This window comes from Crocodylus siamensis, chromosome 6, assembly GCF_052110815.1.
Source record: "Crocodylus siamensis isolate JL-2025a chromosome 6, ASM5211081v1, whole genome shotgun sequence".
NCBI classification, from domain to species: Eukaryota; Metazoa; Chordata; order Crocodylia; family Crocodylidae; genus Crocodylus; species Crocodylus siamensis.
In genome coordinates this window covers 56,581,103-56,653,191 of record NC_143400.1, presented here as the reverse complement: position 1 = coordinate 56,653,191, position 72,089 = coordinate 56,581,103, and the positions used below count along the sequence as shown (strand labels likewise).

The window sequence follows — 72,089 nt, the reverse complement described above, 5'->3', positions numbered from 1 at the left end:
TGTGGGTAGGTGTCACGTGTAATTCTCTATAACTGTTCTAGAGGCTGAAACTGGTGAGAAATTCCTGGTAAGTAGCTACTTTTTTTAGCTCAGAGCTTGTATACACAGGGACAGTAAATGTGATTTAAATTAGCCAAAGGGGTGAATTTGAAGTGGATTCATTTAACTATCCATGCCAAGCTATTTGGATGCTCATTCAGAATTAAAGATGCTTTACATCCATTTAGCTTTACATTTAAGCATGAAGGTCACTTCAATATCCTGCATCTCTTCCACTCTGATTTAGTGGCCAGCAGTTGCCTCTTTGAAGTTATGGAAGTAAGTCATTCCCTCTTAAAACACTTACAGGCTATTTTCTTTCACTTTTTTCCTAGGAAAAGTGTATGTTGCAAACACTGTCTCCTAGATATAATACTTTTGTCACTGGATAGATCACAAGCTGCTGAGTTTGTGCAGTGTACTTCAGTGATAACTGTGCCAGGAAATCCAGACTTTCAATATTATTTAAATTAGATGCATTATATTTGAGCACAGTTTTTCAGTGGTTTCATTTAAATGTTTGCCATACAGATGTAAAACCTCATTTATGAGTTCAAATATAGGTCTTTTTCAGAACTATCACCACATACTTTTTATAATTTAAATTATATGAGTATTTTTCCCCCTTATACTTGTTCCTGTGTTACTGAGCACTCACTGAACCTGTACTTTGAATGTTTTGTGGGGACTGATTCTCATTATACCCACTCCTGTTTTGTAATACTGGTTGGCTATATTAACATCCCTGAAGTTATTTTTGATTTCCACTTCTGTGGGAGGAGAATTTGGTCCATTGGTTTCATGTTATGGACTGTGGGCAAGATGCTGTTGTCATATACACAGGTGTAAATTCAAAGTTCCTCTCTTAATTGTCAAAGATCAAAGTCTTTGATTTTGGATGCCGATGGCAAAAGGTCAGAGGCTAACACAACAAACTCTGTAATTGTAGTCTATCCCCCTGTATTAACAGTGCTGCATGCACACACCCTTGCCTGTGCCTCATTTCAAATCACTCAAGCTCCCTACACAAGAGAAACTAACCTTGATGACTCAGCATGAAAGATATAATACCTATGGTAATGAGATACCAAATTGGCTGACTTTAATGAAATTGTAAAATTAAATAATGTGCTATGCTTGCCCTCCTGTGACCAAACAGGACCAGTACCACCCAAGCAAAAATATAGCCCCCCTTTTCCTGAAACCTGAGCAAACAAAGAAAAACAACTAACAGCTCGTTAATTATTCATGCCTGGCGTGCAATAATCGGCCACCTTGCCGAGTATAACTTTGAAAGAACTTCCGCCCAAAGTGGAGAACTCTCCACACAAACCCAGGAGGCGCAGTTTGTAAATTGGCCTCTTACAAACATCTCCCCGCCCCCGATCCTTATCTCGGCATAATCGTCCCTTTGCCGGCTCGTTATCTTTCTTATCAAGAGCTCTTGGTAGTCTGCAACTTGTGTGAATCGCTCAGAACCTGTAACAAGCAAGTCTCTTACCCACCCTGTAAATGCTGGGTAACATGATATCTGCATGCTGTAACTGAACAAATCAACTCTTCTGCCTACACTGCAACCATCAGTAGCGTAAGTAAAATAAACTCTTATTATTAACCAGTACGCTTTAAGTCACCTGACTCCTACTCGCCGATAACACCCACCTGTCCGATCACCAATCCCTTTCGTGCCAAGCCGGTCGTGCTGACCAAGGCTCACAGGTCAAGGGTACACCAGTCTTTGGGGCATGATACTAATATAAGCACACTCACTGTAGGTGCTCAGATCACTAGCCAACAGCAAAATTTACCGCTGTCACAACAAGATTTCCTTTAAACTTTCCTGTGGAACCTTCTTTCCCCCCACCCCTCCACTCCAGTGTATTAAAAACAGCAAAGCCAGGGCAATTTTATTTTCATTTTGACTTCTATCTTTCAAGCTTTTGTTATTTGGTTTGGTTGTTTTTTCAAGCTTTAGCACAGAGCAAACGTTACAGTAGGCATTTTTCTAAAGGACTCAAAACATGCATTATGATGTTCTCTCACAGCCTTTTCATATTAAATGTGCATTTTTGGTTTTTGGCGTGTTCTATTTTTGGAGCCTTAAACCAAAGGTGCAATTTTGTCGTAAGAATCCTTTACTTTCGATTTATAAATTGGCTTTTTAAACCCTGCTGAGCATTGACCTGCTCACTGACTAATAGTGAAAAGTCTGCAAACGTTTCAAACATCTGGAGTACAAAATGAGTATGGAACTTATCAGTTTTATGCCACATATGCCAAAGGTGCATCCTTGTTACCCTCAAAGGAGGCTTACTTTTTGAGTCTGCAGACTTCCCATTTTGAGACAAAGGGCTGGAAACATTTAATTAGTTTTTAGCTGTTTATTCTTATTTCAGCAAATACTGGGACTTTCTCAGAGAACAGAAATACTAACGTGAACCAACTGTACTATATTGTAGTTTAGTCTGTCAGAAGCAGGCAGGGTTTTGCTAATGTTTCATAATTAATTCTCACAATGATAATTTGGTAATAAACAATGATTCTTAGATAGCAAAAGACCAAACAGTTCTCAGGAGATGAAGGTCCTGAAAAGGCAAAGGTGATTACCCACAGGCTTGGATAGAGTGCTTAAGTCATATCCTTTAGTAATCCTTTGTAGGCTGGGGAAAATGTCCAACTTGGAACTGCATCCCTGACTCCTGACAAGCAAAGAGCTTCTCAGGAAGGTAGTTAATTCAGCATTAGCATGGTCTCTTATATATAATTACTTCTCCTGAAGTTATCTGCTTTGTCAAGAAGTAAGAAAGATAGGAAAGCTGGAGTGCTCCTTAATTCCACAGAAAAATGAAGATTATTTCAATTTGGTATAAATTGCACTTGTAAAACAAACTCCCCGCTGATTAGAGATTGAATTAATGAGAAATTTTCTGCCAGTGCCTTAATGTGACTGTTAACAACCCCCTTCCTTGTCATCCCTGATCTGCCAATGTGATACAAATTACAGCTATAATTTAGTAATGGGATAATTTCTGTATGATGAGCCACGTGGGGAGTTCTGTTGCATTCACATGCTGCACGTTTAATCCAGGATGACAGTAAGTTTACTTTGAAGATCTTTTGCACACACACACGTGAATTGCTGGTAACTTTGTGGAAATCATTGGTGTTTCATTGGTTTTCTATTAATATAAGTAAGAGCAGAATGGAGTCCATAAGATATTTCCATGCTAGGGCTTTTTCAGAGCTGTCACCACATTTTCCTATGACAAATTGTCTTTGTGAATTAAACATTCACTAAACCTGTCATCTGAATGTTTTGTGGGGCCTGATTCTCATTTCACTCACAGCAGGACAGAGTGCCATTCAGCCAGTCCTGCTGTGTATTGTTACCCTGCTTTTCAATCGGTGACTAAATACAGACAGTCCAAGACTGAATTGATTCAATTTTCACAGGTTAGTCTAAGCTGTGTAGATTTAACCAATAAGAAAGTGAACAGACATTCATTTTTGATTCCGGAAATACAGCCACATGCCTGCAGTGGCCCAGGCCAGAAGCCAGGAGCTATTAGAGCACAGCTCTCTGCTGGGCTGGAGCACACAGCTTGGGCCAAAGACAGCCTGCCCCCCCGGGGGGTGGTGCAGGCTGCACTAGAGAGGTGCAAATCTTCCCTGGATACTGGGTGACTGTGAATTAACTTGAATCTGGAGGGAATCTGGGATAGAAGTTCAGTAAGTTGATTTAACCTAAATTAGTTAAGTCTGACACTACATTCATCGAGATTTGCTTTAAACTGGTTGCAGCCATTTTGAAAGCAGTTTATGTATACTGAACTTCTGCTGTGTTACAGAGTTGAACTAGTTTCCAGTTACTTAGGGCACTTACACACAGGCAGGGAGTCTGCTCTGACGTGCTGGAAGTTGACTAATCAAGCGCATAAATTGCTGTGGTCTGGCAGCCTCAAGCATCATGTGTATCAGTGGTGCAGGGCACCTCTGTGTGGAAAAAATGGTGGTGGTGTGCTTTGTACTAAAATGTGTTTGATATGCTTTAGTTCAAACCACACCACTGCCATTTTCTTAGTGCAGAGCTATGCTGTGCAGCTGATATATGTGACATATGGCCGCTTTTAATTAGTGTTGCTCACCCGGCACCACATCGGAAGCACATGTAAAAATGCCCTTATTCCAATTAATGTGTAATTTCTGTCCCTAACATATAAGATCTTTCCTGTCCTCCAGGCTTCCCTATATAGTCAGATCCACTTTGCCTCTAAGGGTGGCAAGTCTTTCTACCAGGTTTCGGCATCACATGGCTGGATCTGGTCTGCAGAGCCACTGGATCTGGCTCATGGAGCTGGTAGGCTTTGCTTCTGCCCTGGTCCATGCTGGACTGGGAGGAAAGGAGTGGTATTGGGAGCTAGAATCTGTGCCCATATTGCCCTACTTCTCCCTGAAGAACTGCCAGTTGGTGATGAGCTGAGCCAGGGCTGAACATTTTACAGCTGTGCCCATGCTGCAGTTGTGGTGGGGCAGAGGTAGGCAGGAGTGGCAGCAGCGCAGACACAAAGCTTCCAGCTGCCCAGCCTCGGCACATTTCCCTACTGGCTGGAAGCTGCACCTATGCTGCAGCCAGGGAGCAGCGGTCTGGGGAGAAGTGGCAGCAGCAGTGTGAGTGCAGTTCCCAGCTGCCTGTCCCCACTGCAACTTTCCTCCAGCTGGAAGCTGTGCTGACACCACAGCCAGGGACCCAGGGGCTGGGAAACATGGCAGTGGTGCAGGTCCCAGCTGCTTGGCCCCAACACATCCCTCTGCTTGCTGCCATCATGCCACTGGAGCCACTTGGCCTCCACCGGACTGGACCTGGGATGTTCTGGCCCTTGACTTGAAAAGGCTGCCAGCCTCTGCTCTAGACTTCTTAGCCACACCTCCACCATCAGCAAAGACGGTTGACCTTGCATGAGCTGACATCACTGTTTCTCACTACCTTCCCCACTTCCTGAAATGGTACAGCATGGGGAGAGAAGGGTAGGCCTATGTGCAGGTAGTTAGGAGATTTAAGGCAACCCAACTGCAGATGTAAATAAATTAAAGCATTTTAACAACTGTCTTGTTACTTTGTTTTAGGAAGAAAGCGGCCATAATTCACTGTGACCAAATCCTCCATTTTAACTTGTATGTGTTCACTTTACCCACTTTCAGTTGATTTGCTTTACACTGTCTTGTTACTTTCTTTTAGGAAGAAAGCAGCCATAATTCACTGTGACCAAATCCTCCATTTTAACTTGTATGTGTTCACTTTACCCACTTTCAGTTGATTTGCTTTGATTTTTCTGAGGTTCCTTGTGAAATCATGCCTTCTATTTATTAGTGAGAAAAGACACCTAAAAGATATTGCTGATATTGTACAGCATTAATTCTCAGGGATATAGGACCAGACCAGCATTAATTTGTGTCAGTTAGACTAATTGTTAGGGACTGGTTTAAATCTCAGGCCCAGCTCGCAGTGCAGTGGCTCCTTTAATCTTGGCGTTCCCCGTGCCACTGATTGGTGGTGGGGCCCAATTTGCTTTGCTGCTTGCTCCTGATGGTCAGGAGGTAAAAACTGGCACTGTCAGAGACAGAATACTGGGCAAGGTGGACCCATGGTCTGGCCCAGTATGGCACTTCTTATGCTCCTGCATTTAGAAGGTAAAAAGGAAATAAAATTCATTTTGCTAAGATTGTCAATATATTGACAGGATAACAGTTAGCTCAGTAGACCTAAATGATGAATGCATATGTTAGATACAATTAGTAGGGGCCTCGTTTAAATTGCAGGCCCAGCTTGCAGTGCAGCACCTCCTTTAATCTTGGAGTTCTCCCCTTGTACCCCCTCCCCCCCACCACTGATTGGCGGAGGGGCCCTGTTGGCCCCACCACTTGCCGCTTGCTTCTGATAGTCAGGAGGCAAAAATCACAGTTTTAAATATACGGCAGTTTTTGCCTCCCATCCAGTCAGCAGCAAGCTTACAGGGATGGAAATTTGATTACCTTTTTATAGAGATGCACTGATACATTGGTCTGCTATTGGATTGGCACCAATATAAAGAAAATTGACTATATTGGAAATTGGCCTAATGGGGCCGATAATTTGGCTGATAAATGCCTGTACGTGCGCACAGCTGCAGTGCAGCATGTAGGCAGTAAGGAGCACAGCCCAGCCGCGTGGAGAGCTGCATGAAGCTGGTAAGTCTGTTGTGGTAAAAGGGGAGGGGGGAGGGAAGGGGCATGCGGGTGCAGGTCAATGCTCCCCAAGGTGAAGGAGGGAGTGGGGTAGGTTCTAATCAGCCAGGGCGGGGCGGGTGCAGGACAGAGCCATGGTTTGCCTGGGGCGGGGCGTGGGGAGAGGGGGGGACGCCTCCTGTTGTTGTGTGACACTCACCCAGAGGTTCATCCAGCAGCTCCTGCCACTGTTCCTGCAGCTGGTCCGGGGGGCATTGGGGGGGGTATGTGTGGACTGCACTGCACCACACTGCACTGCACTCAGGGCGGGTAGTGGTGGTGCTGGGAGGGGGTTGCGGGGGGGGGGCTATGGTGAAATTTGGGGTGGTGCAGCCCTCCCCGTTGCCCCACTCCCCGCACTGCCACTGCTGACCCTGAGCATAGGGCTGCAGCCTGCCATGTTTGCCCAGCACAGCTCCAGGGGCACATGCCCTCCCCTGCCCTCCCACATGAGTGGTAAGAGCAGCGGTGGACGCCACTCCTCCCGTCCCTACACCCCGCCGGATGAGCTGCAGGGAGCAATCCTGAAAGCACAAGCAATGTCTGTCCCATCTTGGAGGAAAGGTAGCAAAAGGGCACAGCAGCCCCTTGGCTCTGCAGGGAACATGTGGACCTCCTATATCTAAAAAGAAAGCTATAAAGAATGGAAGACTCGAACTACCTCAAAGGAGGAGTATTCTGCACTGGTCTTTCACCACAACAGACTTCCCAGCTGCATGCAGCTGTATCGGAAATTCATAGATTCATAGATTCATAGATGCCAGGGTCGGAAGGGACCTCAATAGATCATCGAGTCCGATGATCCAAAATTGGATCAGTATTGGTTGATATGTCTCCTTTAAAATTGTCTATCTGTATTGGCCCCCAAAATCTCTATCAGTGCATCCCTACCTCTTGCAGTGCTTAAACAATCTCATTGTTAAAAAAGTTTTTCCTAATATCTAACCTATCTACCCTACATCTCCTTTTACAGTTTAAGCCTGTTACTGCTTGTCTTGTCCTCTATGGACACAGAACAATTGATCATAGCTTTTTTATGACAGCCCTTTTTGTATTTGTATTTAGATATCAAATACATATTAGCTTGTAAAACACAGTCTTTAGAGGTTTCCATGGGGGCTGTATTTCTAGATTTTGTTGTTATATAGTATTCAGAAGAGTAATGTGTCAAAAAATAAATGGTACAGAAATAGAGGCACTAGCTCTAAAAAGACATCCCTGTCCTCCCAACATCCACTTCTTGTATATTTCTGTGTTTTCCCCAGACTAAGTATTCTTTTAATTTTCCCTCTTTTTTACATCTTTTCAATCATTAATATTTTTATGGCTGTTCATAATATATTTTATTGGTTGTGCACAAAATCTTACTATCTTCTACCTACTGTGCCATGATTAGTGGTCACAATCATTCTTTCCCTTTTTATTGCATACTGGTATAACAACCATACTGAAATTTCCTTAAAGCACAGCTAAATCTTTACCCTGTGATAGGTGTGTGCAGGACACAAGCAGTTAGGCTGTTGTGTGTGGGTGCAGGCAGTCTGATTAACAGATCAGAAATATGTTTCAGGGGAATGGCATTAACACTGGGATAGGGATTTCTTTCTACGGTGTTTATGCAAATTAGTATTATCCCAAATGCTTCAGTAATTCAATAAGAGTTTAAATTATATTTACTTTTCCCTGTAATGTACCTTAAGTATGTATCTTGAACCAACATGTTTGTGACTGTTGTTCCTGGGTAATTTTGGAAAGCATTCCCTTCCTTTCTGTCCAGCTGAAACAGGCATTCAACTTTATTTAGCTTTTCCTAAACATGGAGCTTGAGGCATCACTAGAGACCTAACACAAGAGGCTTGCTTGGTTGGAGATATTCATTATAAAGAAATACTGCCATCTCACCTGTTCTGTTTCCACTGTTTTGTGCATCCAAGTTCTCAAGTACTTAAGAAACCTTGCATAAGAAATTAAACATAAAGGTTAAATGTCTATTCTGTTTTTTTTCAGGCGTTTGTCTGTTAGCATCTGATTTTAAATATTTTTTCACATAATAAGAGGAGGAAAATTAGCTCTGCCATCTTCCATAGTCTTTAGGAATTGTCAGTTTTCAGTTGCTTTCCTTATACATGGTTCTTCAAACTGTAATATTTCCTGATGGCTGTTAGTGATTGTTGCCTGCTCTTTCTATGTGTGTACTTTTGCGCACACAAATAATTATGCCTAAAATGAGTTGCATATGCACTTTAACTCTGCAGTTTCCTAAATCTCTGTTATTGTGCTTTGCAAGTTGAATGTTCCTTTAATGTAGCTTTTATTTTATAGAAATAAAATGTGTCAGTCAGTTTAAAAGTATTAGGCTGTGTATCACCCATCTTTTGCTCCTTCAGGACCTATTTGCACAACCTGTAAGTGCCACTTTGTGCAAATTCTGATGCCCTTACTCACTTTCTGGCCTAGATGGTTTGAAAACTTGTACATGTGCTTTACTTTGTCCACTGTGCATATCCTGATGGACTTTGGTGAACCTATTCATAGTGATTCCTCATAATAAATATTGAGCGTGGACATACAATTTGCAGGATCAAGGTCTTAGTAGCATCTTATTCTGTAAGTATCTTTATTGACTGGAATGGTGGTATCTGGGGAGAAACATGCTAGACAATTGGATTAAGCCCAACAATATCTTCTTCGCTCTGAATAAGAGTTGCAGAATTGGGGCTTGTACAATTATAAAGAAAACTCACATTTAAAATACGGCCTAAGTGTGAAGTACACTATTGTCCCCCATTGTGGGCTCGGCTGTGGGGTTTAAGGGAATTATCTGCTAATGAATTTGGAGTGCAGCCATATATGTTTATTGTAGCTTTAACTTATGATTCAAATCGTATTCATTGTTAATTACAAAACTATATAGAAACATGTTAATGAAAATAGAACCTTCACTTTTGAAAATAATATGCCATGAAATATTTATAACCATCTCTCTACAGTTTATTTGACTACAGGGGAAATAAAAATGTTTTATTGCAAACTTTGCAGATTCATTGCTGCTGATTAGCATTGGAATCTTTTAATGATTGGATGTGATCAGATGGTGTTGCATGTTGGGTGGAGCGAATACAAGTTTTTTGGCTGGAAAGGAATGCATTAAAATTGATGAGGAGAGCACTCTGGTGTGATCCAAGTAGTGAGATAAAGTATAGTGGTTAGAAAAAATAAGATATGGTTTTATTGGCCTTTTGAGGTATGCTGTCATGACAAACGTTCAGTGCTTACTCTGTCTGCTTAAACTGGGTGTCTTGCCATCAGTAATAGATCTGCTTGTCACTATAAAAATTATAAATACTCAGTCAATAAGAATGGTGAAAAGAAGAGAGGACAGTGTAAAATAAGCCATGATCTGATCAGCTGTTGTAGGACTTGTTTCTCCCTCCTGTCTATCTCCCTAGCTGATGACATAAAGAACATATTTTTGTGAGAAATTCATAAGATTATTACATGTATTATAGTCCATCCTCTGCACTGTTTTACCTTCCCCACTCAGATTTTTAATGGCAGCTCCATTGTCTTTAATTGGAACAATGTGAGAGCTTGCCGTCTGAAAAATGAGGTCTCAAATGGGCATTTTGTACTCAGAGAGTGCAACTGTGCCCTCTGTACAGTCCTTGTAAAATCAAATGCAGTCCAATAATGGAATAGAAATAAAGAGAACCAAAACTGTTAGGAAATGTCTCCTCCCTGCTTTTGTTTCATTTCTTTTAATCCAGCAGATTTATGTGGTCCTTCTCTCTCTTACTTTCTTGTTTTCTTTGTATGCTTACTATCCTTTCCTTTTCATGTCTTATGTTGAAAACCAGCTCCTCCTTGGATTGGCAGAAGTATTATTCCATTGATTAACTTATCCTTTCTGGATGTTTCCTATCCTTAATCCGGGATCACTTTTTTAAGTAAATAAAACCAATGTAATTTTGGTAATTTGGTCTGGGAAGTGTGCCCAACTGCAGATGGAAGTGCTACAAAGACCACTATTGAATAAGAGAATTAGCCTTACCTGACTTCTTTCTCCATTATCTGGCAGCAAAATTACAGGTTGTCACTGCTGGAGAACACCCCCTTGTCACTGCCCAGATATAGGAAAATGTTGGCACTTGCTCTCAGCAGAGATTTTGACTTCTCATTACAACAGCACAATACTATTTGGGTTTAACGAAGGGGACGTTCCATATTTAAAATCTATCTTACTCTTGTTCTTTTCACTCCAGTTGAAGACATAATGGGCTATTTTATTACTTCAAGCAGGCAAATAAGATGAATAATTAGCTCTTCAAACACCCTCTACTGTGAGGTCTTTTGTATCACATGAGATGATACCGTAATGCAGTATTCACTCATAGTTTCTCCAGTTTATCTATATTTCAAATTACTTTGTTTCATTGCTCTAGAGGGAATTAAACAATTGTGAATTTGCAAGTGAATGTATTTTGATTCTGCTATTTCAGGCCTGTATATCACAAATAGATCCCAACTAAAGGATTTTTTAAAAGTCTATAGACTGATGAGGGAAAGGGTCTTGGGTATTCTTTCAGAAAGCATAATATCAGTACATCATGCAAAACTGAATATTTTTTGGGTAACACTTTCCAAATGCCCCTGTAACTGAACATAAATCAATCAAGTGCCAATGCCACTTCTGAAAATGGGACTTGAGAGCCTAGGTCACTTCTGCAGAGCTTTCTGTCCACCCACTCCTGCTCTACCCTTGCCAAACCTAGGAATGAAGCCGTGAAGCTGACCTAGGGGGTCACTCCTATTCTGTTTTATCTAGCATTCATGAGAACTTTAAATCAAGGAATACTTTTTCACTGGGGATAGTCTTTGTGTCTCTGTACTACATGGCTGGTTCAGGTTCATATCTACAGGCAGAGGCAAAACACAGACTCTTTCTTTTTGATTTCAGTAGGATTGTTTGACAAGTAAACACTATATAACTTGAATTAGATTGCAGAATAAAGGCCTAAGTAATTCACATATTCTTAGCAGGCTGTTCCCAAACACTGGAAAAAGACTGGTCCACTGTCTGTTTTAAAATAAATGTATTGATTTTATTGCAGAGAACAAGCATTTAGGTCAAGTAGCTACTATATGCTGGGACTATGTATGCTTTCCTTTCTGTCCTAGAAGAACAAATCCTGGTTTATGGAGAATATGTAGGTGAATGAACCCAAAACAGGCTTTAGGATTGTTAACATGAGATATATATTAGCAAGGAGATATGTTTAGTAGACTTATGGAGCAGTGAAGTAGAAAAGTGCTTCATCTTGTGGTACACTTTTAATGTGTTGGGTATTCTCATATAGCTGTGAAATTTTATAACAAATCTGTAGTTGATCATTTATTTTTAATGAAGCAGATGTGCTTTAAACACGTTGACATGAGATATGTTGATGATAGGGCAGTAATAGTAAATATGATAATTTAGTGAGATTCACAGTGGTAGAAAATGGACAGGGACATCTACATCAATAGTGCAAGAAAGTAAACTTTGTATTTAGGCTAAGTATATCTTCAGTGCCTGTATTCAGATATCTCTCTGGAAGACAGGTTGTGAACCTCGACAGACACCTACTAACCAAATTTGGTTCCATTTTTTATCTAACTGCTAAGTGATGAAGATGCTAAAATTCCTTTGAAAGTGCTATTTCTGGACCCTGCTTAAGGGACTCATTTTTGCTGTTCTGCCCTTCCCGCAAGCCATTATTGGATCCTTTTTCCCCACAAATAGCTTTTATGTTACACTCTGCTTTCCCAAGAAGTAGATCAAACTGGGAGAGTGGTTCCTCCTATGTATTGAGTTTGTGAGTCCTCAGTTTCAAAAGTTATTTAATCTACACTGTAAAGTGGCAAGTTAACTTAGTTGACCATTCTGGTTTTCAAATCACTTAAATTACTAATTCTTGGCTGTATTTGTCATCTTGGGATACCATAAAGGATCTGTCATTTGGTTGATGAGGATTTGTATTGTGACATCTCTTGCTCATTAGGGATTTCACCATATCATACCTGGTCAGGGGATTGTGTTTTCGTTCTGGTCATTTGTAGGGTGCAGAACTTCTTGCTGGTTGGTTATCTTCCTCTGCTCATCTCTTAAAACCACACTTTTAGACCCTTACGCCAAAGTTATATTTAGTGTGACGTTTATCATGCAGAAAGATGTCTTTGTTTTTCAAGTCAAGGAAGGCAGATCAGACCATGCTGCTATCTGAATCCCTCATTCATGTTCATGTGTAAGACCTCCTGGGTTTCCCATAAACTTTGTTACAGTATGGTTCATATAACTGATGAATCCAAAACCTCTGTTACATACCTCTCCTTCACTCTTCTTATTTTGCTGAGCTCCATTCACATGCCATGAACATGTGGAGAGCAAGTAGTGGCACAGTGAGTGTGAGTTCCTAATGAAACAAATTTGGGGTCAGTAATTTTAAAAAGTGGAATTTCTTCCACCTTTTGTAAAATGTTATGATAATCATGATTGTTGGGCCAACAGATATTAGGTCCAATTTCTAGAAATATCTCAATTTGGTCTCTGATTTTTGAGAATACAAAATTGCATTTGCAATTAATTGCAGGTGCAAATGAAAGCAATGACAGCATTTTTTTGTCTGCAGCTGCACTCTGGTATATAAACCTGGTACAGAGCATTTCTTTTGACTTCAGTAAGCATTGGATTAGACCTATAATTTACACTTACAACTAATTGTGGGCACAAAATTACATCTGCAGAAATGGAGGCCATTTCTCAAAACCAGACCAATTGTGTTTGACTGTCAACTTTTTCAGACAAATTCAATAACTGGCTATGTCTTTGTTTTATATTTTGGGGGTTGTCAGTAATACTACCATATTAAAACACTGCAATCTGAAATGATATATGGTTGACTTATGAAAGAAGGTTTTTCTATGATGCTCTTGTTCAGAAAGTCTCTCACCAAAAATGAAGATACTGTACCTATTATTTGTCAATGGAGCTGGTAATAATTCATCTCCTTCTGTTTTTGCTCTTACATATTTACAAATCTACTACGCTCTTGATTCACAAAAGTACAATTGTGGCATGAACTACTTGGGAAAGATTAAAAACATTTCTGCATGTATAAAATGTATGTAGCATATTTGGATATATTGAGATTTTTCTTTATGCTCACAGTCTTTATTTTAAAAGAATTTTTTTTCCCTTCCCCAACTCAAGTCATGGTGAATAACATTACTATTGCCAGTAGCAGTATTTTAACAAGAGCTGACAGAAGCCCAGTTTCTGCAAAAACAGAAACTCCACAGCACTTCACATATTAATAAGCTCAATAAATGGATTATTGTTCTGTTCAATACTTTATTCACCTGTTTTGAAATGGAAACCATGTTTAAATTTAAAAGATGTCTTTTTAAAGTTTTTATGTTTGCTACTGTAAGAACTCTATGTTCTTTTTTAAAATACTATGTAGTAAGACCTGTTAATTCAAAGTCAGTAATTCTCTAATGATCCCTACTGTGGCTAGAATATGAGCGCAGTAGGGGAAGACTTGCATTCTTCTATTTCTCCAGGAATAAGAAAGAGTCCTCAGATGTATCAAAATGTCCTACAGGCCTATTCACGTTCTCTCTTTACGAATGCTAACAGGTCTTAAGGTACAAATGAAAAGACATTTCTGTGTAATGAGTCAGGCATTCTGAGGTACACATGTATATGTTTGGAGTGAAATCCTGGCCTTGCTAAAGTCAGAACTACTCTTTACTCGCAGTGTGACCAGCATTCACCCAAATAAGATCTTTATTTCTTTTATCTCACAAAACATTGTGGTTTATGAAACTACAAAGTGAATCCTAATGCTTTTCTTAGCTGACTGCAAACAGAGGAAATTATGTAGCTGTATAAACCAACCTATTTTAGGAGTCCTATAAAAACCACTTACTCTGAGTTGCTCAAAAGTGGAAAAAAGAAGTTGGAACAAATACTTCCATTTGAATTTCAGAATGTTGTCATTGAGTCAGCATAAGCTTCATGTGAGACAAGTTCAATGGTTTCAGTAAAGCCATCTAGAGCGTCAGCCACTTTTCTCTCCACACGCATTAAGAAAGTGTAATCATATGGCTAGCCTGGCCTCAAAATGACAGTTCTTGAGGTAAACAGGAGTTGGCTTGGCCAGGACCTGGTGCAGGACTTGGCCTCATAAACCCCAGTAGACTGTGTATGCTGGCTGTGTACCAGGCCAAGCTATTCCAGCAAAGAATGGCCAAGCATATAAAGACAATAAGCGCTTCTGTGGGCAAAAGCAAAACTGCTTCAGGGGTCGGCATTGCATGTGACTGAATTCCCTGTGCAAGAAAGCTCTCTTCCTTCTAGTTCAGAGATGCAGCTGCCCTGTGGTCCCTCAGTACTCTAATCGAGGGCCAGTGGCTGAGACAATCTCTATATAATTACTATATTATATGTCACTATATAAAACCAGAACAGGGTATCATCCTTTCCTATCCATAAGAACAACAGACTCCTTCACCATTCTGTTTAAATTTGGGTTTCTCAAACCCCTTCCCCTTGCCATCTCTATTAAATAATGATGTGCATTTTAGTGCAGTGTATGGGAATTAGTAGAGAAGAGGCTGCTACCCATTGTCTCCCAGGTCCTGCTGTTGTTCCACCTAATGGTAGGCTCATAGTCCTGTAAATAGTCCCACCGATCCCTGGTTTTTCCTGCTGATTCCATTTTCCCAATCAATGGGGAGATAGGGGCTATGCTTCCCCCAGTTGAGAGAGGAGGCTGGAGATTGCTCCCTCTTTCTGTAGCTGAATAAGAAAAAACTGTCCTTTGGTTACAGAAGGTGTGCAGGCCATTGCAATGTAATGGTCATGGGGAAATGCAACAGTTACACCACTTTAAGGGGTGTTACTTACTGTGGGGCAGCTGAATGTTTCATTTAGGGGTACACTATTGTGATTCTGCTCTTTTAACATGGGATAGAAGCAACAGATATAACAGTTACACTGGATCAGCTGATGTGTGTGCTTCAGCAGCAAGTTGCTTTGCAAGCCATGAGTCTATAATACTGTTTTGTGTCTCCCCACTAAGAGGAGGGTTGGTAACTCCTTTTTTGGGAAGCCTCTTCCTTGCTGTCTTCTGTTTTATTTTGTATTGGTATCTACTTTGGGACCTTAAAAGACTTCAAGGTATTTCCCCCTAATATTGAACATTTCAAGATGGATTTTCAAGCGAATTCAGGGATGACCTAACTCAGTTCTTAGTGTTAGAATTCCTGTTGATTTCTGTAGGAGCACAGTGCTCCCACCAACACTGGGGGGATTTTAAAATCTCACCCCTAAAAACTGCATAAATAAAAATATAGGGGTTCATCCTAGAGTCCTTAAGTTTCACAGGCTTGTGTAACTTTATTGCTTACACTCTCCACATGACCTGGAAATCTACCTGACCAGGAAGGGGAAGGCAGTGGTGACTCAGCAAGGCATAAGTGGCATCCTCTCCTCTCATGGGAAGGAATTGTTTATTCTTCATTTTGCCAGAATTGAGAACAATTGCATTAACAAAGCCTTAGAAAAAACACATGAGAGACTGACAATCCATATGAACTCCCAGAGCCATGCCCTGGGCAGATTAATGGTTTTGGAAAGTGGGGTGCGGGATCAACTACCTGTGCTGGAGGGAAAGCTTCACCTTCTGTTCCCAGGCTCAACTTGAGACAGCAGCAGCAGTAGGTGGGTTTCTTTCCACCACTCCTGCTCCTGAGCTTGCAAGGAACACCTGGAGGGACTAGCTAGGAAGGAGGAACCTGCTCGCTGTTGCTGCTCTCCTGGGCTGAGTCCAGCTTTGTGCAGAGGCCGCATAGAGCAGACAGGTTCCCTCCCACCGCCACTCCTGGGACAGCTGGACACAGTGGTGGTGATACGTGAAGGAGGATGAGAGGGAAAAAGAGCTGATGTGCTACTGAGCACAGAGCGGAAGAGGGGGATTTTTACTTGCTTCATAAACTTCAAAGATAAAAAAGTCCCCTGCTGCTGCTCCCTGGGCATATTTAATTTAAAGGTGGGGTGGGTCCATGCCATTGCACCTTCCTGGATGTACACATGGCTATACCATGGGTAGGATGAGGGAGGCAGCTGCACAGGGACTAAGGCCAGAAGAAGTACTATGCTGCTAACTCCCCAGCTGCAAGCAGTGAAGCCATGCTTGTTATGCTGGGATAGGCTACTGTCAGAGATAGGACCCTGCCCTACCTGATCCAGTTTGGTAGAATCACAGAAATTGCTAATCTACTTTGTCAGAATACAGCAACAAACCATGTACATGAATTAAATTGCTGGGGATATTTTATTCTTCCATATCCTGAATTAAGATATCTTTTTGCTTTCTTGGTCTTGCTTTTCTTTCTTTGAGTAAAAAAAAAAAAAGAAATAATTGCACTTAGCCTCAAAAGTCAAGAGCTGGTTTCTCTTGCACTATTGATTTGCTTGCTCCAGAGCTGGCTTAAGGCACTTAAACTTTTGGATATTGAGGTATAAAGATGACAACTGTAGACTTCATTTTGTAAAGAAGCAGGGCAGCTTTTCAGAAATTACAGGAAGTTGAAATGATCTTCAAACTGTTCATTGAAGGAATATATTTATTGGGAGACACTAGATGAAGATATTTCTTGACAGGTCAAAAATAATACCTGATCTGCCTCTGCAGTTTGTATGAAAGTGTATTAGAAAGGTAAGTGAGGGACCCTTAATCAGAAATGTGCAGATATTTTTTGGATGGATTTACATGTTGAAAAATGTTGTTTTGTACTATATTCTGTCTTGCATCCTTCAATAGAGGAAAGCTTTATTCATCTGAGCAATATGTTTGCAAAAGTTTATTCAGATAATGAAAAATGAGATCCTCTAGTAAGAATAGGAGTCTGCACTCCTTTTGTGTAGCTGTAGGAATTGACAGTTTAGAAATGTAGATGGTTAATTTTAGTATAATATAGAAGAATCTGAAAGCAGTTGCTAGGACAGGGTGCGTGCATGGCCAGTTATTCAGATTTGTTTCCTTATGCAAATTGCAGAACAATTTACATTGACAACAGTAAGTAAGTGTTCCCTATGGAATGTCAGGTATGTTATTTGATATTTAATACAGACTCACTATATCTAACTATGCTAGCCATTGATACAGTAAAATTCCTTTTGTCAAGCAGATACTTATGAGTTGCATAATATCACATTTTTGCTTAAATTTCTAGGTAGATAATCACTTGGGGGAAGGAAGTAAGAGAAGGAGCAAAGATGCATGCAGACTTTTGTGTGACAAGTTTTAATTTGATGGACCCAGAATAAATATTTGTGCAACTTGGACTGCAAATTAATAGAACTTTCATTGTGAAATGTAGGTAGGCTTTACATTCCAAATGATCTGAGCAATATTTCTTATTAATAAGCTAATTAGCTGAGCAACCACTTTCCAGAAGCAAATTTTAAATAAAATTCATGCCTTTTAACACAGAAATGTTTAAAATCTTTGAACCTTTCTGTGGCGTCTCTAGTGGATGCTGTGAGTACCACACCGCCCCTTTGGTCAGGGTCCCCCAATTTGCCTGCCAGGACTTCTTGTTACCTGAAGAAAGGAGGATTCAGTGGTGGTCTTCCTGAGCCACCCGACACCGGGGGTACTCACAGCAGTGCTGCGGTGTTCCTCAGGGCTCTGTCTCCCCTACACCCTGGCCACTTGTCAATTGCTCTGGTGTTATGCTCATGGTTCTGCCGTTCCCAGCAAGCCCCTCTCTTAAAGGGGTCTGGCATCAGCTTCAGCGCCGATCAGTTGCCTGTATGTTAAGGTGCCTGGAGCCTCAGACCCTGATCCCAGAGGGCTGAGTTCCATTCTCTGGCATCCTTCTCCCACCCAGGGAGAGGAACACTCCTGTGAGCTTTGAAATTAAGGTGGCTGGGGAAAGACTGTCCCAAGCCTGAAGCAGGATGCTGCTTCCCCTGTCCTGGGGACAGTGCCTGCAACACTGCTATTGCCAGCTTCCGGAGCAACTGTCTGCATGGCGAGCTCCCCACTGGCTCTCTCTCTCTCTCTTCCTGCTGGTTTCCAGTGGGGTTTTCAAATTTCCCGTGGTGGCGGCATCAGCTGCCGCAATTAGCCGGACGCTGCCTCACCCGGGAAGCAGCTGTTTGAAAAGCCAGCATAATGCCGGCTCGCATGGCTCTGGCTGCATCTGTGTCTGCAGCTCCACTCCCGGAGGTAAGTTTACTGGGGCACTGGGGGCCTGCTTGTTCACCCTGGGGATGCCCAGAGCTGCCCCCAGCACCCTTAGTGCCTGTGGAGACTTCTCGCCACCACACTTTCAAATGTCAACTTGTTTTTGGCAGCTCCATATTATTTGCTTCAGCAGAATTAGTTTATGACATCAATGCCCTGTCGGCATTAAGGTCTTAAATCTATTCTAAAGTATCTAATCAGCAAAGTTGAATTGAATGTACAGCAGACTCACAAATTTGTAAGGGAGTATAAATTGAACATGGAATGTTCATTGTCATTTCAATGATTATTCTGGGGTTTTTTGTTTGTTTGTTTTGTAGTTTAGGCCAGAAAATGGCCTTTACATAGAATCAAACAAGACTTTGCTTTATGCCCTGAGTCAGGGGTGTGCAAAATATGATTCGGGGTCTGCATCCACCAAAGGACTAAGTCTAATTCCTCAGCCCTACCAGACCTAGGCACAGAGGTTGCCCAGGCCATGGCGTGTTGGGGGTGGGGATGGGAGTGCAGTAGTGGGGGTGGGCCAGAGGCCAGACTTCCATTCTCAGCAGCACCTGCAGCAGCACCTCACTGTGCCTGGCTGCTGCTGCCAGTGTTTCCGCTGGCCAAGCCCTTGGCCTATCTCCCCTGCACCCACCATCACAGCTTTGGTGAACTGTTGCAGATTGGGGGTATGGTGCTAATCCAACACAGTGGGGTGATGGGGGGGGGGGTGGAACCTGCCCTGCACCCAGCACTGGGGGGCACTGGATGGAGTAGGTGCAGAAGCAGGGTTTCCATAGAGAGACCCACCTGGGACCCCCTGAAGTCAGTGTGCACTTGGCCAGGCAGATAGAATGGGGCCAGGAGTGGGCAGAAAGTGACGTCTTGGAGCAGGACAGGTGGGTAGGAGCTGGGGTGGGATCATGGGGCAGCGAGAGCAGAGTCGTGATCCACTCCCTGCACATCTCTGCCTATAGAACTGGCAGCCATTGCAGGGAAGTGTGGGGAGTGGATCACAGCTCTGCCATGGGCCCCAGCCCTACACTGTCATTGCTCTGCCATTCCATCCCTAGCCTCATCCTGTGCCGAGCCAGATCAACATCCTCTCCCCCCACAGCCCACAACAGCTCACCAAAACTCTTTAAGTGGCCTTCCAGCCCAAATAATTGCCAACCCCTGCTTTAAATGCTCATTAGATTTTTTGTTTATTGCTTCTGTTTCAGATACCTGATGCATAGAAACTGCTGCTGTCATTGTGCCCCAGGTAAAGGATGTTGCATGAATGGAGTTTGTTAATATTCCAAATTGTGACTTGGATGGATAGCTGTGTAGTAGTAAAGGTTGTTGGACTGTAACTGCAGACATCAAAAAAATTAACTCAGCCTGTGAAGGAAAGCTGTCAGAGTGGAATATACATGATAAAAAGTTAGTTTCTGGTTCATTCAAACTTGTATTTAAAACCTTCAAGCTATACTGCAGCAGTATTAAAAGGCAGTTGAAAATAGCTGCTGATTTTCATAATGTCAAATAGCAATTACTTTAATCAGCAGAAAGTAAAATAGATTACTTAGCCTCCCTCAGGAAAGTTTGAATACCTCAGTTCAGTTTCCAGTATGTATAAGTGCCCATATAAAAACATTACACCATCATTATAACAAAAAATATCATTATCAAGTCTATAATAATTTGGTAATAAAATAATAATAATAGCAATATGTATTTTGCAATTGTATAGATTTTTATGTTTTACTAGAACTATGCAATCATTAATTCTCACTACTACTTTATGAAGCAGGTAAGTGGAATATCATAGTTAATGTCCCAAAGGAAATACTATTCATTGTTTCTTGGCTGTTGGCAGTGAACAGAATTACTGAAAAAAGTGCAGAATTGACATCTAGTAAAATTACCAGATGCACTCATGTAGCTTAGGAGGCCCTTGGGACCAGCACCAAAATTTGAGTCCACCTCCTTGCTTTCACCCAGCACTCACCAAATTTCAGAAAGGAGACAGTGTAGTTGGTTTTAGAGTGGCCCTAACTGTACGCCTACTACTGGTCTCCATCTGTCCTGAATATGTTTCTTTTAAAAACCAACTTAGGCATTTTGTTTTATGTCCTGAAATGTATTTAGGTACCTAACTCTGTTTGAGTCTCAATAAGAATTAGACTCCAAAGTTTCTTAATCATTTTTGTATATGGAATGAAGTCTCCTAATAGCTGCTCTACAGGGAATGACGATGTGGAAAAAGTAGAGAAATTTAAATATCTAGAAACAATAATCACAAAGGACAATCAAATAAGTGAAGAAAGCAATGCAAGAATTTACAGTGCTAATTGATGCTTGTTAAGCCTGAATAAAAATCTCAAGAAACCTTAAAATCCAGCTTTATAGCACAATTGTTCAACTTGTGCTTTTACAGAGATGTAAATCCAGCATGCTGTCAAAGGCAAATGTTAAAAGGCTGCAAGCATTTAAAAACAAAGTGGTAAGGAAAATATTTGGTGCAATACAGGAAAATGGAGTATGGAGGAAAAGACAATATAGAGTTTGTGGACCTTTACAAAAGACCTGATATCCTGAGCAAGGTAAGAGTGTAGAGAATGAAAGGTGCAGGAAATACCATGAGGACCAAGGAGAAAAGACATGTTTGGGAGCTAAGGGTATCGGACCTCAAGATAGACCAAGGCAACAATGGGAAGATAACATTAAAACTGGTCTGGAAAGGATAGGTGAAGGTGTGACAAGATAGGAGGCAATGGAAGGCTGTAGTCAAGGTGGTTAAGGTGGTCCTGAGGCTTGTGAGTTGAGATGAGAGAGAGAGAAAAGCTGCTCTATACCATAATGGTTGCATGCTGCAGGGCTGAGCCTACCCAGACCCAAGCTCATTCCCAGCACCTATCCTCAGGGCCAAAGATCAGGGGCTTCAGAGTGGGTGGTGGAGACAAGCTTAGAGCACTCTCACTCCGGTGGGACATTCTTTGCCTTCTGCATCTTGAGACATGCTATAGCCAAGCCTTAACTCACGTAGGCTTAGTCTACGTTGCAGTGTTCTGCTAGCAAAACTTTGAGCATCTCAGTTAAATCTTCCTTATAGCTGCAAGAAATCTTCTTTCTGCCATAGCTAGTTATGCCAATTCTCTGAAGCCAAAGGAGGCTGCTTCTGTCATTCAACAGCTGGCAAAAGGCATGTATAGCTAGTCCTGTGCCATTTGTTTTCTTTAGCTGTCCCTTTATCAGCTGCTGCCTTCCCAGGGTGTTTATTGCACGCCACTGCCAGAAGGTTATGGTTACATATGTTCTCTGCTGGTTTGGCACTTGCAGGTGTTGTCTGCCACCAGCACTGCTCGCATAAACAGGTCAGTATAAACAAGGCCTTAATCCTTTGAAATCTTATTCTGCAGTCCCTGTCTCAGAATGCTCAGTGTTTAAATAGACAGACAACAGAACGGAGATGCCTAAAGTACTGGGGTGATCAGTTTGGGACTTATTTACACAGTGGTACATTTTTTTAAAGGTGGTAAATTAATGCCATGCAGAAAAAGAGGGATTTCAAGAGGAGAGGTCATGAGGTGGTGCACAGGCCGTTTCAGGTATCATGGGCAGCATGAAAGATGAGCAGACAAAGGATGGGATGAAAAGATAGGGAGTGGGTGAATTTAGAGGTGAGTTACAGCCCACAGCACAACTGGATAAAGTTCTGAAGTTGGAAATGAAGACCTTCATGATCTTAATACTGTTTGTCAATAAATAGAAGGACACTGATTGTTCATATGAACATACAAACACCTGAAAACAAGCAAGAGTAAAATTGCCCTAACAACAGCAAGGAACCTACATCAAAACCTAGATTGGAACATCCCTTAATCTCACTTGGACAAGAAATAAAATCTGTTTCAGAAACTAGTCAGATCTACATCTGATTGCTAGTCTTTAAGGGGATTTTTCTCCAAAGCTCTGAAGTGACTTTCAGTGGGGTTTGAGCTCTTAAGGCAATGGGTATTTTTGAATATTTACTCTATATCTATAAAGTCTGACCCATCCATCCTTAAAAATTAAATGACATAAGTCTCCCTCCTTCTTCTGGAAGAAATCTGGCTCTGAAATTTGCATCTGGAGCTTGTCTTTATTCTTCATATAGAAAACTACTATTTCCATGCTGAATACCCATAAATAGGAATATGTCAAAGGAAAAAAAGAATGATCATCCAGGATTTGATTTGCATAAACCTCTGAATCATGCAGAGAGGAAGTTAAGTTATGAAACCTCAAGAAGGCTTAACAGATTATTTTCAGCTGCAGCTCCTTGTAAATAAATAATTCTGTCCTTGGATATCTCTACAATAGGCCTAGTTTTATAAATAGCCATGAAACAATCCTTGACTACAAAAATTAGATGAATGTTTTTTAATTTTTATTCATAGAAGCAAACTGTCAGTGACAGATTGCACTTTAAATCTGTATTATGACTTAGCTGTAGTCAAATTTGTAATAACATTGAGTTAGGTGAATATGAGGACCAAATTTTTCATCTTAAAATTGCCTGATGTGCTGCTGTAAAATTGCTTTGGTTTACCACCTGACATTTAGAACTGAACTTCATTTTCCATAAGAACGTGTCCTATAGATGTACTGGGCAGTGTAAACTGGGAGAACTCTTGGCTTTAGGAATCTATATTGTTCCTGAGTTTGTGGCCATGTTATGATCTATAAAGGTGACACAAAATTAGAGCTATTCAGTAGTTTTTAGACAAGCTACTTTATAGGTTCTTGAAACACTGAGGGGCAGATTATGGCCTGCTTCTTTGTCTCTACATGAGAGGGAAGCATGAAGCCTTTCTTGTATAATGACTGGGAGATTCCAGTTACTTGCATATAAGGAGGGCAGGGAATCCCTAGGACTAGTACCACTGTGGCATAAAAATCTCCAGAGGAGAGCAGAGGGAGACTGGGCAGAAGGGGACTTTACCTTCAGTATCTTTTCTGTATGAGGTACCAAAGGAGAAGACATTTAATTCTCTCCCAAGAGTGTGTATAGCAACTGCACCCTTATGAATATTGGCCTACTGCCCCACCAAAAACTACCAATAGAATAAGATATTATTTTATATACAGGTGTATGGCTGTATGTTACAGTGCACCTGTTGAGTGCAGTGTACGGGGTTTTCTTGAGTGGAAAACTTGTACACAAAGAGTTGTTATACAATAACATTGTCTAACATTTGTCTAAGTGTTATACCTATAACAATAACTCTTTAAGGACCATCATCACATAATTATAGAACAATATATGTCTACTGAGAATTCAGTAAGATGCAGAAAATCTTTGATTGACAGTGCATGTGCTGCCCAAAGACCTGCTTCTGTTCAGTGCTATAAATCCTTCTTTTACAACATTACACTTGTAATTTAAAGAGGATTCACATTGATGCTGATCTTCTAGGAAGGGCTATGAAAGACTTTCAAAAAGCATTTCATATTCTAAGTTAGGGAAAAGATTTTAAAATGCATTGCTTTGAGGAGGAATGGAGAAATACTGAAGTTCCCTTTGTGCTGTTATTCACCCATGCTAATCCACCAATGGGTAAGAAAAACAGAAGTGCTGATAGCAGACAACTTGTCAAAGCTATGATTTTCTGAAGACTAATTTTTTCTCAGTGAAAAGACAGCATTCTTGAGTGAATTTTTGATTGGAATGACTTTCATAATACTCAATAGCTGTAAGCTGCTTTGTATAATAATTATAAACTGGCCTCAAGAAAATGTTCTTTCATGGTTTGCTTAATACAGGCCAAATTCTTCTTTTCTATACTCTTTTTCTGTTTTAGTATTGTTCTTTGTCTTGAATCTGTTTGTAGCTGTGAAGGGTACAGCTTTGGACATACTCCAGTGAGAATTAAATTTTTAATTGATATGATCATTGTCATCAAATATAGATTCATAGAGAAGTAGGGCAGGGAAGACCTGTAGTCCAACCCTCTGCCTGAGGCAGGATCATTATCTAAATTCTGTACAGGACTAATGTCAACCCTGACTGTTGCAGGGCACTGAAGTGCCTGCTCCTAGGGAAAGGTACAGGTGCCAGTTGCCAGGGTAACCATAGTTCGGTCAGCTGACCGGAAGGGGGCAGGGCCTGGCCTATATAAACAGCCAGGCTGAGGCCAAGCAGGCAGTTCGCTGCTTACATCAAAGTGTGAAGGAGCTCTGCTGGAGCATTACAGCCTAAACAAGCTAGATGGCCTGAACAGCTTTGGTTGAGGACTCGGTGGAGCAAGCCCTGGTAGGGTTTTGAACAATGGCTAGTCAGAGGGCTTAGAAATTGTGTTTTAGCCAGATGGCTTGGAGTTTGTTGTAGCCCAGGGGGTTGAGTTTTCTGTTGGTAGTTTTATAAAACCGGAGGACCAGGTGAGGCTAATAGGGGTTGAAGGAGGCCTCATTAGGGGCTCCACAATGGTGTGGGGACCCCAGTGCCAGAGAGGGCACTGCATCTAGGGGTACACTGACCCCAGAGCCCTGAGAAGGGGCACAGTGCATTGGGGGCCAGGTAAGGCCGAGGCTGCCTGAGCTGTAAAGGAATCATAGACCTGAGGAGGGGATTTAGGGGCCAGGCATGGCTACGGCCACCTGAGCCCCAATTGTGAGGAGCACCAGAGTGGGCAATGGCGAGAAGCCCAGAGGGTGCTTGCACTAAGCCCCAGGGAGGGCGCACTGGAATAGAAGCCCCAGAGAGGGCGAGGGTGTGGAGAAGGGCCCCAGTGAGGGCCATGAGTAGAAGACAAGCCCGGAGAGCGTCTGCGAGGGCATGGCCAATAGTAACTGACTCAACAATGTCTGGTACATCTGAGAGGCTTGGGGCGTGGTATTAGGGGTGGTAGGAGCCACGCATAGCCCATAAGGCTGGGTGCACCTAATCAATTTACACGGAACAGGGGCCAGGATAAATAAGAGCACTGTGTCCAAGGGGAACAAAAAAGGCAGCCTCCCTTATAATACTTTGGTCATCAAAGACGTGGTGGGCGAGAATGAGGGTACTTGATAGACAACTTGGCATGGTAGGGAGCACCAGGAGAGATCACGGCCACTCCTGGGTCCCTGCCCAGTGACACTGACAAAACACAGAGCTAGTACCCTAACCTGCCAGAGATAAAGTGGGCAAACATAGCAGCCAATGTCCTGTTATATGAAATGTTGTCAGTATATGCTGAAGAGATCCCAGGTAGAGGGTCATGCCCCCTGCTACAGAGGAAGGAAAAACCCTCCATAGTCCATACCAATCTGATTATGAGGTAAAACTCCTTCCTAGCCCCAAAAATGGCAGGTAATCTGACCCTGAGCAGAGGGGAAAGACACTTTAGCCAGGAACCTCTTGCTTTGGTCCCAGCAAAGTATATGCACACCACAGTCAAAATACCCAGCCTTCTGAGGAAGACTTAAAAGCACCCAAAACCATGTAGCAAAAAGCAGGGTGGGAGGGAGGGAGATGGACAACCAGCAAAGCCCAGAATCATAAGCGTAGCTACGCTTAGATCATCCCTGACCAGTGGCTGTCCAGCTTCTTTGTGAACACCTCCAGTAATGGAAAGTGCACAACTTCCCTAGACAGTCTCCACTGCCTTACTATTCTAACTGTGAAGAAGGTTGTCCGGATATCCAATATAAACTTCTTTTGTTGCAGCTTCAAGCCACTGGTGTGCATCTTCCTCCCTGCAGCAAGAGAGAAAAGGTGCTTTCCCTCTTCTTCATGGCAGCTCTCCAAGTATTTGAAGACTGCTATCAAGGTCCTTTTGACCTTGACTGCTATCAAGATCTCTCATAGATGCCTTTTCCACAAGCCGAATGTTTCTTTCAGCCTTTCCTCATCTGACCTCCTTTTCAAGCCCCTTATCATCTTCGTTACACCTCTCTGGACTCTATCTAACTTCTCCAAATCCTTTTTAAAATATGGCACCCAGAACTGTACACGATATTGCAAATGAGGCCTAACCAGTGCCAAGTACAGTGGTAGTATCACCTCTTGTACCTAATGTTTCTATTGATGCCTCCCAAAAGTGCATTCACCTTTTGTGCAGCTGCATCACACTGCAGACTCATACTGAGTTGGTGATCTACCAAGATTCCCAAATCCTTTTCCATAATGCTGCCATCCAGCCAAGTATCACACATTTTGTATTTGTGTTTTTGATTATTTCTCCTGAGGTGTAGCATCTTGCATTTGTCTGCATTGACCTTCATTTTGTCAATTCTAGCTCAACTTTCTAATCTGTTGAGATCCTTGTGAATTGCACTTGTATCTTCTGTGTTCACATGTTTCATGTTCTCTGCAAACTTGTTCAAGAAGCTTTCTGTGCTGGCTTCCAAATAATTAATGAAAATGTTGAATAGTGCCAACCTCAGGACAGACTCGTTTTGGACTCCACTCAAAACCTCTTGCCATTCTGACATGGACCTGTTAATAATTATCCTTTGGTTGTAGCTGTTGAGCCAGTTACATGTCCATCTTGTAGTTGTTTTAGCTGGCCCACATTTCTCCAGTTTGTTTAAGAAAAAGTCATGTAGGACATTGTCAGAAGCCTTGCTGAAGTACAGATACACAATATTCACATCGTTCCCTTCATCCATCCAAATAGTTACTTTGTCAAAGAAGGAGATCAGGTTTGTTTGACATGATTTGTTTTTCATTAATCCACGCTGGCTTTTTGTGATCAGCCTTTTCTCCTCCAGATGCTTCCAGATGGTCTTCCTTAATATGCACCAGTAACTTCCATATGTTCCAGTAACTTCCCAGGTACTCGGGTGAGGTTAACTGGTTTGTAGTTCTCCAGGTCCTCCTTTTTTGACTCTGTTAAAGAGGGGCACTACATTGCCCCTTTCCCAGTCCTCTGGTACCTGGCTCATCTCCCACAGTTTCATGAAGATTATTACTAAAGTCTTCAAGATCTTCTCTGCTGGTTCCTTCAGTGCCCTGGGATGAACTTGATCCACCCCTGGTGACTTGAATTCATTCAGACCCAACAAAAGCTCTCTGACCAGCTCTCTTGTTATCTCCTACCTCTGCTTGTCCCTTTCCTTATCCAGATGAACCTTATTACATGCTCTACAGGAACAACACTTGACCTATCTTATGCTTCTGTAAATGATAGCCAGCACGGGTTTGTTGCGGGTAGGTCTTGTTTGACCAATCTCATTTCCTTCTATGACCAGGTGACCTATCACCTGGACCAGGGAGAAGAGATTGATGTCATATATCTTGACTTCAAAAAAGCCTTTGATCTGGTATCCCATGATCACCTCTTGGCCAAACTGGCCAGTTGTGGCCTTGGCTCCACCACGATCTGCTGGCTGGGAAATTGGCTCCATGGTCGGACCCAGAGGGTTGTAATCGATGGCAGTCACTCATCGTGGTGCCCTGTGACCAGTGGGGTCCCTCAAGGCTCTGTCCTGGGACCAATCCTGTTCAACATCTTCATTAATGATGTGGACATTGGAGTCAGGAGTGGACTGGCCAAGTTCACCGATGACACCAAACTTTGGGGCAAAGCATCCACGCCAGAAGATAGGCAGGTGATCCAGGCTGACCTGGACAAGTTCAGCAAATGGGCGGACGAGAACCTGATGGTGTTTAACACTGAAAAATGCAAGGTTCTCCACCTTGGGAGGAAAAACCTGCAGCATCCTTATAGGCTCGGCAGTGCTACGTTGGATAGCACTACAGAAGAAAGAGACTTGGGGGTCATCATTGACCACAAGATGAACATGAGCCTGCAATGCGATGCTGCAGCTAGTAAAGCAACCAAAACGCTGGCTTGCATCCATAGATGCTTCTCGAGCAAATCCCGGGACGTCATTCTCCCCTTGTACTCGGCCTTGGTGAGGCCGCAGCTGGAGTACTGCGTCCAGTTTTGGGCTCTACAATTCAAAAAGGATGTGGAGAAGCTTGAGAGAGTCCAGAGGAGAGCCACGCGCATGATCAGAGGTCAGGAAAAGAGATCTTACGATGACAGGCTGAGAGCCATGGGACTCTTTAGCCTGGAAAAGCGGAGGCTCAGGGGTGATCTGATGGCCACCTATAAGTTTATCAGGGGTGACCACCAGGATCTGGGGAATGTTTGTTCACCAGAGCGCCTCAAGGGATGACGAGGTCGAATGGTCACAAACTCCTGCAAGACCATTTCAGGCTGGACATAAGGAAGAATTTCTTTACTGTCCGAGCCCCCAAGGTCTGGAACAGTCTGCCAGCGGAGGTGGTTCAAGCACCTACATTGAACACCTTCAAGAGTAAATTGGATGCTTCTCTTGCTGGGATCCTATGACCCCAGCTGACTTCCTGCCCTTTGGGCAGGGGGCTGTACTCGATGATCTCCCGAGGTCCCTTCTAGCCCTAATGTCTATGAAATCTATGAAATGATGTGAAAAACCTCCAGCCTTTGAAAATACATGTATCATGTTTAAAAATCACTGTGTTTTAGTTTGTTTTTTTTCTGTAACCCAGAATCCTCAAAATAAGTTAACTAGAACAAGTTTCAGAATTGCTAAGGCTTTTAATCAATTGCTTCCATATCAGTGAAGTAGGTCACATTGGATTTAGCAAGAATTAAGGTAGAATTTTTTTTTTTATTGTCCTGGGAAACCAAAGTCAGTAAAGTACCAGTGTACCAGACATGAGGTTCTCAGTATCTCAACAAGCATTAGACTAGTCAGGGTGAGAAGGCTGGTCCAGAGGAGATGAAGTAGCAAGCAGGATATCTTGTGCTGGAGTTTGAAAGCAGAAGGATGGTCCATTATTAAAGTTAGTTGAGTTTTCCAGAAAAAATAATTTTTATCACTGTTAGAGTTAATTGGAGAGGCTCAGTTGAAGTGGCTGTAGAACATGGAGTAAAGAATTTATGTATGAGGAGGCGTGTCTTATTGCATAAAATGTTGCTAAATAAAGAATGAAATAATCGTGTGAATTTTAGCTACAAACATAACAAATACCAGTTAGTATTGTTTATCTATCTACTACAATTTCAAATGTGCACATGTTCTCAGGCAGCTGGATGTGGGGGGAGACAAAATCATTCAAAAAGAAAAGAGGACATTTAAATTCTATGAGAAAACTGCATGGTTTAATAGTCCATTCAGCACAAACTACAAGTTCATTTTAGACTGGAGTTAGTGATGTGCTATACAAGAAAGGAGATAACATGGGGTTGCCTGGGTCACGAATGAAAAGAGAATGTGTACTACTAAGCACTTAAGATGAATTAAATAAGACAAGGGTTTTCAACCTTTTTTCATAAGTGTACCCCTGGTGGCCCCCTACTTAGTAAGTGTACCTGGGGGGGGCAGGGGAGGGATGGGGATGGTGAGTGCCTGGATGCTGAGTTGGGGTTGGGGGGGAGCAAGCAGCCTGATGCTAAACGGACACGGTGAGCAGTGGCAGTGCAGCATCTGTGTGGCCTTGCTCTTGCCCCACCCTGGCCCTGCTCCTGTGAGGCAGTGGCACCGGGTGGAGGTGGTGCTCCATCCCTGCCTGCCCCCGCATACCCCCCTGGTACCTTTCAAAGTACGTACCCCTGGTTGACAACCCCTGAAATAAGAGATCAATGAAAATGTAGATTGATGACCCATGTTTCTGCTTAAAATAACAGCAGAAGTAGAGAGTAAAAAGAAGAATGCATACCTTTTGTGGCTAACCCACTTAAGGACTGATTTGGTAATGCTTCTCTTGCTACAGAAATGATCAACAACGAAACAACTGTTTTCCCATATTCAAACCCAGAATTTTCTTTATTGAATTTATGCATCTTTAGATATACTTACTCTCATTGTTGAATAATTTGACATTAAACTTAATCCGAAGCCTTACAACTGGTAATATAAGCACCAAAACAGTGAGATTTAATCTGAATTTTAGGAAAAAATCTGACACAAGTTTCTCATCTCGGTTGCAAAGCAGCTTTTATACTCTTGGGTTACTTGGATGCTTTTTGAAAATTATATAGAGTCTACTGAAATCTTTATACAACTCTCATCAAATCCAGGTAAGTCTACACTGTGAGGGTGCCAGATGTGGAGTATGTGCTGAATTTCCTACATGCACATCTCAGTCATTTTCATTTTGCACTGGTTTTAGTGTCTGTAATGTGTGCCAGTTCTCAGCCCTTGTGTTCCCTAGAAACGAAGATTTTTTTCAAAGCTCCAAGTGAAACTTAAGCAGTTTTGAGTTTTGCCACTCCCTGTCTTCCTCCAGAAATACTATTTTCATACTGCCTTGAAGAATTTAACAGGGAAACCCCCACAAGTGTCTTTTTGTCATTCCAATGTATCTTAGCTCTTGAGTGAAAAACCAAAAAGAAGGGGAATGGGTTACCCAGAGAGGTGGTAGAATCTCTGTCCTTGGAGGTTTTTAAGATCTGACTAAGACAAAGCCTTGGCTGGGATGATCTAGTTGGGGACAGTCTTGCTATGAACAGGGGATTAGACTAGATGGCCTCCTGAGGTCCTTTCTAACCCTGATTTTCTATGATTCTATGGCTAGTTACTTCAATATGACATTAGAAAAAATACCTTTAAGCCTTCTGGAGCTTTAGGATCAGGAAGCAGGACAACTGGTTGCCTTCTGGTAGAAGGGGGCCCTGGTCTGCTCTGCAATGACTTACAAGGAGGAGAGAAGGAGTAGAAAAAATACACTAGTATGTAAGGGATAGGATATTTAAAATGAGCTGGTGAGATCTTAAATCAACACAGTCAAAAGAAATTTTAAAAAATCACAAATTTGAGGTTGAAGTGTGTGAAAATACATCCTTATGACTTGCCCCTTTAACTGGTTCAAAGTACTATGGCTTGTTTAATTGCACAGACCAGCAGTCTGGTTTGCAGAAACACTGCACCTAGCAGTTCAGCATATTTTTTCTTTTTTTCAATGTAAATGAATTCAGCCCTACTTTTGCCATTTCTTACTGAGCACAGTTAAGATTATCCACAGAGTATACTGTACACCAAGCTTGCTTCTGATGCAGAACTAATCAAATAATTTATGAGTGTAACAGATGTTTCTGCTTTCCAGGCCAGGTGTAATCTTATGAACCTTTCTCCCCCTTGTTCTTCCCAGGAGTAGATAATGACTGGGCTGCTAGCCAAAAGTAGGATTAAATATTATATATTTAAATAAAATATATATTTTATTTTAGATCCACGTAGTGTCATCTTGCGTCATGTGTTTCTCTTTATAATTAATCATCAAAAGTATGTTACATTCTTTTTTAGTAGAAAGTGATTACTGATACATTTATTTTTAGATGTTGTGTGCTGTGTTGGACAGACAACAACAGATAAACTTTCCCATGAAGAATTTGCAGCAGAAACCACAATCCTCAGATGAACTGATCTCTTGTCAAAGGGAAGGATTTGTGAGAGAGATTAATCTTTGGATTTATTTACGTCATGCCAGTCCAACTGGCAGCTGGTGGGCTGTACCCAGCTCATGCGAACCCTGGGCTCCTGCCCACCTCCCTGGGCCTCTCGTTCAAGCCAGCATTGTGTATGTGTAGCTGAGGTTCCCCCCCACCCCAGTTTCCTTATCTTGCAACTTGTCAAACTTTTACACTACATTAATTCTGTTGAAGTAGGTGCAATTATTTTAGCTAAATACTGGGATAGAAAAGAAAATCAGACTGTTATCTTTAAGGGTCACTTTTTAGCTATTTTATGAGAGCTGAGAGAGATTTTTTTTCAGGTCTGCATTCCTTTTAGAGCCATTCACTTACGCTAATTCAGATTATTTTAACCATGGTACTGGTGGTGAGTGATTGCCCTGGCTGTTTGAAGGGCTGTAAAAAGAGTAATGATAAATACTAAAGTATTGAGTTGCAGGGAGGCATGAATGGTACCATAGGGATTGTCAGGCTTGGATTTATATAATGTCATTTGGCTTTGTCTAGAAGACAGAGAGAACAGCACACTGTGGAATTTATGGAAGAACATTTGGGATTGACAGTATAGTTTAGGACTTGTCTGTATTGCCTCTGATCTGTGTCTCTGCAGTACAGACTAAGTAACAACCCAAAGAAAGTACAGCAATACCATAATATAATAGCCAACCAGGAGTCTCACCAGCTTCTGCTCAAAAGTAAAGCTTCAAACATTCAGCCTAAAATACAGGTTATACAGCAAACTGATCTGGAGGTAAATCATTTCAGCGCACCATACACAATGAATGAACGTGGCACTGCACTACGTCACTTGAAGAATGGCAAAGCAGCTGGACTTTATGACATATGCACAGAGCAGCTCAAACACTTTGGTCCCACAGCCGAGTTATGGCTGTTACACTGCTGTGTTTGTAAACCTATCAGCAGCATACAACAGAGTCAACCACCGAAACCTGCTTGCCAAAATTTGTGTTATAATGCATGACTACCACCTTGTGAAGCTCATCCCATCTCTTTTGGAGGATAGATATTTTGAAGTAGAACTGTGCAAGAAATGGAGCTACTGGAGACAACAAAATGGCCTCCTAAAGCATAGTATGTTAGCACTGATCCTTTTTAAGTTATACACCAATGACCAATACATACAGAGTAGTATGAGGAGCTTCATCTAAGCTGATTATCAGTGATCTGCGTTTTCTGTTTCCCATGGGAAAACAGAGAAAAACATGGATTTCCCCCTTTACCCAGGGGAAAATGCAGATTTCTCATTTTAACAGAGAAAAAAGTGGATTTTGCCTTCTTGCAAAGAGCACCAGCAGAGTGCTGTGATGGGTCAGGAGGTTGTAGGGGGGAAGTGAGAGGCCTGGACCTGCATTCTGTGAGCTAAGGGGGCAGGGGAAGCTCTGACTTTCCATGGTAAAAAACCCAAAATCAAATACAAACATTTTTAGGTATTTAGAATTTATTTTATTATAGCGATTGAGGCATTGGTAAGCTTCCTAATTGCATATTAGAATAAAACATTGTGTTCAACTGATACCTCTGTATACCATGATCTTTCATTTTAAACACAGATTTTGGGGTGATAATCAGAGAAATTTCCTTTTTTTTTAATTTAATTTTTTTAATCAGGGAAAACCAAGATCCCTACTGATGATCTACACATCACATCACAAGAGAAGGATTTCATCACTGTCGAGAACAGACTGATGTGTACTGAGCAACCTCTTGGATTACTACTATAAGAACCAGCTTTGCACCAACCCAACCAAGATGCAGGTCACAGCTTTTCACCTACCCCACAGAGAAGCCAAGTGGATTAAACATCACCTGGGATAGAATCCCACTGATTAACCAACCAAAACCGGTGTATTTGGGGGTTATAATGGGCCTAACACTTGCCTTCAAAACACACGTAGAGAAGACAGAAGGGAAAGTCAGTGCCTGCAAAAGTTGGTCACCTCAAAATGGGAAATGAATTGTGTAATGAACCAGTGCTATTGCCTTGTATTACTCCACCTCATGGTATCCAGTATGACCAGTATGGGAATGATTAGTTTATGCCAAGAAACTACACCCAGCTCTAAATGACAGCTGTCATAAAATAATGGGATGTCTAAAGCCAACATCAAAGGATAGCCTGTACTTACTGGTTGGCATTGCATTACCTGATATCAAAAGAAAGGTAGCAAGCCGAAAGGAAAGATCACAGCAGGTGGAAGACCCCAGACATCCACTCTGGTAACTAAGCAGCTTAAAATGTGAGTTTTCTGATCAGTGTTTCACCATTGGACACGATGGCTGACAGGGCACAACTGAGGTTATGGAAAAAAAGATTATGTGCAATCAGGTGCTCTGAAATGGACCTGGAACCTCAGGAGGACCTTCCCAGGCTGATCTAGACTGGTCAAGATGGAAATGCCTGAATTGCCTGTGCATGGAAACTGGAATATCAAAACCAAACATGATCAAATGGGGCTACTTTAATGACATAAATATGCCAGTGTGGTGAAGTGTGGACAATGGAACACCTGGTCATTTGCCGATTCCTTGGTGAAATGTATACAAAGGGGGACTGGCTGCTGCAATGGAAAGAGCCATGACTTGTGTACAATTCTGGCAAAACATCTATTTTATGACAAGGACATGAGAAGAAGCAGTGTGTGCCCTGCCCACATGCTCCAAATCCTGGGAATGAGACAGTGAAACTACCTTCGCACAGATCTGAGCCCACATCCACAGCCAATCCTGGACTTGCTGTCTCAGGCATGCATTTTCATGTGTATTTGAGGCCATTCTTATTCTTAAGAGTTTGGAATGATGAAGAAATCCCAAATGACCACAGGGGTGCCATGATTGTAACAACTGACTTCAAGAAAACAGACAAGTCGGACAGGAAATTACAGAGGGGTTGCCTTGCTGTCAGCATGGGTTTAGGGCATCAAGAGGCACAACTAACATGATCTTTGCAGCTGGCCAACTGCAGAAAAAATGCTGGGAACAACATAAATCTCTCTACATGGCCTTTTTGACCTCACAAAAGCCTTCAACTCTGTCAACTAAGAAGCACTGTGGAGGATCCTTCTGAAGTATGGACGCTCACCGAAATACATCACCATTCTTTGCCAGCTCCATGATGTTATGTGACTGGTGGCTCTCAGTAATGTATCTATCCCAGATCCCTTAGAAGTTAAGACAGGAGTTTAACAAGGTGACATCATTGCTCCAACAATCTTTTCGATATTCCTTACTGTGATGCTGTACCTGACCCCTAAGAAGCTTCCAGTCAGAGTGGAGCTAAATTACCAAATGGATGGTAAACTGTTTAAACTCAGCTGACCCCAAGCCAAAACCAAGACCACCCCAACTCAATCACTGAGCTCCACTATGCTGATGATGCTATAGTGTGTGCTCACTTGGAAGCAGACCATCAGGCAATTGTTGATATCTTTATTAAAACATACAAGAAAATGGGACTACTGTTTAACATTCAGAAGATTAAAGTCCTCCATCAATAAGCTCTTAAGGAGCAGTCCTCAACTCTGGTAATCCAGATTCATGGTGAATCTCTGGAGAAAGTTGGGTATTTCCCAGACCTTGGAAGCCATCTCTTGCAGAAGACTGACATCAGTGAAGAAATTCAACATCACCTCAGATGTGCAAGTTCAGCCTTCAGACGCCTAAGGAAATGGGTGTTCAAAGATTGTGACATCAGATCTGAAACTAAGCTAATGGTTGATCAAGCACTTGTGGATCCCTACTTTGCTGTACAGAGCTGAGACATGGACAACATACAGGAGACATCTAAAGCTGATGGAGAAGTGCCATCGGTGCTGCCTTTGAATCCAGTGGGAAGACAGATGCACCAATATTAGTGTCATCTCGCAAGCAAACACTACAAGCACTGAGGTGATGATCATTTGATATCAACCTGGCTGAGCCAGCCACATCATCCAGTGTTCAACTCTGGACTCCCGAAGCAAGGTATATTCTTCCAGCTCAGTCAGGTAAACACACACTCAAGAGAAGGGCAGAGAAAGCACTTGAAGGACACCCTCAAAGTCAACTTGAAAAAAATACAACATCAACATCACCTTGTGGGAGTCTATCACCCAGGACCACCCCAAACTGAGGAAGAGTCTGTTGCAAGGATCTCAATACTTTAAAACCTTATGACAGGGATACTGCTTTTCTTTGTTTAAAAAGTCCAAAGTTCTGTTATAAAAAATCCAAATTTATCTGACTAACAGATCCCAAATCTGCGTTATTCTGTAATTAAAATGAAACACCACTATATATATAGGTATCAGTTGAACACAATCTTTTATTGATATATTTACAATTTTAAAGCAATTTGGAAGCCTACCAGTGCCTCAACCATTATAATAAAATAAATTTTAAACTCCTATATATTTTGGATTTTGTTTTTTTATCATGGAAAATCAGAGTCCCACCCCCCCACCCCCTTCACTCACCAAGATATGGGTCAAATGTGGGCTGTTCCCCCCCACCCCTCCCATGCTACTTTGTGGCACTGATCTGCTCGGGCCCTGCGCATCCCATTTCTTCTTCTCCCAAGCCACAACTCCCCTAGCCCTGCCAGTGTCCCTCACTCCCAACCCACAGTCTCCTGCCCTCTTGTTCCTGCTGGTGCCACTCACTTCTGACCCACAGCCCCCTGTCCTGCCAAAGCGAAATACAGGTTTTTCTGCAGGTAACAGAAAACCCATATCCCTGCTTATAATTGATAGCAACAGGAGATGGAATAGTGGGAGTGACTGAACATATATATCATGGACAAAATCAAGAATCTGGAGCCACCCACCCATCAGAGAAACATGTGCCTGAGTTGCAGCAGAGTCTGTTGATCCTGGATCAGCCATGCCTGCCATCTTCGGACCCACACATAAGGCCATCCTGGAAGACAGGGATCCTAGACTGTGAGGGATTGCTGAAGAAGAAGGTATACAAACATGATTTATAAGATATACCCAGAGATTTCAAGTAGGAATCCACAGTGTTAAAAACATTCTGACCAGTTGTGATCTTTTTGAGTTCTTTGCTACAGAAGAATTGCTCTATTATTTTTACATAGTCAAAAGCTGAGTGAAAATTACAAGTTGACTTTTTCTGAGGGAAAAATGTATCAAAGATTGCCTTGAGCCCAACAAGGTTTAGAACCACCATGTTAATGTGTTCCCCTGCTCTGTGGGCTCAAATGTGCTTGTTTGAGCAGGGACTAGATAATTTGGAGACACCAAGTTACAGAAGGGGGTTGGAAATTATCGTACATGTGTTGAATCAATTTTTTTATTTCACATCTTTGTGTTAAGTTTGTTAGTAACAAATTTACTGACCATCTTTGTGGTATTTATTGATCTGAATCTTAGCAAATGTATTTGCTAAAAAATACTTAATACATTTCTAAAGTCTTTTAGCCATTTCAAGAGGTTTTTGGCTGTCAAAATATCATTGTCCTGATAGTGTTTTATGTAGAAGAAAATTCAGTGCCCATATGGAAATAAATTTACAGAATATCTGACATTTTAAAATGTCAATAAGATAAGTCAGTCCTGTAAACATTTTCTGAGTAGATTTTAACTTCCTGGCATGTTATATTCTTCCTACTGGAGCATTTAAAATAGAAATGTCTGTGGCATTTTATTATACTGAAACTTGACTGATTACAGCCTCTTACAAACTGAATTACAAATATCAAGTCATTTAAAGAGGCTGGGTTTTTTTTCTTAAAGAATTCTGAACATAGATGCATTTAAATAGATGTTGCATTCTCAGGTTAACTTGGTTATATAATGAACCTGAAGCTGCAGGGTATTCATAATTATTTTCCATTTGTTCTAAATATAGGAAATGAGTTACATAAATCAGATTAATCTCTAAGATAATTTACATGACAGCATGTATCTACCTTTTAGGCTTATGCCTGCTCTTCTGTTGGTGGTTGACCAGAACAATGAACTATGTAGTTGGAACTAAATGCTTTTTGACCAGCAATGTGGTCAAACTAGGACAATATGTAATGGTTGCAAGTGTGTTTCAGGTAATTCCAGCTTATTCCCAGACAATATTACATTATCTTTACAAAGAATCTAAATTTAATCCCCCCCCACCATAAAACAATAAAGAATAAAAAGACTGAGAGGCTTATGACTTTGTATAATAGTGAAAACACAAAAAGGAATAGATATGCCCCTTTCTATGTGAGGCATATGCCTCTTTAGGCATTTACACACATACATTTTGGTCTTACAATGTGCCAGAGATCCACCGCTTCAGCATAGACTCGATTAATCGAGTGGCATGCAGTTTCCTTAAGTGGTGAAATGCACATCAGTGCATAAAAAATGACAGCGGTGCACGTTTGAACTAAAGCACCTTCTATGCATTTTAGTTCAAAAGCATGCCACTGCCATTTTCTCATTGCTGACTTGCATTTTGCTGCTTATAGAAATGCAAGTGTAGCAGCATCAGGTGCTTTTCAAAGTGCCTGGCACTGTGGCGCTTACACGTGTAAAAATGCCCTCTGTGAGGAACTCATTTACACTAGCCCAGTTCTCTCAAGGCCCTGACTCAGAACAAAAAGAAGATGCTATAGGAATACATTTTTGCTTCAGGTACAGGCAGAGAAGGAGAGAAGAATAAAACCAATGCTGTCTTCAACTGTCTGGTAGGTTGTACTGGCATCTTGGGTAACATGACTGTTGATTTCCCACATTTGGGAAATGTGGGAAATTAATCTTGTTTCCTAATCATGATCCTCAGAGAGCAAAAAAGGTCCATTCCTGTATGCAGGAAAGGTGGTAAGGGGGCCAGGAAGCCCTCTTGGCTTATTAGGAGAGTCAAGGAGTGCATAAAAAAGAAAAAGGAGGCTTTCTGACATGGAATACAAGGGGTAGTTACCAATGAGGAATACACAAGCATAGGCCATATTTGTAGGGTGAGGATATAAGGAAGGCAGGGATGGTGACTGAGATCAGGCTGGTGATTGAAAGAAGTCCTTCTTTAAGTATATAGGGAGCAGGAGGAAGACCAAGGGAAATATGGGGCCCTTGCAGAATGGGATGGGAAAGCTGGTAACAGACAGTCAAGAAAAAGCTGAACTCTTTCATGAATATTTTGTGTTGGTGTTCCTGCATACAAATGGTGGTCACTCGCTTGGTTGGATACTGGATGGATGTGGGGGTGGGCGGTGATGGCTAACCAATGGTCAGTGTCAAACTGGTGAGGGAGCACTTAGAATGTCTGAATGTCTTCAAGTGGGCAGGATTGGATGGGCTATATACCTGAGAGTGCTGAGGGAATTGGCTGGAGTCATTGCAGGACTGTTGGCAAAGGTATTTGAAGATTTGTGGTGCTTGGGAGAGGTTCCAGAAGACTGGAAAAAGGCCAATGCGGTGCCAATCTTTAAGAAAGGGAGGAGAGAGGATCCAGGAAACCATAGACTGGTCAGTTTGACCTTGATACTGGATATTTTGGAAACATTATCAAGAAATTCATTTGTGAGAGACTGGTATAAGGCACAATGCTGAGAGATAGCCATAATGGTTTAATTGCAGGCAGGTTGTGTCTGACCCACCTCATCTCCTTCTATGATCAAGTAGTAGAACCACTTAGGGAGAAGCAGTTGATGTCATATACTTTGATTTTAAAAAGGCCTTTGAATATGGTCTCTCATGACACTCTTATAAAAAAACCTGGGGGATTGTAAGCTGGCAAAGTCCACATTCGGGTGGGTTGGGAACTGGCTAAGGGGTTGAACCCAAAGAGTGTTAGGGAATGGGTTTCTATTGTGTTGGAGGGAGGTGGCCTGTGGTATCCCACAGGGTTCAGTTCTTGGCCCTGTGCTGTTCAACATCTTTATCAATGATTTAGATGAGGATGTGGAAAGCACACTGGCCAAGCTTGAAGCCAATACTAAGTTATGGGGAAAAGTGGTCATGCTAGGAGATAGGATGCAGATCTGGACAAGCTGGAAAGGTGGGTGAAGCAGAATCAGATTTGGTTGAATAAGGATAAATGCAGAGTGCTTCATCTGGGGAGAAGTAACCAATGACATGAATATAGGTTAGGAGGAGATGTCCTGGCCAGCATGAAGGTTGAAAGGGACCTTGGGGTTATGGTTGATCACAGGATGAACTTGAGCCACCAATGCAGTACTGTAGTCAATAGAACTAATAGCATACTGGGATGTGTTAGCCAATGCATCACAAGCAGGGCTAAGGAAGCTTCCTCTCGGCATTGGTGAGACCCCAGCTGGAATACTGTGTCCAGTTCTGTGTGCTGCACTTCAAGAAAGATGTGGAGAATCTTGAAAGGGTCCAGAGAAAAGCCACAAGAACGATTAATAGCCTGGAGGACAAACCTTATGAGGAAAGACTAAGGGATCTGAGATTGTTCAGCCTGGGGAAGAGAAGGCTGAGCAGGGGCTTGGTGGTCATCTACAAGTATGTAAAGGGTGAATATTGGGAGCTGGGAGAAAAACTGTTTACTAGGGTGCCACAGGGAAGGACAAGGAGCCAATGATCATAAACCAGAGGTGGGTGAAATAAAGCCAACGGGCTGAATCCAGCCCATGGAGGGGCATTGTCCAGCCTGTGGTGGGTCCGCTGGTCCCAGCTGGCTGAGGCGCTGCCTGGCTGTGGTGAGCCCTGTTGTCCTCTGGACACAGCGGGGCTGGGGTGGCTCCACAGCTGGACTGCCTTTCTAGGCGGCCCCAGTGGAAGCAGCTCCTTCTGGCTTCCACCACTGCTGCTTCCAGCCCTGTGGTAATGGCAGGAACCAGTGTGCACAGGCTTGACCCCATATGCCTCATACCAGCTCCAGGCTGACCCATCTGAGCTGATCACCAGCAACACAGGACAGAAATTGCTGCTTAGCCAGGGGCAAAAGCAGTCCCTCCCCCTTGCCACCACCAGCACTTCCAGATGTAACCACCCAGAGCCCATGCAGGCTGCCCTGAGTCTAAGCTGTGTTACTGCTTCCTCTGGGCTGCCCTGCGGGGCAGTGGTGTCAGCACAGAGCAGATTTGGGGCAGCCCTGTGTGGGCTCCAGGTAGCTACACTAGGAAGCACCAGCAGTGGCAAGGGGGAGGGGCCACTTTTACCCCACACTGAGCAGCAGTTTCTCTCCCCTGCTGCCACTGCTGGGCCATGCACACTCGCAGTCCCCCACAAACCCCATACCCACCCCTGCACCCCACATAATACACAAGAGTAAGACTTCATTATGTGCTATTATGCAATCACTTCTATGTATACAGCACAAACACACACAAATCAGGACAAAAATATTTAAAAAAAAAAATTAAATTATATTATTACAGATATTTGATTTTTAGTATATAATTTTTGTTTTTTCTGGTTCCAAGATGGAGTACTTCCAGGGGGAAGGGGAGGGACTTCCAGTGGCAAAGGTTAGGGGTGAGACTTCTGGTCCCAAGATGGTGACCAGGGGGTGGGATGCTAGTCAAGGGGTGGGGCCAACCTTGTGGCCGTTAACAGCTCACCAAAACTTGTTAAGCAGACCTCCAGCCAAAATAATTGCCTGCCCCTTTCCTAAACTGTTAGGGGATGATTTCAGGTTGGATTTAAGAAAGAACTTATTTATGGTAAGGGTGACCAGAATCTGGAATAGACTTCCCAAGGAGGTGGTGCAGTCTCCAACCTTGGAAGACTTCAAGGAAGACACCTTGCTGGGATCATTTGGTCTTAGCAGTATTCTTGCCCAGAGCAGGGGGGGTGGATGATCTTCTGAGGTACCTTCCAGCCCTTAATTTCTATGATTCTATGATCTAGATTTGGTACAGGGTATCAATGATGAGCTTTCCTTTCTGAAGGGGGCAGAACAAGTCTTTTTTCCCCTATGATCTCCTCCCTGGTCTACTTTTGTCATTGTGTCTTTTGCAAATCAACCCAGCAGGGCTTGCCAACAAGCATATTAAATTCTCCTTTAGGCAAGTGTTCTGGTTCCCCATGCACACCAGCACAGAAACTCAGTTTGTCCTTCATCTCCTCATGGCTTATTATCAACCTCTCTGACAACATGCACCCAAGCTTGCTCCCTTAAATTGTTTTGTAATGGAGATTATAAAACAACTGGAAATACATATATTGTATGTATAGTGTTTAATATTATTTTATGTATACTATGTATGCAATATATGCTGCTGATACATACATGTGCTTCTGTCGAATACCTATTGCTAATTTACTACACATTTTATAAACAGCATGTATAAGATTCTGAAACTAATATAGTCTCAAGAATATCCCTCCTTTTAACTTTCACCGGTCCTTTGTAACTCTGCATACCCATCCATCCTGCCAGTCTCCTGCACTACTCCAACAATGTTTCCCATTCCTAACTCCAAAGGTCTTATACTTGAAAACTATTGAAGCATGCTGTAAACTCCTGAAAAATGGGCATCTTCACTTCCCAGAGGTCTATAAAATAGCAGCATTCTGCTTACTTAATCCTCCCTCCACATCCAGTTCAACATGTTTTAGCAGCTGCTATCTTGGGAACTGCAAGGGGTAAAAAAAAAATCAGTACTGTGGTTATATGCTCTCTGAAGCCTGGAATGCATCTTTCAAGAGACATAACACATTAATCTCTAACTTTACCAGCTTGTGGGATAGTGCCTGCCAAAATCACATCAGAATTAAAATATAGAGCTCTGGGGAAAACTAGATGATAATACAGATAAGTTATTTGAACTTTAAATATCATGTTATCACAGCTTTGAACACACTGATGGACCAGTATCAATGCTTTCATGCCCAGCAAATATTCTTAAGCACTAACGCTTGATTTAGTGATTCAAAAGTAAAAATAATGCTTGTCCTACAACTACTAAAAAAAGTATTCAGCCTGCTACTGACGTGTTCAACCAGTCTGGTCTGGAATTTCTCAAGGAATAAAGTTATGTTTTTAATGTCAGACAAACAAAAAAGCTTTGAAGATTAAGAAATGCATTGAAATATTAAAAATCTAAAATATATGCATGAAAATAAATCTTACAAATATGCTTCAAGAAAATCTTTGGAAAGCCATTCTTCTGGGTACTTGTCAAGAGATTTTAGGGCCATGTCTCTATTGTAGGTGATACTGTAACAGCAAAAAAGCCTCCCTCCATAGACAGAGGAGAAAAAAACCCTTACCCTTCCTTCTTTTTGTCTTCTTCACATGAACCCTACAATACTCATGACTGTAGAGGGAAAGAGAGGTTATGTGGGATACCTCCTCTCCATTATATTCACCAAGGCAGAAGGGATAAGTTATAGGAGACTTAACCAAATAAACAGCTGTCTAGCAGTGTCTGGTTCTTGTGTATGGAGAGATCTCTGCTCTGTAGTGATGGCTTCCCTACAAGGAACTTCTGTTTCACCCCAATCTCCTTGTACGCCTCAGGTAAAGACACCTACCACCTGCTTTTGTTTTCCTGTATGTGCAGCAGCCAACTAATTAAATCACATGTCTAATGAGGAAGGCAGTTCTTTCCTTTGTGAATAAATTGAGTCTTTTGGGTGAAGAGTAGAGAGAGATCCTCCATTTTTATATGAGAGCACAAACTGGAGCCCATATCCTCCATTTTGATAAGGGGCTATGGCTCACCTTTTAAGATGCCATCTCTAAGGGCCCTTCTACATGTGCAGGTAAAGCTGAGGATTGGATGTAATGTGTGATGCACACAATTGCGCCTCCCGCCATGCCATGTGTGCATGGCAGGAGGTATGATTGTGTGGGTTGTGCATTAGATCCCATCATGCCCTATGATCAGTGCAGCTGGGAGCTCCCTTATTTAACAGGGCTCCCAGCCCTTGCACCCCTGCAACTGGGAGATCAGCTGCTGCAATGTTTACCTCCTGTGGGGTCCCCCATGACTGGCAGCCTTGTCATCTGGGAGCTCCTAGGCTCAGGCATGTACATGGGTGTTGTGTCTTTCTGTGTTTTCCTTGTACTGTCCATTTAAGGCCAAAGCCCTCATTGTCAGCATTGCGGGGTTCAGTTGCTTTGTAGCAGTTTTGCAGCACTGGGGAATCCCTGTTCTCTGCCATGTGAAGCCAGAAGCATTTCTTGGTTCCTCTCCCTCCACAGGACTGGACTGCATCAGGCCAGAGGCAGATCAAGTATAAGTTCTGCAGACATCTACTGAGGCAACTATTAAGAGGCCCTCTGGATATGATCCCAGAGAATTATAATAATACATAACTGTAGTTCAACACGGGTGTCCAGAGCGTTGTTGCTGAACATATCAACATATCAATGGGCACCTCCCACTGGGATCTTCAATTAGCTGATGGGGCTCCCAGCCACAGGGGCCCCTGGCCATGTGTCCCGTTAATGGAGTGATTGGAAGCAGCTACAAATTTATTATACATATTTTGTGGAATAACATTGTATCTTATTTCTCTTTTTATCATGATATTAATTGATTGAATGTATGACCTGGTGACCACTTTACGTGTGATTAATCTGGTTAATCAACTAGTTAATTGTGCTGTAAATGTAATGTTTAGATGGGGCCAAAGTCCCACCATCTCTTTACAGAATAGTCTTTTCTCTAAACATTGGTCAGTGTCATTTACTAATGTTGTGCATGTAAAGAAAATCATTGTTTTCTACCACCATAGCTTTGTAAAATGGTGTTTAATTATATGTAAGTTTTTCTGGAGAATTAGCTTCCTTCTTTTAAGTATATATACAAAGGAAATTGCCTCAATTATGTACATAAGGTTCATTGTAAGAAACGCAGTATTCCAGAAGGAAGAGAAAAGGAGAAATAAAAGGCAAGGTACATATGTACTTTGCAGACTAAGTAAGTTATATAGAGAGCATAAGCTTTCATGAATTTAAGATCACTTAGCTGTTGTGAAATGACAAGCAGAAGTCAGTGTATAAAGCGGAGTGAATGATTTAAATACAAAAGATGAGAAGGGAGGAGAGAGAGGAAAGGGGGACAGTGTCTGTAAGACAAACCAGCAAAAGACCCATAGGAACAGCAGTCACAAAAACTAATCCAGGTAATGGGATGAGAATCTGTAGTCCCTGTTTAACCATGCTTAACACAGCCCAGTATACAGATGATTTCTTGTTCTGCAATTTTCCATTCTGTTTTTTACAATTATGCTGCCTGAGGAGAGTAATCCTGAGGTCAAGGTTAAAGTAAGACTGCTGTGTCCCACTGCTCTCGGAGCTGCACTCCCCTACCCCCTGGGAACATGGTATTGTTTTCAAATTTGCTTCTCACTTCCATGTGCTCAGAGAGAGCAGGGTCTGACAGTAAGGAGAGGGGAAAGGGGCTGCCAGGGGAAAAAGTTGGGGGAAGCAGAGAGCAAAAGGCTACCTGAACCCTCAGATTTATTTTTCCTGCTGTAGTAGCGGGAGGGGGACAAACTCAAGGCAAACATCCAATAATTAGATTCTATACCTGGAAAATTATAACAAATTTATAAAATTTCCATATATAGAATGTAATTATTAGGGGATCATCTTATAATCAGGATCATCTTCTAGTTGAGTAAATACAATACTTTCCTAAAATGATCATGTTATTTATTAAATTAGTTTTGCTAATAAATATTGCTTTAAACTAAATCCTATTTTTAAAATTGCTTGTTTAATTAGTACTTCTAATTAGCACACCTTTAGAATAGTTCCTTTTTTGGTCCTGTTCTCTTGTTTCCTCTTTAATTTTTAGCTTTTATTACCAGTTAGAGCAAAACATTCTGGGCCAGATTCTCATCTTGCATCTCCATTGCACTAAGTGAATCATTGATTATTTAGACACTGAATCTAATTTCATGCCTCTGTTCTTTAAGGCTCCAGTCTTGCAAAAAATTACACAAGTTCTTACCTTTAGTCTCATTGACATCAGTTAAATCTGAAACACACTTATGTTTTTGCATGATCAGGACCTAAGTTTGTTTTTACATGATATTAAGCAAAACAGCTTGAAACTCAAGTCTTTTAGCTTTTCTAGAGCTGATATGGTTCAGTGCTTTATGTTAGCTTATTGTCTTTCAGGAAGCATTTGTGTATCAGTTCTGTTTTGCTGACAGTTTTGACAGCTGAAAATCAATTAGTTGTCTAGTAAAAAGATGCTTTGCATTTAAAGATGTTATGGGAAGTGTGCATGTGTGTGTGTGTACATGTACTTAATAACTTTCTATGCAGCAGAGATCAGAAGGAATTTCTTAGTAGGACATGGGAGAATAATGTTAAATATGTTTTCTTTAGATACTAGTCCCATTTTGATGAAGTCAGTATTTAGAGTAGCCAATCTACATGTGATGCATTCTGAGCCAAGAACGGTAGCTGTGGTGCATCCATCTGATCTGACCCCATAGTAGTGAGATCTGCTTCTCACTGGGAGCATGCCACTCCTTGGGGACTGCCCAGACTGTGAGAATGTCTCCTAGTCCCAAAGGAGTGACATGCTCACAGTGAGAAGCAACCATCAGCCCCTGCCTGCTGGTGGATAGCAGGTGGATCTGGACTGAAAGCAGGTGCCTCTTCAGGCTCTGAGGAGTCCAAGTGACACATGCTGCATTCCAGAAATCCTTAATTCCAGGAGGCTAGAGGGAAAGGGCTAAATGCACAGCTGTGAGTGAGCTCCTTCATGAACTGCTGGCTTGCCCAACCTGAATTGAATTGGAGGCATGCATAGGAACCTCCCCACCCCATCTCATGGGCCCAGCCTGGCTCCTCCCAGTATCCCAGCCAGGGGGTTGGGGGCAGGGGGCCAGCGAGGCGGAGGGCCCTGATCCACCCTCCCCTCCAGCTCCGGCCAGGCAAAGCACAACCAGCAGCTTGCTGCTGTTGGCTTCCTCCTCCCACCTTTCCCCTCCCTTCCTGCAACACAAGTTCTAAGGTGCTCTAAAGCAGTGTAGCTTCATCTGATATTCTATATGAGGAGTTTTCATTTTTTGTTCAATCGGCCACTTTAAAAGTGTTCTCCAGCCATGCACGTGTCACAGCACAGCTGTAGGATGTTTTCAGGGGGCCGATTGCACAAAAAATGTAACTTCTGTCTGTGTCCTTCATTTTATTAGTTTCCAGGAAGGGCAAGACAAGAAATCTCCCATTTACTCCCTTTTCTAAGCATATGCAAGAATAGTGAAGACCAGATGTTAGCATTTTCTAATACCTTTCTTTTTTCTTCCAGTGGTGCCCACTCTGCTGCTGTTACTTTGAATGTTCTCCCTACTAATTCACCTAGAGCCAGCAGCCATGGGGCCTGGATCCTCCACTGCCAGTCCTTTCAGCTCAGGTAGCATGGCCCCCTTTCCAGCAGTCACCTGCAGGCACCGGGTGAAAACCAACTGCCCAATCAGGAGAACATGCATATTGAGACCTGGGTGCAGGCCCTGGCTCAGGTACTAGGGGCTCCCAAGATTGTGCAAGCCTCCTGCTTTCATGGCAAAGGGTTCTTTTTCCTTGCCTCAGAGGCTGCCGCATAAAGGGTGGTAGAGAAGGGGCTCGTGGTGGAGGGCAAGTATGTCATCCTCAAGCCCCTGGAAGAGCTGGGGACCAGAGTGGTCCTCAGCTCTGTCCGACCTTATATCCCCAATTGGGCCCCTGCTCCCCCATCTCCAAACCCTGGGGAGAGTTATCTCCCCAGTGGTGACCCTCTCGCTGGGGTGCCAAGACCCTGGCCTCCACCACATGTGCTCATTCTGTCATCAGGTCATGATCCAGGTGGTGCCAGAAGTGCAGCTGGGGGCTACCTCATGATTCTTTTTCAGGCAGCCCTAGTGAGGATTTTCTATATGCTAGGGGACCTGCAATACTTCCGGTGCTGTGCCCCGGGGCACTTGGATCATGAGTGCCCCATGGGCCAGGCAGGGAAGGCATCCATGGGTCCCAATGGCAAAAGTGGTGCCCCTACCACCAGCACCCCCCCCCCTTAGGCCCCCCTGGCATCCCTGCCACAACTACCCCCCCCAGGAGCTCAGGGGACCCCACCCCCCAACCAAGTTTGGTGGGAGCCTGGGGAGGGCAGTAGCAACAAAAGGGAGAGAGGGAGCAGGGCCCTCATGCCCTTAGTCATGCCCCTGCTGTAGCTGCCCCACTCCCCCAATGCTCACTTTCTCCTACCGGAGCCTGTCCACCAGAGGACCACCCCATGGCTGAGTGGGTGCAGGTCCCCTTTGAGCACAAAGGCATGAGGAAGGCCTGGGCACAGCGGGAGCCCTCTGATGTGGAGGACTTCCTCCTTCCCAAGACCATCACACAGGGAAGGAGCAGCCCAGCCTCTGGGGGCCTCCCCAGCTGTGCCTGACACCCCACCCCTAGGAAAGACCAAAAGGGTGAGCTCCATAGAGGAGGTTATGGGGCTGCTGACACTCCTGAGCAAGAGCCCATGGAGGAAGTCCCTGACTTAGGCCAGGGCCTACCCCCATGAGACCATGGGCACTGAGGCTGAGGCCAACCCAAAGGAAGGTCTGGCAGCAGAGACCCCCCCCCCCCCAATGATCTGGGGGAGACAGGGGCCTTGGGGCTTACCTTAGTGAGTCCTGAGGAGGGAGGTCCCCTTTCCCAGGACCCTGAGGCAGACACCAAAACCGTCCCAGTGCCTGATGGGTTTCTTCCCCCCCCCTGAAAAAACTCACTTCCAGCCTGCCCCATGGTCCTGCACAAGAGGGGGTCAGGGTGGAGTCCCCTAATCAACAGGCTGATCTTGTTGGGAACCCTGTGCAGACCTCCTGGGGCTCCAGCTCTAACATACCATCTTGTGAAGGAGCCCCACCCCCGTTCCAAGGTGCTGCAGAGCTCTCCCAATCCCAACCAGGTCTGGGGTTTTAGTGGACCAGGGGGTTCAGATAGTGCCTAAGGAGCCCACTGAGACTCAGGAGCAGTAGAAGGATGCCTGAGAACCAGCAGGCTCCATGGAGCCTGCAGACCTCTCGGTTCTGGCCATCCCTAGGGGTGAGCTACATGAATTTCCTGAATGCCACTAAGGCTGCTGTGGAGGTCCTGAGCCTCCCCTTGCAGGAGAGTGGCCAGGGCTTGGTTTGCCTCTACAGCAAGGTCCTGATATTCCGCCTTCAGGCCCTGCAGCAACTGCTATATGGTGTCAGTAGTCATGCTGCATGAGGCTACCTGGGGTGCCCCTACTGCTGCCATTTCCAGGGGCTCCAATATGACTGGCAGCTCCTTAGCCTGTGGGGCTTCTCCCTGCAGGCCTGTGAGGGCTGCCAGAATTCTACCAGGACCTTCTCTGGGCCTGGAGGCTGGTCTTTGCCTCCAGGTCCCCTGCAACACTCACCCAGGGTGACGACCTGCTTGTTGAGCTCCTCCTCTGGAACCCACAGCTGGAAGTTCTGGCAGCAGAGGTGTCCTGGTTGTGACAGATGCTGACCCTAGCTGGTGTCATCCATATTGGAAATCTCTTGGACTACAGTAGGAAGGAGTGGCTGGATCCTACTGCAGTGGCCCAGCGCATGGGTCTAGTCATAACATGTGTGACCTGCCATCTGGTCCAGGAGGTAAAATCTGCCCTACCTTGCCCTTGGCCTCACCTGGCCTCACAGTGCTCCCCGATTCACCACCTAAGTGGGCTGTATGACACCAGGCAGGTCTGCTTTTCCACTGCCCATTGCCTTCACCTCTACATTCTCGTGTGCCACACGATCTATTATGTTGCCCTCATGTCCCACCCAGACACTAAGTGGTGGGACACCCCAGTGGCTGAGTCTGTACTCCACCCTCACCCCATGAACCACTGGAGACCTCAGCTGGTAGCTCCTCTGTGAAGCCATCACTACAGGCATGTATGTGGCAAGCTTCACAGACACCCTGGTCTCCTGCCCTTTTTGCAGGCAAAGGGAGACCCTGGTGCACATAACTCTCAAGTATGTCAAGCTGCAGCCCCTCCAGAAGCTCCTTCTGAGGTTCTGGTTGAATTTCACCCCCCACCTTTTTGTTTTTGGTCACTCCATCCACGGATCCACCAAGCCCCATCCATGGATCCTGGTCAGCTTCCTTCTGTCCCTGGCCAAATGGGCCCTGTACTTGATCAGGAAGGAAGCTCTGCCTGGGAAGGTGCCCAGAGACTGCAGGGCTGCTTTCCTCTCACTTGTCCATGTACGTTTCCAGGCAGAGCACTAGTGGGCGGTATCCACTGGCTCCTTGAATGCGTTTGAGGACCAGTGGGTGCAGCCCAGGGTGCTCTGCTCAGTGTCCCCCTCAAGCACACTCATTTTCACGTTTTGACCCTTTGACTCTCACATCACTCCTGTCCTGTTTTTTTTCCTTTGTTGTCCCAAGTATTTTGTTGTAGCATTCACCCATTAGCTGACATACAATAGGGGCTACTAGTTAGCTGGGTGGGCCTTCGGGTCCGTGGCATTTGAATATTATAAATAGTGCTTCTGAGGCCCGGCTACTTGGTATCTGGGGACACTACCTCTTGTGCCAGCTGGATTCCTGAAGTAGCCCTAACCTGGAGTAGCCCCTGCACCCTCTACCCACTGCAGCAGTCTGGCAGTGGGGCCTTCTGCCTGGTTGTGACCTGCTGCCACTTGTGACAACATCCACCCCCTTGAACCTGCAGCACAGTAGCTGTACCCTTGCCAGACCTGGATGGGGCGCCTCCACTCTGCCATCTGAAGAGCTATTGCACAGAAGATGTGCTCCTTGTGGTGGCCTGATTTGAACTGTCACAGCGTGTCCTCTTGGCCCCAAATGGCTAAGAGGTCAGCTACCTTGTTTGCCCTCCAGCTGGGTCCACAGTGCTGGCCCTGGACAGGCTCTTCTGCATGGGTCTTGCCACTTGTCTCACTAGCAGAGATCCTGGTGTTCCCTGTTTAAGAACTGCAAATACTCTGATAAGAAATCCAGATTCTCTTATTAAAATACTCAAAATAGTGTCCTTCCGCTATTAAAATGAAATGCCACTATATAGAAAGAGATCAGTTGGGCAATGTTTTATTAATATATCTACAAGTGTAAAGCAATTTGAAGTGGGGGTTGGTGGAATTTGTGGGTTCATGTACAGCTTGTGGCAGTGAGGTTTGGGGGGTTATTGGGCTTGTGTGGGGGTTTGAGGTTTGTGGCTGGGTATTTGGGTGAGGGGCTTGTAGGGGTGGCTTGGTGATGTGGGTGTTGTGTGCGGATTGTGTGGAGGCTGCTTGGGAGGGCACCCACAGGGTGCAGCCCCCTTACACAGTACACAGACTGCAGGGCCCACAGCTTCCCCACACAAGGCCACAGCTCTCTACCTACAGGATCACAGCTTCTTTCCACAGGGCCCACAGCTCTCCCACAGGGCACATGCCCCCACTGAATAGCACACATGCCTCTCACAGGCCCTCTTGCACCCCCACAGGGCCCACAGCTCATCCCTGCAGCAGCAGTGGCAATGGGGCACTCAAGGCCTGCTGCAGCCAGAACCCCCAGCAGTGCAGTGCGGCCCTGATCACCTCAGAGCCAGCGCCACCTGTGCCACTTGTGGGAATGGCTCAGCTCAGGGCTGTGCAGCTCAGGCTGTCACCCAGGGCCTGGGTCAACTTGCGAGGACTGTGTGTTGTGCTGGGAGCAGCAGCAGCCTCCACCAGGGTGCTTGTGGCCTCCTGGCACAGCCCCCTCACACTGCACAAGGCAGCGCAGCTCGGCCTCAGCTGCCTGGCACCTGGCACTGCCTGTGTCATATCATATGGGCCTGGCCTGGCCTGGCTTGGTGTGGTGCCGTGTACCTTTAGGCTGCTCTGAGCTGCTCAGGCTGTCACTAGGGGCCCCACACCACTCACAGGGATTACCTGTTGTGCAGGGCTTGGTCCTGCATGCATGGGACCAGCCCAGCCCAATGGTATGTGGGGCCTGGGTGACAGCCCAAATGATCCAGAGCTTCCCAAAGCCACACTGCACTGGGCCGGGCCCGTGCAAATTGCTCCATTTTTTTTCTGTAGTGAAGAAATGAGTGAAAGATAAGAGCTGGCATTTTCCAAAGGGTGCCTTGAGTCTAAAAAGGTTGAGAACCACTGTGGTAAGTGCTCCGTGTAAAGGGCTGTAAAGAGGAAGCTTTTTACAACACATGACCATATATGCATACACAAAACAACCCTACAGTTGTGCTATTTATTCCTGAATACCCTTTGCTGGTGCCTTACCTATTGCTTGACAAGGTTCTTTGCGTGAATCTGATATCTTTTATTAGACCAACTTAAATAGTTGGAAAACAATTATTAAGCAAGCTTTCAGGTTCAAAAACCCTTCGTCAGGCTAAGGAAGTTTCAGCAGTTCCTGGATGGAATGAAAAGTAAAGAAGCCAGAGGCTTGCCTGGTATGCATACAAGGCAGGCAGTCAGTGAAAATGTAGATTGAGGAGTAAAAGGGTGAGAGACAGGCTGTGGGGGTGGGCAAAGGAAGAGAGAGAAGGGGGATGAATAGTGGAGAGATACCTAGGGAGTCAGCTGTCAGGCAGGTTATAAAGTGTCATAAATCCAATGTCTATATTTAGTTCATGATTTTTAGTATCCAGGAGGTTGATGAAGTGGAGTTCATAGGTTCGTCTCTGGGAAGTGTTTTGTAAGTTTCCTTTGAGGATCAGGACTGAGAGATTGGAGACAGAGTGGTTTTCTTGTGAGAAATGTGCCCCTACAAGTAATTGGGTATTTTGTCTTTGATAGATTTCCAGTGTGCGTTCATTCTGGTGCGCAGTTCTTGTTTGGTCTTGTTTGTCTCCTACATATTTTCCATCAGGGCATTTGGTGCATTGGATGAGTTGTATCACATTTCTGGAGGAGCAGCTGTAAGATCCAGGAATGCTGATGGCTCTGTTGTGGGGTATAGTAATTGTGGGGAGGGTGGAGATGTGTTGGCAGGTTTTGCATTTCTTGTCATGGCATTGTCTGGATCCTTTTTGTGTGTTCTGGGTTTGAGGAAGTTTGCTTCTGGTGATGAGGTTAGTGAGGTTCAGTGCTTGTTTGAAGGCTAGGATGGGTGGCTCTGGGAAGATCTTTTTAAGAGTAGGGTCTCTTTTTAGTATGGGTTGCAATTGTTTGGGGATTTTCCATACAGGTTCAAGGGAGGGGTGATATGTCATAACCAGTGGTGTGCGATTTGTGGGGTTTTTTCTTTTGTGCTGCAGCAGTTCTTTATGTGGTATCCGGGTGGCTCTTTCAAACGTGCGATCAGTCTCTCTGAAGGAGTGTCCTTGTTGGGTGAAAGCCTTTTTAAGATTGGTGAGGTGGCAATCCCGGGTGTTCTCTTCAGTGCAAATTCGGTGGTATCTGAGGGCTTGGCTGTATATCATAGCTTTTTTGGTGTGTTTAAGGTGATTGCTGTTCTGTGCAGATATGTATGTTGGTCTGTGGGTTTCTTGTATAACGTGGTCTGTATTTTATCGTTCTGGATACTGATCATCATGTCTAAAAAAGAGATGTTGGTGCTGGAGTATTCTAGAGAAAGTTGGATGGAGGGATGGTGATTGTTGAATTTCTGATGGAACTCAATCAGAAATTGTAGGTTTTCAGTCCAAATGCTGAAGATGTCATCGATATACCTTAAGTAGAACAAGGGTTTGATGGTGCAGTTCTTGAGGAAGTCTTCTTCCATGTGGCTCATAAAAAGGTTGGCATACTGTGCGGCCATTTCGGTGCCCATAGCTTTTCCCATCATCTGGAGGAAGTGTTGATTATTAAAAGTGAAATTGTTGTATGGGAGGATGAAGTGTATAAGATCAGTAATATCTTTGGGTCTGTATTCTCAGTTGTAATCTTGTTCCTGTAGATATGCAAGGCAGGCTTGGATGCCATCCTGGTGTGGGATGTTGGTATATAGGCTGGTAATATCCATGGTGGCTAGGAGGGTGTTGCTGGGAAGGTGGTCTATGATTTTAAGTTTCCGTAAAAAGTCTGTAGTGTCTTGTACAAAACTTGCTCTGTGGGTGATAAGCGGTTTTAGGATTGATTCAACGAAACCCGATATTTCTTCAGTTAGGGTCCCATGGTTGGACATGATAGGTCTGCAGGGTTCCCTTGTTTGTGAATTTTAGGGGTTAGGTAGTGGGGGGATCAAGGTCTGCAGTTTTTCTTGTAGTCTTGCTGGAAACGATTTGTTGGTAGTGTTGAGCTTCTTGGTGAAAAGGGGAGTAGGATTTTTTTGTAGTTCTTTGTAGTAGGTGGTGTCAGACAGCTGTCTGTTGGCTTCCTTTATGTAGTCTTCATGGTTTAGGATGACAATGGCTCCCCCTTTATCTGCTGGTTTTATTACTATTTGGTGATTAGATCTTAGAGTTTCTATGGCCTTTTTCTCTGGTAGAGAGAGGTTGTTATGGTGGCGTGTGTTGCTGATTATTTCATTGTTCATTCTTTCCCTGAAGGAGTCAATGTAGCGGTCGAGGTTAGGGTTTCGTCCACTGTGAGGTGTCCAATCTGATGGTTTTTTGATTTTTTTGGCATTGATCTTTTCCTGGATGTTGTCAGAGGATGAGTTGTTGTTGGGAGTGTAAGATTAACCTATTTTTTATTGCTTATTACATATTGCATATGTTATTATGAAATGTGTTCCTGTGTTTCCCATTTTCATCCCAATTCTTTTTCTCAGTGTGTAAGAAAGACTTTAGTTTTGGTGAAGAGACCCATAGGTTTGCCTGTGTTTGGTATACAAAGTTTGGAGGAAGTGTGCAACTAGTAGAATATTTTGTTGTCTGCTTTGGTATACAATAGGTCTTGAGGCAGAATTGCTCCCAGGGAACTGATTGCTGGCAGTCAGCTGAGGTTTCTGAAAGAAGGGATTGCCTGCCTCTCTTTATATGGGTAAATAAAGCAAATTACACTTAAAATGTATCCAGACTCTGTGTCACTGATCACTTCTTCACTGGGAAACTGGCAGGCAAGGCCTGACATCTGCTCAGCAAAAGAATGATATTAGTGTCAAACAGTGTAAGAAAAAGGGGCAACAACAGAGACAGAGTGCTCTTGTAAGGTATTGGAGCAACAGCAGGACGGTCACTGGTGGAGCTTCTAACCTCTGGGCTTAGAAACCCCAGAGGACTCTAGACTTAATTTTTCCATCTTCAGATAAAATCTCCTATGTCTGTGAAAGTGGGAGAGCTATCAAATGAGATGCTTGTGCTGAATTAGATTAGGCAGTTTAGAAATGTGGACTGAAGGCAAAGAAATAGTGAAGCCGTTTTGTTGAAAATTACTGAAAGATTTAGTACCTAGTGTTACAAATGGTAATTGCTGTATACCATTTACATTACGAAACAGAGCTATGGAACGTGGCAGTCCTTTGCTGGAGGGAAGAAACATGCATGTCCCTAAAGGTTGGATAGGAGTCTAGTCTGTTTCCAAACTGCTGCCCTCAGATGGGAAAGAAAGTCTAAAGGAAAACACAGGATTATCTTCAATGTAATGAAAAAGGCTAGAAACAACTTTTTCTCTTTCCTTTCCCCCTGCTTCTTATGTCATAAGTTCTTTCCAGTGCAAAACCAAGAATGAATTAGGACTGGATGGGAAAAGCTGATACAATTTTGTGATTCAGTGCCAAAAAAGAGAACTGTTCTAATGTTTATTTGTGGATTACGAAGGCACATTATTAGTTAAACTAGAGTACAAAAGTTGGTCACCTTTTTTTTAGATGAAAGAAACATTTTTATCTTGCTTATATTTAAAAACAGCAGGAATGTGGACTTTTAACCAAGATATATTATTTCATTCCTCCATGTTTCTTGGCTTCTCTCTCTAAGTAGCTTCATCACAGGAGAGCCACGCGCATGATCAGAGGTCAGGAAAACAGATCTTACGATGACAGGCTGAGAGCCATGGGACTCTTCAGCCTGGAAAAGCGTAGGCTCAGGGGTGATCTGATGGCCATCTATAAGTTTATCAGGGGTGACCACCAGGATCTGGGGGAACGTTTGTTCACCAGAGCGCCCCAAGGGATGACGAGGTCGAACGGTCACAAACTCCTGCAAGACCGTTTCAGGCTGGACATAAGGAAGAATTTCTTTACTGTCCGAGCCCCCAAGGTCTGGAACAGTCTGCCAGTGGAGGTGGTTCAAGCACCTACACTGAACACCTTCAAGAGTAAATTGGATGCTTATCTTGCTGGGATCCTATGACCCCAGCTGACTTCCTGCCCTTTGGGCAGGAGGCTGGACTTGATGATCTCCCGAGGTCCCTTCCAGCCCTAATGTGTATGAAATCTATGAAATCTTAAGAATCAAGCTGGTAATTTTTCCTATCCTTGCTTTTGGGTAGGTGCACTGAACTTCCAGCATATTTTTTATGATTTAAGGACTGGCTCATTTCTTTTTTGTGCCGTGGCTCCTGAATTTAAGGCCAGCTCAGTCATGCTCTTTTGATTTCCATTATTTGTCCAATATTCTGACTGCATTTGTTCTTTCCATGGTGCATTAAAGGCATAGTCATTCTTTCTCTCCTACTCTTTGCTTAAAAATCTGGCTGGATTCCCATTATGAATGTTCACTCTGAGAGGAATATAGACTTAATCAAATATCTTTGCTTTAACTGCTGCTCAGATTAAACTTGTAGGGAGTTTCACATCTCAAAATTAAGTCTCAAATCACCTGACGTATATGACTAGAGACATATACCTTACAAAGAAAGGGAATCAGAAACCTGCTTTTACCACTTCATGGGCTTCCCTCCCAGGTGGAGGGAAGATCTGGAAATGAACCTTGGCTATTCCTTCAACAAAGCACAAGAAGTGTTGGAATTTGGTATAGGCCAGCAGCAAATCAACACCCCTTTTCTGAAACCAGGGGAAAGCAAGTCCTCAGAAGTACAGATTTTCTGATAGGTTATTCCTAATGTGGTACAGTTTATGCACCATGACTTGCTCATGGTTGTACTTCAGAGGCACAAGGTAGTTTTTAGATTGTGAAGCTATTTTTTTTTCCAAGTGAAGAAAAATGTTAGTTGGACTCATTTCTCCCCCTAACACCTGTTGCCCCCCTCCCCCCCAATCTGTAATGTGTTACAGAACTTCTTGCAATCTTGGCAATGATAAATGGACGCTCCAGGCTGGAAATAAATGTTGGTCCTGCTTTTGGAGTCAGTGCACTGTGCCATAAATGTGGGGTCCACTTTATTCCCAGGTCTGTGGCTTTGTCATTACTCTTGTCACTTTAGCTGATAATGAATATTTCATTGGCCAGAACAGATGGTGGCCTCCACTAATTTGGAATGCTATCAATGGGAACATTTTGAACATTAAAGCAGCAGAGCAGAATTTTGGACTTGCTGAAGAAATAGATAAGCTGCACTCAGTCATGTCAGTGAGTTCAGTTCTAGAAAAGTAGATAAAATATTAACATGATATTGGAAATATGGCAGTGTATTTGTGTTTAAGAAAGTATGACTAATAGAAAATTTTAACAAAGAGTATTGAATGGGAAGAATTGGGGCTGGGATCAGGGAAAACTCGTCCAAATTTGGTTCTTAAAGCTGCTAGTTTTCCCACCATTTGGTTGTTATAATATTTTGGTCTAATTATAACTAGCAGTTTGTCATTTACATTTTTATTGGTCAGGGACCTGAATAATCATTAACTGAACGTGGCCAGATTCACCAACTGGGATACAAGCTGTCCTGTCTGTTTCTCTAGCCTCCATCAAAATACTGCTATGTTTGCATGAATGTTTTGGCATCAGCCAAAGTCTTGAGTCTTTCTTTTCTCTTCTGCATCCAGCACTAACATATGGGACATTTTGCCTTTCTTCTGTGAGAGAGGTAGTTGGACAATTAAAATGTTTTTGTAATCAGTGAAACCTGTAGGATAAAATCACACAAACATTTGAATATAATTCATTCTGGGGAAAGGGCAGGAAAATGCTTGTTGAAAAGCTATTACTTTAAGACAGGCAAGCTTTTTTGAGTAGATGTGATATCATTATCATTATTTTATTAGACCAACTGAGTAGTTGGAAAAAAGTTCTTTGCAAGCTTTCAGGCACAAACACCCTTCTTCAGGCATAAGGAGTCTCTGCTGTCATGAGACCTCCAAGGAATAAAACAAATTAAAAGTGTAACAGGATGTCAGTGAGAATGTAAATAGGTAGAAATTAGGAAAACAAAGGGTAGAGAAGGGATTGATGGGGTGGGGGGAGATGAGAGAGAAAGAATGGGAAAGGTAAGTAAGGGACACTCTACTGTAGTTGAGTTCTCCAGTCAGTGAAAAAGTAAATAGGTGGAAATTAGGAAAACAAAGGGTAGAAAAGGAGGGGATGTGTCATAAATCCATCGTCTATATTTGTAACTTGTTACAAATCCAATGTCTATATTGAGGCCAGTAGATTTATGAAGTGAAGTTTGAAGGCTTGTGGCCTGTGGTTGCATACTTCTCACAAGCCGATCACTCCCTCTCTGATCTCTCAGTTCTAATCCTCAAAAAGAACTTACAAAACTCTTTCGTAGATGAGCTTACAAACTTCACTTCACTTCATAAATCATGAACTCGATATAGACAATGGATTTATGACATATTACAACCTGCCTGACATCTGATTCACCGGGTACCTGCTTGACCTTACCTTTTACACTTTTCTTTCCCCCCCTCTTCCTCCCCTCCCTCCCCCCCCCCCCCCTCCATTTCTACCTTTGTTTTCCTAATTTCCAGCTATTTACTTTTTCATTGACTGGAGAACTCAATTACAGTAGTCTCCCTTACTCACGTTTTGCATTTTTTCCCCTTGTCTTCCCCCCTCCCCCTCCCTTTCTCTTCCCTTTGTTTTCCAAATTTTCACCTACTTACATTCTCAATGACATCTTACCACACTTTTAGCTTCTTTCATTCCTTGGAGATCTCAGAACAGCCGAGAATCCCTATGCCTGAAGAAGGTGATTGTACCTGAAAGCTTGCAAAGAAATTTTTCCCAACTACTCAGTTGGTCTAATAAAAGATATCACATCTAGATATCACCTGACAAATCAAACAAAGTTCCAAAAGGAAATTTCAGCCTTACTGAAGTCAATGTAGTAAAAACCCTTCTGAACTTCAGTAGAGCCATCATGTCATCCAAAGACTTTCAGTTTGGGACAAACCTTTAATTCCAGGATCAGCAAGGCATCTGCAGTTACAACTGGTAGACTCTAAGAACTATGTAGTTCCTCTGGACAAACTTTCCATTTGAGTTACTACTGAAAGATAAGCCAGTTGACAACTTCATCTGACAATTGTGATCTCACCTGAGCAACTTTCCTTTACACTGAAGTATGATTTGGAGACGTGGGGCCAGAAGCATGCTGATTAGCAAGCATTGGAGCAGACTTGATTAGCATCCTCCAGCAGCTTCAGCATTACATGTATTCAGCATCCCCGTGCTTAAAAATGGTGGAGGGGGTGCTTTAAGTAAAGCTCATCAAATGAGCTTTAGTTAAAGTGGCCCCACTGCTATTTTGAAGCACAGGACGCTGAATACATGAGATGTTGTGGGTGCTTTAATTAAAGCGGTTCCTGAGTGCTGCACTAATTAAAGTGCCCCCCAACCCCAGAGCATATGTAAAGATGCCCTTGAACATCATATACACTTATGTCACAAACATTACAACTTCCCCTAGTGACATGAATGTGACCACACTGATAATATCTCAGTCCTGCAAAATTATCAGTAATCATGAACCTGTTTACCTGTGCAAAGCTTCAGAGATTAAATGTAAATAGTAGTAATGTATTATTGCTGCCCAGGAACTATTTAAAATGTATTTTTGAACACATTTAGTAAAAGAAAGCTTAAGGAAGTCTACTAATAAGTTTTCCATCTTCCTTCTGACACAAATATTTTATGGAGCATAGCATTTGACAGGAATAATTTATCACTCATTTTTAAAAGAGAGGAGACAGTTTAATGTGGAGACTAATTTCACCCTAAAAGGCTTATTTAAAAAAATTATTAAGTTGAAGCATTGGCAATTGATTTGACTTCAATAAGATACAATATAAATGAAGTTACATAGTTTTTTATTACTCAACTGTCAGATCTCGGTGTGATGTCTGGAAATTAGATATTGAAAATGAGATTTCATGCATTAGCAAAAGCAAGAGAATGATGCTTAAAATGTCTGGTCAGAATTTTATTTTCTCTTGAGTTACCCAACTGATTGGAGCTAAACAAAATCTTCATGTTTTTGATAATCAGTTCTTTGAAGTAAGGCTTGAATTCAACAATTGGTCAATAAGAAAATATGCACAAGGCTCACATGGAACTCATTTTTAAATTGTTTGTAAATTTTAGCATCATCCTATTAAGTTTCGCTGAGTCAAGGCCTGATTCAAAGCCCAGAGTAGTCAGTTGACAAACCCAGTTAACTTTAGCGTGTTTTGGATTAAGCCCATAATACATTTTTCCTAGTGGGGTCTTTGCTGTAACAAGCTGGAGTTCACTTTAAAAGAGTAGCAAGTAGGTTATGGTGAGCAGAAAACAGGAACTTGCAATTGTTTAGCAGCAAAGTAATGGGACTTCATGTAACACTTATTTTGTGTTCGTGAGCAGCTCTTTTTAGCAGTGGGCCCTTTCTTTGTAATATGTAGGCAATTAGATAAACATCCACATTTCACTAATTAAATATTCTGTTTACTCTTTTAAATCAAATTTGGGCTGTATTTCAAAGGACAAGGCTCCTTTGTCTGGCATCTGGATATTTAGTTTAGCTAAGCTGTGGGTTGGTTATGTAAATTGAGTGTCTCTGTAGTAAAGCTCTACTTTTGATGGCTAAGTGCATCCATGCAAATACTACATGTACCTGTGGTTTAAGTGCTTTGTCAGGTTCTTTGGAAGGGAGAGACAGCAGAGGACCTAGTACTGGGGTGTGAAATGTGTGTCCTATGGTGCTAATATCTATTTATGTGGGATATGTCACATGAAAGTCAGCAGACTAATTTTTGTTACCTGTGCAACAAAGTAATTACAGTATTATTTTTATAATAGCTGAGTTTGTGCCAGTGTTTCCATTATTAATTCCTATATTCAAGGATTTATAATTCAGGGCATCACACAATGAACACTGAAACTTGGCAGAATCTGTAACTGAGTCATTTTATTATACCACTTTTCAACAAGCCATTTGGCTGTTTATAGCATAGAAAGAGTATTAAAGACCAAACTAAAAGGCAGGCTCCAAGCCTTGTAAACTCAGTGTTTTGACATTTTTTTTTCATTATCATTTCCAATACATTGTATGCAATGTGTTTACTTATTGCATGCCAGACTGGTCTTTCCCATTAGCAGCACAGTTAACCCTGAGAATTCTAAAATCAAGGCTTCAGCTTAAAATCATGACGTATAAAATAATAGATCTGTAGGTCTTTCTATTTACCTCCTTGTTCAGCTCATGTATTTAATCTTTTCCCCCTAACCTTGAGGGCTAGAAATATATTCCTTTATTAAGGAATAAACACTATGCTTCATAGATTCATAGACTGTAAGGCCATAAGGGACCTTGGAAGATCATTGGGAAAAGCCCCCTGCACCAAGAAGGAAAGATAACTAGGGGTCAGGTGACCCCAGCAAGGTGGCTGTTTCTAGTCTCCTTTTGAAGATTTCCAGGGTAGGTGATTGCATCACCTCTGGAGGGAGCTTATTCCATAGTATGGACATCCTGACTGTGAAGAAGTTTTTCGTAATGTTGAGCCTCAATCGATCTTCCAGGAGTTTGTGGCCATTACTTCTGGTTTTCCCCTTGGGTGCCCTGGTGAACTGTTCCCATTGAGTCCTCAACATACTCCCCAGTTGTAGCAGTAAGCTGCTACCAGGTCCCCTCTCAGCCTTCTTTTCCTTAGGCTGAAGTGTCCCAGATCCCTCAGCCTTTCCTCATATGGCTTGCCATGTAAGACTCTGATCATATGGGTGGCACTTTGGACTCTCTCAAGCTTGTCCATGTCCTTGTTAAAGTGTGGTGCCCAGAACTGTGCCCTGAACTCCAGCAGTGGTCTCACCAGTGCTGAGTACAGCAGAAGAATCACCTCCTTGGTTTTGCTGGAGATACACTGATTGATACATGCCAGAGTATCATTTTTCCTACTGTCTACAGCATTGCATTGCCAGCTCATATTCATACTGTGGTCTATTGTTACCCCCCAGGTCCCTTTCATTTGTGGTGCTGGTCAGTTTGGTGCCTCCAAGCCTGTAGGTGTGTTGGGGGTTGCTCGTCCCCAGGTGGAGCACTTTACATTTCTCAATGTTGAACTTCATCAGGTTCTGATCCGCCCAACTTGCCAGCCTGTCTAGGTCCACCTGTATCTGTAGCCTATCTTCAAGCATGACCGCGTTTCCCCATAACTTGGTGTTATCCACAAACTTGACCACTGAGCTCTTTACCCCCACATCCAAATTGTTAATAAAGATGTTGAAAAGTACTGGACCAAGCACCAACCCCTGAAGGACACTGCTGCCTGCTTCTCTCCAGGATGACACAGATCCATTCACTATGACTCTCTGGGTCCTATCCTGCAGCCAGTTTCTCACCCACCTGACTGTCTCAGAGTTAAACCCCTACAATTCTCCAATTTTCTTATGAGGCCATTGTGGGATACTAGATCAAAGGCCTTTTAGAAGCCAAGGTATACAATGTCAACCTGCTCTCTTGTGTCCAGGTGGTGACTTACCTCATCATAGAAAGGGATGAGGTTGGTAAGGCAAGACCTGCCCGCAACAAAGCCATGCTGGCTGTCATTCAGAATCTTACCTTATTCAAGCTTATCACGGGGGTCTGGGAAAGCATGGGAGCAGGCGTGTGCCCCTGGATCTGCAGTTACATCTCTCTTACTGTGCCCCCACTTCCCCCCCACCGCAACTTAACCCAGAGGGTTTCAAGCTGTCCATTTTTGGAGCTGATGTTGGCTTCCAAGGAGTGTACTGCTCTTTCACATAGAGAGCAATGCTTCCACCTTTCTTCCCCACCTGGTCCCATCTATGAGGGTGTATCCCTCTATAGCTATGCAGTCATATGAGGTGTTCCACCAAGTCTCTGTAATCCCTACTAGATCACAATGCACACTGGAGAGTAGAAGGGCTAGCTCCTTCTGGTTGTTCCCTGTGCTCCTGGCATTAGTATATAGGCACCTGAGTCCTCCTACTGAGGCCCCCTGTATTCCTGTCCCACTGATGGAGAACTATTCCCTCAGCTCCTGCAGAAGTGGCTCTCCCAGTGTCCTTATCTACAAGGCTTACTTGTATGGTCCCAGGACATGCTTGAATTTGTGTAACCCCACCCCCTAACAATCTTAGTTTAAAGCTCTGTCCAGAAAAAAGTCCAGTTTAAAGCCCTGTTGTATGTGATAAAGGATAGTTAGAGTTATATGCATATACTCCAACTTGCAAAGGACCATAAGGAAATAACAGAAAGGCTGCATACGGCTACAACGTGATATGGAATGGAAATTAGTGTGGAAAAGAGCAAAGTAATGATAACGTCATAAATAGCAAAGATGATTCATCAGTAAAAATTGGTAATGAGAAGTGAGAAAAAGTAACACACTTTAAATACCTTGGAGCAATCATCGCAGAAGATGCTACATCAGAAAAAGAAGTAAAACCAAGAATAGCCACTGCCATTGAACAACTAGCAAAGCTGAAGAAAATCTGGACTAGTAGCAACATCGCAATGAAAACGAAACTCTACCTACTATATGATGTTGTTATTTCAACAACTGGCTCAGGACAGAAGTTACAGATAAACTGGTACAACTAATTGGAAACTGGAAACAGAAGTTCAGTGCACATAAACCACTTTCAAAATGGCTGAAACAGCTTTAAGATAAACCTGGATGGATGTAATATCAGACTTAAGTGATTTAGGTTAAATCAGTTCATTGAACTTCTACCCCAGATCCCCTCCATATGCAAGTTAACTCATAGTTCCCCAGCATCCCAGGATGCTTTGCACCTCCCCTGCAAACTCCCCCTGACAGGGTGGGCAGGTTAGCCTTGGCCCAAACTATCTGCTCCAACCAAGCAGGGAGGTGTACTCTAGTGGCCCCCAGCTTCTGGCCTGGGCCACCGCAGGCATATGGCTGCATTTAAGAAATCTAAAGTGAATGTCTCTTCACTTGCTTATGGGTTTAATTTATGCGGCTTAGACTAACCTGTGAAGACTGAATTGATTCAGTCTCAGGCTTTTTGACTATCTGTACTTAGTCACAGGCTTTGAGATATGGACACTCATCAGGGCATTGGAAAAAGCAAATTGAGACCTTTAAAATGAGGTGCTTCAAAAGACTTCTATACATACCCTACACTGCACATAGAACAAATGATTCTGTTAAAGATCATATCAGACAAGAAGTCAGCAGATACAAACCCTTACTTGACAATCATAAGAAAAAGAAAGATACAGTTGTTTGGACATGGAACAAGAAGGCCCAGCACCCTTGCCAACACCACCCTGCAGGGTCTTGTGGGTAGAAGAAGAAGAACAGGAAGACTTAGAACAAGCTGGACCACGCATTAAAGACTGGATGGGATTAAAACTGATTGTAAAAGGACTTCTAATGACCAGGAAGACTGGAGGAAAGTTATTGCTACATCAAAGGTGCTGCAACGTTCGGTGCAGCCTTAGGACTAACTGACTAGCTTCATCTGTGCTGGCTGACCAATTGTTGTAGAGGCTGCATCACTATGTTGAAAAGGATGGGAAAGAAAACTTGGCTTTGTGGAACTCTAAAAAGGAGGGACCTAATGATGCTACAGTTTTTATGTGTGGGTCCATCCAGGAAGGACTCAAATCATTTTAGATAACTACCCTGGGCCCTACCATGTCTCTTCAGTGATATGACAATATCTCATGGTCATCAGGCAATACTACAAAGAAATCCAGGAGGATAAGAATAATCTACTCTCTGTTTACTGATAGGAGCCGATCATCCATTAGCGCCAATCCAATTTCATGTTCTTGTGTGAATCTAGATTATGCTGGATTTGGAATATTAGCTCATTTAAAGGAATTTATAGTTGTTTTCCAATAGTTACATTCTCTTCAAGCTTGCTTAGGTTGAGAGATTTAATGCTGTGTGGTAGTTGACTAGAACCAATGTATACAGGGTCAATTTCTTCACTGTTAGCTGGACTATTGTTTGAAGAAGGCAGAGTCCTTCATTTAGGGTGTGGGTGCATAACAAGATTACCATAAAGAAAATTATGGTAATTGTAAAGTACCAGATTTATGGTAAATTATGGTTATGGTAAAGTAGCCAGATTTTATTCCTTGGTAAATTTGTTATATAGTAAGAAGTAGATACATGATGACCTCCCTTAGTCTAGCTGCCCACAGAAGGTACCATTACAGTAGCTGGCTACTTAGTGGTGGAAAACCAGGATTGTATTAAGTAATTTCATTTTGGAATTAAGTTACTGAAGTCACAGATGCATGAGTAGTATCCACTGTAACTTTCATGGGTTTTCACTTCGCTTTCTAAAAGTCATTGTATACCAGAGTGGAGTGACTTTCACTGGTGGAAACCTGCACACTGTGTGCTCTTTTACCTTGGAATATAGTCATATTACTTTGAACTAATGTGTTTATGTATCTGTACCTTTAACGATGGTGTTTGACTGGCAGGTACAAGACTTAAATGACTGCCATGCACTATATGGACATCAATTAGTGCACCATCATCTCTCCTTGAGAAATAGCTTTTTGTCTTTTACAGCACTAACGCAATCAGCAGAACAGGAAAAAGTATGTGACAAAGCTCTTGAATGGAGACAGAGAGGAATTACCCCCAGTGAGGAGTTAGCATCCGGCTCCAACTACAAATGGAATAGAGTCTCAACAGATTCAGAGTAGGTCTTGGAAGATACAACTTTGTCATGACATCATGGGGCTTCTATGCAACTGACCAATGTGTTTGTCAGGAGAAGCGAACCACGGATCATCTCCTGAGATGCTCCGTAGCATAACAATGCACCCCACAAGATCTGGCAACACCAACACCAGAAGCAGTGGCCTGTGCACAACACTGGAAGAAGACCATATAGAAAGGTTGGATTGGACATGATGAAGACAACATTTTAATAATGGATTTTTTCAATGAGTGGCATCAGTTGCTCATGAATATTTTTTGCAGACAGGAATTGAGTGGATCAAATTCACAGTTTTTTTGGTTGAGGTTCTAATTTAGGATTCCAGAACCTCTTGATGTATGAATGTACTGGATTTTGGGAACATTGTTGCACAGCAGATCCATGTGTTTTCACAATACTTGCCAAGCATACATAATCTTTTCTGTGAAATATGGTAGTTCTTTCATTGCTTCGTTCTGATGCTGTTTGTAGGTACTCAGGACTAGTGAAGTTTTACTGCTCTTTTTGGAGCAGTTCTGATTGTTTCAGGGGAGTCTATTAAGAAGGCCTCTTGGCTTCTAATGTAGTCTCCACTTGTGCTTTGAGACATTCATTATGTTTCATCCTGTCTGTATTGACTTCTATTTTCTGCTTTTGCCAAAGGTTCCACCACTCCTGTGGTGCAGGGTTTCAGAAAACCAAAGAGATCTGTATGGTTGATAAAAAGAGGGGGAGGTATCTGTGGGTGAGTCTAGTATATCAAGATAATGGTTACAAAAAATTTACCAGGTCCTCAACTTGTCTTACAAGTGGAGTATTATATTTTTTTAGCAGGCTTTGGAATTTGTTGTCATGGACAAGTCTTAAGGTTGACTCATTGGTCTGTCTAATTGCCTGCCTCTGACCACTGTCTTAATGAGGCAATGCTCTGTCCAACAGAGTGGCTTGGTTGGATTGTCCTCAGTCTTGGCATCTAAGCCAAAGATCACCTCCAGTGACTGCCTGGTTTTGAGCAAGGATGACCTGTGAACATCTCATGGAGGCAGGTGAGGAGAAGAGGTTCCCTGGGCTTTTGTATATGTCCTTATTAATATATATGGTTAATCTCTCAGAACAGCAAGTCAGAGGTATTTTAACACTATGACTGCAAGCTACAAGTGAGCTTTTCTTATGAATCCTTTAGTATGCATTGGTTTCTAAATGTTAGTTTTGATTCTGGTGTCTACTGTGAAATGAATGGATTTGAATTAAGTTATCTTGAGGCACCTTTCTTGGGTTTGCTGTTTGAGAAGATGAATGAAGTGCTAAGAACCTTCTTGTTTTGGGTGCACTGGACCAAGACACTTGAGGAGATAAGTTGAGCTAGCCCAAGGCTTCAGTGCATCAACTTCTGCACTTGTGCACTACTTTGTCTGCTGTTGACCGTTGCCCAAATAGTGATAATATATTGTCTAGAGCTATAAGATACCTGGAATCTGATTTCTTGAGTTCCCTTTTCCTTGGGCAGTTCTCCCAATAATTTTACCATAGGATATTCTGCATGCAGAAACAGGAATGAGTTCCTAAGAACTGTATCACAGTATCATGATATGTAAATGCAACACTTCGCTCCTCCAAGTAAAAAGCTAATTTTTATTTACCCTGTGTATTTACATATTACTGCCTAAGAGCTGCAATGGTGGGGGGGGAAGGAGGGCATTTTACAGATAGCAGAATAGCAGAAAAGGGTGGTGTTGGAAGGGGTATGCAACTAACAGCTGTTATTTGTAAAACACTTTAAGAACTAAATCAAGACCACATGCAATAAAGGAGGCAGTTTTTATCTTTTTTCTGTTTAAAAAATAATGTAATCTCTGTATATCTCTGTGTAATCTCTGTATATTTTAAGAAATAGAAGAACTTGAAAAGAGAGAGTGAAAATTAATCATTACATTTAGTAAAACTGGATCCCATATGTGTGGTATGAATGATTGTTCATCTGTGCTTGTGGAATCAGCAGAAAGCTGCCACTACATCAGGAAATCAGAGATTACTTGAAGGACTCCCTCTCTTGAAAAGCTATTCTGTTTTAAAATGCATGTCTAGCACAGGAAACTGGACATGTGAGCCAAAGCTTTAATCATGCAAGCATGCCATCTTCCCAGCAATGTATCTCTCAGTGAGTATTTTTTTTATGTTTCCAATTACTTTATATTAGAATTTAATTAAGTAGGTCTTCCCATTCTAAAGAAATTTAAGTATATGTAAAATACTGTTTACATAGTATTGTTAGCTCCGTCCAAAAACTTATAATTTAACAAAAAGTACACTAGGACTTCAAAGCTGCTTCTTTTTCAAATGGAAGCTGGTAACACTTATCAGGAAAATTTGACCTAGCTAGAAAACTACAGTATTGTGATGGTGCTAATTTGTTAAAAGCTATCTTTAAAATATTAAATAGATATTTGTTCAGGTCAGATTCTTGACTGGTATGAACAGGGATTGTTCCTTCGGTGAGTTGTTGATTTGTTCTTGTTGAAAATCTGATGTAAACATTTACTTTGATACAGTAGTTATTATGTATACTACTCAGCAGGCTTGAACTAAATTCTGCAGCAAACATCTGGCTTCTGTAACACTCAAGTGAGGCATATTGGAGATCTGCAAGTTTCCAGAACACTTATTTTTTTAATACAGTTTCTATTAAATTGAAATGTGAAATTAGAAATAAAACCGTTAAGGATGTATTGGACTTAATGAAATATATTAATAAAGTAAATAATACAATCAAATCAAAGTGTTGATCAAATGCTGTCCTGATTTTTAAAAAAAAAACATCTTTTAAGACATGTACCACGACCATCCTTACCTCTGAAGTTTACCTTCATTTTAGGTATATATTATGGACATTCATAAGTGTGAAAATATTCATTGTACAGTTTAAAGTTCAAGTTATTCTCTAGGGAAAGATTGTTCCCATTAGGCAAGAAGGGTGTATTCACAGCCATGTGTGGCAGCTGTTTCAGCAGGGATTTTACCTAGGGGATGTTCATTTGGTGCTAATGCCACTGGTCTTCACATGAAGATGCTCTCTAGCAAAGATGCCATTGTCTTCCAGCTGTGACTCCCCCTTCAGCACGTTACAGGTATTGTGCAAATAACTGTTTTAGCTAATTTCACCTATTTAGAACTTATTTATTATTTATTCAACAGCAATTGCCTCAAATAGTATTAAAAATTTTGGTGTTTGAGGGATTACTGAGCATAGTTTTATAGTAACAGAATATTTTCTGAAGTTTGGCAGGAATTACTACTTTCATTTCTCTCTTTAGAGATTCTCATTATGGCTTCAGTCTTTTTTCCTTATTCCTTTTCTGGAGGCACTCCCATGCCTTTTAGAGGCAGGGATCACTCTGAGAGTATAGCTCCTGGTTCCAAGTTTCTATCCTCCTTTTCTGGCACACTGGCCAGGACACTAATTTTGGAGATACAAAGCTTTTTCTCCGTCTGGGAGGAGATTACATCTAGGACGTGCCTCTCATGGTAACTAATAACTCCTTTATATTGTCTTGTTTCCTTGCCTCTAGCTGAGGGTTTTTTCCAACAGTCCATATTGTTCACTTCTCCTGCTGTACTTTTAAACTGATTTTGAAGGAAGCAAACTGCCATTTTTTTTTTGTCCTTCATATCCAGGTTTAGTCTTGCATTGGATCTCCTTATATAAGATACAAGGTAGATATAATAATCCTGGTGGCTTTGGAATTCCTCAGTCTCTTTCTCAGCTAGCTTTTGCAACTTCCTCTCTGGGGAGAGCTGTTCTTCTGCAGCATGCAAAAGTACTAAATTCTTTTGGTTTGCCTCTTCAGCTGCAATACCTTAAAAAGTTTCAGGGATCTGGTGAGCTCATTATAACTATGATACTGCCTGTGTGTAAGACCCCTGGCAGACATGATTAACCAGTCAGTAGTAACCCAGCCAGCCAGCCATAGGTTAATACAATGAATGACATGATAAAGCAAGGAATAATCCACAAAGTTATTACACAAAATATGGTTCCTGTCATGCATTAAATTGCATATGCCCAAGAATCAGCTGATAGGGGCTTCTTTTACTTATGTCTTGTTTGGCTTGTCTCAATGGTGCCCTGCATTATTTTCCATAATCAAAACAATGAAGAGTTATCACAGATTAATATCAGCAATAATAGAACTTTCTATTGAATGCCTGACATTTAAGTGTTGCCACATTAAACATCTGAGATTTGTTGGTTTTCTCTAACTTTCACCTCAGTAAATCTTGCAGATGAGTCTTTCATTTCTTGCATTTTAAGCTTTTGTATTTCTACAAATACAGAAGTTGTACAATAGATCCTGAGCTTCATAGTCATTCTTCTTTCATCTGTAAACAGCGTGGAAAAAACACAAGGTTTCATCACTAGCAGGAGGCTGATGGAGAACTATTTTGAATGAAAATGCAATGCCCTTTATAATTTGCATATGTAAGTTTAAGTATGCTCTCCTGTGCAACAAAATGGAAAATTAAAATACAAATGATGGTGTGATGTATTATTTAAGAGCTATCTTACTATGGAGTTAGGAATGCAGATTGTATCTATGTAACTTCCATTGTATTCAGTAGGACTACTTGTAGAGTCAAGGACTATACTAGAGCTGAAGTAGTAGAATAAGACTGAAAAGCTAGGATGTAACCTCTTTTTTTACAAAAAAGAAAAAAGATGTTTTTTAAACTGCAATGAAACATTTGTGAAATCTAGTCCTCCAGTTACAGATATCTTCATACAGTGAAACAAACACTGGATTACTGGTACTTCAGAACTGTAAAATAAACGGATTCTTCCTTTGCCTCCTTTGGCAGTGAGGCTTCAGCCAAAGAATAGATGTGAACACTTGTGCAGTGAAAGTGGAAGTTGTGGACTCTTTGGCTATACAGGCAACCAACTGCCTCAGCTGTCTTAGCTTCAATGTGTGAGATTTTTATTGCTTTGAGCTATACACTCATTGCAGAGCTCTCTGGTCAGATTTCTGTGTTGAAAAACACTACGTATGTGTTCATTAATTTGGAATTATAACAAACAGGCAGTCAAGCAGATGGCTACTATCTGCTTTTTTTGCAGCAAATCCCAGTGCTGTAGGTTAGCCATATATTAATAACCCAGCACAGGGGTATCGGTACTGTTCTCCACTGCTTCTCTTTAGGCAGAGTCCAGGCACTGTTGATTCCATAGCTAGTCTCAGTCCCTCCAGTCCATGTTCTTTCTCACTTGTTCTTTGTAACAATTCCATATCCACATTTACATGGGCATTCCCTTCTTTATGGGGTGGGGGGCAGGTAGTTGAGTAGCTCTGAGGAGAAAAGAGACTTTACCACGCAAATATCTTGCCTAAACTCTTCTAATTCACAACAAAGTCCTTCTCCATTTGAAAATGCTGCTGCTCAAAAGGCACACATGGTTTTCGTTTTGGCAACTGTCGATCCTTCTGGATCATGGTGTACATGAAGGAGGTCACCCAGACCTTTAGTGCATATGTCTAGGAGGCATTTGGAGGAGTGGAGACTGCCCAGACAAAAGGTACACATCAGCAGAATAAATTAGCCCATGTTCCACGTTGCTGCCAGCATCCAAGTTAGCTACTGTAAAGTTCACACAAGTATCTCTACATCACACTGCAGTCAGTTCTGTGACAGTTAAAAAATCTTGACCCCAACCCAGCTACGAAAGGCTACATTCCCTATAGCCAGGTACACCGTTAATATCTACTTCCACATAATTTGTGTAGCAAAAGGCAAGATGGTGAAGTGAGAATTTTGCATTTGAATGCATGTATTGTGGAGAAGGCAGGAAGATCATGTTGCACCTTTAAGGTCTGTATGGCTTTATGAAAAGCAGAGCAATCTGGGTGGCGCTAATGCTGGCGGGGCGTTTTGTGTAATAGAAAAGTATCTTCTGATAATTGAACTGATAAAGAATTTAGTAGAAAATCTTTAAATTATAGTTAACAGAGTTAACTGACACAAGTGTCTGCAAGCTGACTTGGTGTTAGCTGTTGTTTGTCTTTTGAGGAAGCTTTGAGAACAATCAGCAGGTTGGTGTTCAGAGGAAGTATAACAACATGTAAGTGAAAAAAATTAAAGAGAGATGTGTGTGTTGTAACAGAGCCCAATTTCTGTCATCTGTTCTAAACAGTATTGTAAAAGCTTTGCCCAGATTAACCAAGTTTCCCCACCCCCCCGCAGTGAGCAGAGACAGGGCCCATCACAAATCCTATTGTATCTCCATTATTCTAAAGCTCAGATTTAGAGCAGCTGCTTCCTGAAGGATACAAAAGA

The 72,089-nt window shown here is 42.5% G+C and overlaps 1 pseudogene; it reads right to left on the bottom strand.

The window, feature by feature from the left end:
* Positions 1-35,092: 35,092 nt before the first annotated feature.
* On the bottom strand, positions 35,093-54,325 carry LOC149862864 (uncharacterized; annotated as a pseudogene).
* Positions 54,326-72,089: the final 17,764 nt, after the last annotated feature.